Source organism: Centruroides vittatus, unplaced genomic scaffold (assembly GCF_030686945.1).
Source record: "Centruroides vittatus isolate TY-2023 unplaced genomic scaffold, ASM3068694v2 contig_751, whole genome shotgun sequence".
Lineage (NCBI taxonomy): Eukaryota > Metazoa > Arthropoda > Arachnida > Scorpiones > Buthidae > Centruroides > Centruroides vittatus.
The window spans coordinates 761,621-817,829 of NW_027122488.1; the positions used below are offsets into that span (position 1 = coordinate 761,621).

At 30.7% G+C, this 56,209-nt stretch overlaps 1 protein-coding gene across 1 annotated transcript; it reads right to left on the reverse strand.

Moving 5' to 3' along the window:
* Positions 1-664: 664 nt before the first annotated feature.
* Positions 665-55,995, reverse strand: LOC136981312 (CREB3 regulatory factor-like). Its single transcript, XM_067277611.1, has 7 exons — positions 55,871-55,995; positions 55,640-55,771; positions 30,615-31,641; positions 22,250-22,667; positions 7,118-7,191; positions 6,923-7,033; positions 665-3,036 (listed from the first exon to the last, which is right to left on the reverse strand). Exons 3-7 carry the CDS (start codon positions 31,639-31,641, stop codon positions 2,939-2,941), a joined length of 1,728 nt encoding a protein of 575 aa, XP_067133712.1. The 5' UTR covers positions 55,640-55,771; positions 55,871-55,995; the 3' UTR covers positions 665-2,938.
* Positions 55,996-56,209: the final 214 nt, after the last annotated feature.

Consider the following 56,209-nt stretch of genomic DNA (forward strand, 5'->3'; position numbering starts at 1 on the left):
CAAGGTTTGACTGTATTTTACAGTTTAAGAATTATCTTCCCATATCAAGCTTGAATCGAGATACTACAAGAATGTACGCTTCTGTCCCAAGTCGGGGAAAGATGCAAATTTAACTTTAAAACAAATTTTTTTCCTTTTTATTAAGGGACTGTAAATTTCGGGCATATTCTTAAATACGAAACTAAACGGTAACACACTTAAAGCCAGTCTAATCTGCACTTTCACTCCGCATCACCCTATACTAAATTTGGTCGAGACTTTCCCAATAGTTCTTTTGACGGATAACTGAACGTCTACTCTTTTGCAAAGGATGATTGTAATTAAAGTTCTAAATTTATGATCATTAGTGTTATTCTCTACAAAGAATACAAAATCAAGACGTGTCACTATTTCTGTAATAAATTTTATTTTACTTCTGTACAGCTGTAATTTTGAAATATTTACAAATAATTGTAAATGATTCTTGTATAATATGAATACTTTTAAATTGGAAAAGCGTATTTACTCAATGAAATATTAATACGTCGACTGCATCTCGAGATAATTCTATCCGAATTATTGATGTTATTTTTCGTAAGAGCTAAGAAAAATATAAAATGATAAATTTTAATGGCTTAATATAAAATTTATTTTAACACACAACTTTATCACAGTGCATTATATATATATTATATAAACATATTTTTGAACATTTTATGTCAAAATATTATTTTTGAATATTTAATATAAATTTATTTACAGATTATTTGTACTAAAATATTTAACAACAATAACGAGGCAAGAATATAATTTACAAGTACAAAAATAATTTTTTTAGATCTTCTCATATGAGAGATTTCTCATAATTTGACGTATTGCAAAATTTTATTACAAAGCACACAAATATTATTATATATTATACATTATACATTTGTGTAAAATGATAATTGAATCATTGGTTGGAAAAATATTTAATATTTTAAACCGGAAAGGGTAAGCGTTTTTCTCATTTGAAAAAAACAGTTTAATGAAACGAGTGCATATTATTTCTATTTACGGTACGTTTGGAATTTTAAATATAATGCACAGGAATGAATGCAAATTTAATACACACGAGTCTTACAAAAAATTCTCGGAGTTCAGAAAATATCACAGATTTTTATGCACTAGTCAAATTTTAAATCTATGGTATGGCATACGTAATTGCAAGGATGCGATTTATTTAAAATTTTGTGGAATTTTAAGAATGCATTTCGATCCTTTTCTCTAGTTCGATCTAATAATATATATTAGAAATACAGAATTTTAGTTTTATTTATTAAAACTTTCCAAATTAATTTTTCTTTTCCAACAAATAATTCAACTATTGTTTAAAATATGAAATTTCCATTATTTTTCAATGATAAATCTTTAATAAATTGAGTTAAAACAATCTTATTTATTAATTATATATACACATTTATATAAATTCATTATATTATAAACTTTTTCAAGAGAATTTAGAATAAATAACTTGTAGTAAAATTTTTAAAAGAAATTATTCTAAAGATGACTAGGGTTAACAAATTTATATATATAATATTTCTTTAGCTTTTTTTTTATCACAATCTAAATTAATTTTTATGTTAAAATGTTTATATCATCAATTAAATTTAATTTGTGGGCACATTGAAGAATTAACAAAAAGCAAGTTAAGGCAATATATTATTTGATTTCTAGTAGGATAATCTGATTTACAAAAAAGTATTTTTCGAAGCTGACATATTTATTAAAGTGTACGTCGTATGCAAACTAAGTAAAAAAATTTACTTTTTGCTTTTATACCTAAAATCCAACAGCAAATATTATTTGTTGCATATCTATTAATGTGTGTTTCTTTACAAAAACTGTTAAAATTACTTTGAAATTTGTTTGTAAACAGTTTGTTTGTAATTTTAACAGTTTTTTTAAGACAATAGTCATTATTATTATTATTAATGCTCATATTGTGTAATTAATTAATTATCATTAAGGACAAGAAGCATTATAAGAATGTCTGTGAGAAGCTTACTTTATTTAAGGACACGTTAAGTCTAGGAGGAGTTCACAACTCCTTAAATAAGCAAGCTTCTAGCAGACATTCTTATAATACTTATTGTTACGAGTTTATCCGGTCGACCACTAGAGTATTGTATGCTAGTTAATGTTCAGTCGGTAAAATTTTGAAAAAGCCAGGCGAAATACTAATCGTCAACTTGGCAGACAAGAAAGAATTAAACACCATCTAGAATTAGAAACACACTTTATATACTTTTAAAGTAAAGCTTGTTTTGAACATCGTCTGCTCTAAGATTCCTGTAAGTGTATAATTATCATATATAGTAAGAAAAAATATTTTTTTGTCTTTGCAGCTTTAATAGTTTATTTTGAAACAACAAAAAAATGGTGGAAATTTCCACTATTTATTAAGGGACAGTTCATTATTTAACTGATAAATTAAAAAAAAAAACTACATTTCTGCCTCAAATACCAACAAAATCCACAAGATGTAATAATGGAATTACATTTAAGAAAAAAAATATATATATATATATATATATAATTTATATTTTTACAAAAAGTTATAATATTGTGAAAGTCATCTGTATTGATATGTTATATATATCCTTCAATTAACGAGATTAGTTTGAATAACAATCATAGTTCTGGTATACATAATTTCTAAGTCTATATACAGAGTTATTCATAATAATATTTTAGGAAAACATAAATAACTAACTATAACAATTTTTTTAACATCTGGTAAACGTTTCATGTATAATAAGCGTATAAAACAAAAATATATAATAATCTTTTCTTTTTACAGTATGTAAATTGCCAGCATTTGCTAATATACAAAGCAGTACAGTTCTTAATTTTGTTGCTCTGACAAAAAGTGGCGAATAATGGTAAAATGGTAGAAAGTTTGATGCATTGCTTTTTACAAGTCGCACAGTCCTCCATTGGGGTCCCCTTCTGAAACTTTCTCCAGTATGCCGTTGACGAATTCCGTCGTGCGTCCGGCCACTCTTGTGGGGTCTGAAACATTTATAATTGCATCTTACTTCTCAATACATGAAGATAAAAGTTAAATTTTTAGTTCAATTTATATAAAGTGTAACTAATATAAATTGTGTGACAACAGATGGGAACTCTTAACAATTTTATAGCAAGAGTGTCCAAAGTGTGTGTGTTACCTTTAATGGAATTTTGAGCCATTGTAGAACCCTAGCAAAAAAAAATGGAACTATTTTTGAAACTGTCGAAGTAATTTAAAATTTTGTAAGCACATTTAATTTTAGACACCCTGGAGATAGATCAATAATGCTTCTTAACCTTCTGAATAAGCACGATTTCTACACTGAATTTGAGGCGGTAGCTTTTAAGTCCCGTTTAAATGTACTGTACAAGAAACGCAACAACATTTTTCCTATTTGAATCAATCATATAGAGCAATGGTTCCCAACCTTTTTTCATTAGCATACCCCCCGTGGCATTTCCAACTTCCTAATGAGCAATATATGCGCAAATCTTGCACTGCCTGTTTGTAGAGAGTGTCACCATTTTGAATTTTATTTTGACTCCGTTCTCAGTCCTCCGAGTACCTACAAGTCTGGTTTTTTTATGCGTGAATGATTTAGTCACCTAATAGTCACTCTGTGCCAAATTGCAACTTCTGACATGTACTCCTTCATACCTCTAAGCTGGTAAGACAGAGGGGCAGTACAATTTTATAAACAAGACATAATTTTTAATTAATTTATTTTATTGACAAGACTATCGCTTGTAGAGAAAATCTGGAGAAACTAGCTATGTCCTTTTCCTTGCTAACAATAAAAAATACTTTTTTCAAACAACATGTGAGGATATTGTTGAGAGGAGATGATGATAACTGTAACATACCCCACCATCAAAAGTCCATAGCATTATCACTAATCACGTATAATGGTATCCCCACTACCATTGACTAACTCCACAATATTTATTGATCTGTTACGCTGCAGATTGTACAATGCAAGTTTTTATTTCTATTTCTGCATTTTGAAATGTATAACAAACTTTGTGATTATTGCAAGGAACATTTTTTACCTAATAATTTTTTAATACTATTAACTTGTGATACATAATAGTTTTATATTATTTTTTCTGTACCCCCAAACAACCTATTGCCTACCCCCAGATTCGGAATCGCTGATATAGAGTTTCGAAAAGCTTATATTTTATTTAATACAGATTTACAACTGTCTGAGGAGGGTCCATAGATGGTCAAAACAGCAAATAAAATAAAACAGAGTTCTAAAAATTTTCCTATTCATCAACAATATGGAGGTCTACAAACAGTGTTGTGTTTCTTGTAACAATAAGATTCATATATGTATGGACATGTCAATTTGTAATTATATGATATTATTTTAGTATAAATTCAAACTATAAAATTCCAAAATGAAATGTTTCAAACATTCGATGATGTTATTTATAAAATTTTTTAAATATAATACAGGGTTTATCCAATAAGTGTCAGGACTGAAGTCATAAAAAGAAATTTATTGAAGATATATTTTGAAGATTATTAACTCACTGTACATATGGCACTGCTGCCAGTGCTTTTTTCAGTCTTTATACACCCCTCTGGAAGTTGGCAACCACAAATCTGTTCAGATACCCCATTGTTTCAGGACAATTGAGGCAGTTCAAGCGGCTTCAATGTCTTGTCACCTGTCCAAAAAATTTAAATTGGTCTCCAAACATTCCAACAGTTCATGACAAATCGTCACACAGTGTTCCTTCTGCTCGTCTGACAAAACCTCCATCATGAACTTCACTCACATCTTCTGCATTTGCAAATCATCAGTCACAATTAAATGCACAGTGGATTTTGCTAAATTTAACTCCTATCAACAAACATTTAACTGGCAATCGGAGTTCAAAAGTTCTTGCACTTTGGCCACATTTTCATCGGTTCAGGTTGTTGTTGAACATCCAGTGCATTGTTTGTCTTCCCAGCCATCTTTGAATTTTTTATGCCATTCAAAAACATGTGTTCTAGACATGACTTTGTCCTTGTAAGCCTCACGGATCATATCAAAAGTTTCCAGAGAAGATTTGTTCAATTTAATGCAAAATTTGTTGGTAAAATGTTGCTTGATGGTTCACTGCATCTTGACTCTCGGTATGAGCACTAAACACACTTTCACTTTGGGTGCAATCTGTACACTCCAAAGGCTCAGAGACAACTGAGCTGGGTCTCATAGCTTACGTGATATCCCCACATCAATCCCGCCCTCCACCCCTTCCCACTGGCAGGAAAAAATCAGTCCCGATACTTATTGGACAAACTCTATATACAAAAAAATACATTTGAAAATGTATTTTTTTTTGTATACAATGTATTTTATATATTAATGATAAACTGAGCACATAAAATAAAAATACAGGATTCTTATTGTGCACTTTAATCATACTGGAAAGGCATAGACATACAAATAATCAATCAATCAATCAATCTGTGGGCTTATCAAAGAATGACTACCAAGTATTAGATAGGAATTCTGAGTTTATGGTTAATGTGGCTTTAAACGTCTCTAATGTTTCAAGCATTCTTAAGTGATCTTCATCATAGACTAATTTTATTATTTTTGCTTCATTTAGATTCACAGTGATCATTGTGTGGTTTGAAACTGAAGCAGGTTTATAAATTTAAAACATTTGTTGGAGAAGTGTTTTTGATTTTACAAATGCATGATAATTATAAACATAACTACATAATGTATTACAAATTTGCATGGAATTAGACAAATAAAACTGAAATACTATTTAATATAATTCCATGCCAAATTAGATATACAGCTGACCCTTGATAATCCGACAGGTATGGGACCAAATGGGGTGTCGGATTACCGAAAGTGATTACATATTTGGCATTGTTTTGCTAGCAGTAGCCTACAATAATCCTACATTTTATGAGTAAAATGCTGCCTAGGTTAATATGGAAATGAAACACCCATTTCAGTTAACTAAAACATGTTTATTAAAAAAAATATGGAAGCCAATAAATGTACATACAGTATGTATAGGCATAAATAATACAGTACGTACAGAACTGCTCATAGAAAACACAAGAAATGTGTGTCATCGTGTAAGAATTGGGTGGGGAGATTCATGTCGCGACATCCTACTGTGCAAGCAGACACGTAACGACGGACTACGGTGACCTTGACGGGAGGTGCGTCGGACTACCGAGCTTATCGAATTACAAAAGTGTCAGATTATCAAGGGTCAGCTGTATACATCTAGTATTATATTTGTATTGTTGAAAGACCGTTCATTAAAAAAAAGATTTTATTGTCATCTGACAATGTATACATCTAGTATTATAACAAACAAAAATTTTATGAAAACATCATTGATTTTTTTAATGAAAGGAAAATGTCAAAGGAAAGCATTTAGTCTAGAAAGAGGAATATTTATTACATTAAACAGTTAATTCCCAATGATCACATGACTGGAAAATCAATAGGAAGATCTTGATTGATAGAAACTGAACCCAGTTACTTTACAAATGAATAAGAATAATGAATTTAATGTTTCAAATAGTAAGATCAGAATCAAAGAAATTAATGACTGATTTAACAATACAATGGAAACATTTTCAATTTTGCTTGTCACTTTTCCTTCTATCAGTGAGCACTACTTTTTCTGGACAAATATTTCATTACTATAAAAATTGTAAATCTAGCAAATTTCAATTTCTTTCTTCATAATAGCAAAAAGAGACTTGAGTGACTGATTGATTAATTAATATTGGCACATTTTAGGGTATTTAGATGGCTTCTATTATATCCATTATAGGCAAATCTGATCCAGATTGCCATTTCTATAATAGTAATTTATCATCTGATAAATAAAATTTAAAAATAATTCTTACCATGTAAACTTAGTACTTTTTCAACTTTTTGAGTTAGAGACGACTGTTTACTTCCTTCTAATGTTTCTTTCAGTAATGGTTTTATTTCTTCTATTAAGACCAATAAATTATCTAACAAACCAATGGATAAGTTATGATTATATTTTATTATACAAATTTTATTCATTTTAACTGAATAGAAATGCATAAACTTACAATGTTCTTTCTGTAAACCATATAGTTTTAATTTATTGGCTTCATGTTGAGCTTTCTTCTTCAATCTACATACTCTAAAAAAACAAATTATATTTAATCAAGATAAAATAAAAATTAAGAAAAGAACTACAATTAAAAATACTATTATGTTAGACTATTCTAAAGATCCATGTTATTCCATTTGCCATTCAATAATTATAACTTTATTACTTAAAGTAGTATATAATATTTTATTCAGTATCCTTTAAATAATTTTATAATACATAAATAAAATATTTTTGAAACTTATTTCATGTAATAGGACTGCATTTTTCAAATTGCAGTTCTGTACTTTCCTACTCTCATCCATCTGTCCTCCATTAATCTTGAGAACAGAGTTAGATAGATGAAAATCAAGACCGAGACAGCGGCCCCAATTAACTGTATACGATCTTCCAATATGGACTGGAAGTTCATACATAGATAATATTTTAATTTAACAATAAAAAGTCATTAAAAAATTGCAGTCCAGCATTGTGACAATGTCATAATAAGTACCAGTAATTGCTTGTTTAAGTATATAGATGTTTTCTTTTGTAAGTATTTCAGATTCACAAAATTGCAATTAAAAAAATAAGATAAATTACCTATGCCGACTTTGTAAAAACAAATGCTATCATTAATTTAAAAGTGTTATTATTTAGTTAATGAATTAAAATATGTAACATAAAAGTTAACAAATATCAAAATATTCCTATTCAACATTTATCACGTTTGTAGTTTAAGTCAAAAAGTTTCAACAAATGATCTCAACTTGACTGACTGACAGACCTATTTTACTATTTGATTACTAATTACTTAACTTGAAGTTTTTGTTTTACTTGTTTCTATAACATTAGATGTGCAAAATTATATAACTGATAAAATAATGCTTTATAAGAAATTTGTGTTTATAAATACAAAGAATAAAGAGTAAATGTTAATTATATAATAGTTCTATCATAAAAAAAGACAATATATTACATAAACAAACATCACAAAATCCGATAAATCTGTAAAGCCAAACAACCACCGGATTACATCGGGCTACTTTTTTGCAATTATACAAGGTGTTTCAAAAAGAGTCATCAAATTTTAAAAAATCATAAATATTCAGCTTTTAATCCAAATGATGTACAGTTAGAAAGAAAAAATTCTCAAGTTTTATGTGGTTACCAATTGGCAACACCACACGCTTCATTCCTCTGTCACCTCCATATTTTCAAGATGGCAACTGGACAACAGAAAACTGGCTTTTCCCACAGTTAAAGACGGATTCGGATGACTTCATTTTCCAGCAGGATGAGGCACCACCACACTAGAGCCTGGAAGTTCGAGAATTTTTGAATACACAGATTCCCCAACGATGGATCAGTCGCATGGGACCTAATGATTCAGCTTTACATAACTGGCCACCTTGGTTGGCAGACTTCACTGTTTGCGATTTTTTTTCTTGTGGGGTACAAAAGACTCCAATTATTTGCCTCCTCTTCCAGCTACAGTAGTCAAACTCTGAAACCGCACAACAGCAGTGGATCCAAACATGCTCGCAGAAGTTTGGGACAAATTTCATTACCATTTGAACATGTGCCATGCATCCAAATATGGGCATATTGAGCACCTATGATTTAGTATGTAAAAAAAAACTTTAGTCCTATAATATAAAAGTAATCTTATCTTCAAGTGTGTATCCAATTTAAAATGCTTATATTATGAAAAGTAATGAAGATGATTCTTTTTGAAACACCCAGTATTTTAATTAATTATTAAGTAATTCATCACTAGAGGGAAGTGCTCTCTCTTATTAAATCAAATAAGATATGGTGCCTAACTCCTTCCTCTAGTGACAAATTACTTAGTAATTAATTGAAATATAATTGTGGAAAAGTAGTCCGATGTAATCTGGGAGTTGTTTGGCTGGACAATATATTACTGTAATGCAATTCAATATATGAAGTGCATCTCATTCCAAATTGCATCTTATCCCATTTTTAAAAGTTTTAGTAATCAGATGGAACAGATGGTACAATGTAGAAAACTAAAAATAAAATATTTTTATTGTTAAAAATTTTTACACATTGGTTTATGGGTATAAGCCAATGTTAGCATTGTCAAATTTCAAGCTTTAATTTTCAGTATTCAGTAAAAATTTTAAAGTGAAAGTGGATAAAAATATGAACATGCATCATTCCAGTGTAAAGAAACAACTCTTGTGTGATGCAAGCAGCATGTGAATCAGCTTATTGTGCAGTAGGACACCATTTTGTTGTTTAGCCTGTTCACGTTGTCTTCACCATAAACAGAAACAAATTACTAATGGATTTCAGTAGTAATTTCTTCTTTCTTGCAAATAAATCAAATCACCAAAGAAACCTTGCACTTGATGGGATTACAAATTGACATGATCATTTTAAACACACTGCAAGTATAACAATGATACAATTAAAGTCAAGTCACTTCTGTCACGTAATTCAGACTCAAATGACAGTGCAAAAAACTGAAAAATAATTTTCCTTGGATTTCTACTGGTCTTGTATCTTTACTTTCTGAATATACCTCATATATATAAATAATTTGTTTAATTAATCCATATATGTAAAACAACAGTTATTAACAGTTTCTCTGATTGGATTTAAGAAATTTTACAAACAAGAGCTAACCAAAAAAAAATTTTTATATAATATATATTATTACTGAAGACTATAGAGTGGTGACCAGTAATATGAAAATAAAATGTTTTTGTTTCAACTCACCTAAAGTAATGTTATGATTCAGATATATGCTGTGTATCATTGGAAAGGTGAGTTAAGACATTGTGATTACTGTGTTGAAATTTGTCCCAGTTTGGATATGTCAACTGAATTAGAAGTTGAAATTGTTTACCAAAACAGTAAGGAATACAGACTAACTTGGGTAGCCATTATTTTCTAATACAAAAGCACATCTCTTAGGCATGCTGTTAATTAATTATCTTCCATAACTCTTCTGTTTTGATGACATGACATCAAATGGCAATTATAGCCTTAATGTTCTTTTAGATCAGGGATGGGCAATCTTTTTCTATGTAAGGGCCGCATACAAGAGAAAAGAGGAAAAAAAAATGCTGGTAAATCACAATTATTCACTCATATATAATTATAAATTAGCATGGGTAAACTTAATTTAGCTTCTGGAACTGATGTAAACATAATATATCTAAAATATTTGGTTAAATATCAATCACTGCTAATTTTAAATTAGTTTTGATGTGTCTGTTAGCCGGTTTCTTGTTTTAATTTTTACTAAGTTCATTGCAGAAAAGCTATTCACAAACATAAGTTGTAGAAAATAACATTTGAATTTTTGCTGCATACTTCCTTAATCTGGAAAATTGATATATGTATTCATATTTTATGTGAGGTGGGCCGCAAAAAATATTCCTACAGGCTGCAGGTTGCCCATCCCTGTTTTAGATGATGAGTTTTGTTTATGAATCTTTTTCTTTAAATTCATCCAAAGATTTTCAATAGGGTCTGTCTTGTACAGGCCACTGAAGATATTCGCTTTTGCATGAGCCAATCTGTCACCAACTTTGACAAGGAGCATTGTTATTCTGGAAGATAAAATTCTGCAAACCCAAGTCTCATACAGACAATAATATTTAGGACTCCAAAATGTCTACATATTTAGTCCCATTCAATGTGCCAATATAGTGGCTGAAATACAGGAAAAAAACATAACTGTACTGTACATAAGCTGCATCCAACCAGAATCAAGCATCCATCTCATAACTTTTACCAGTTCAATGACACAAAATTATTCTCTTTGTGAATAGAGATATTTACAGTTGTTTTTATCACTGAAAATTTCATTTTTCCATTCATCAAAAGTTCTTGCAGACTTTTGCCCAAGCATGTCTTCTAAATCATTCAGGTGAGGTTTTCTTGCAGCTTTCTGTCCAATAAGATCTTTTTCTAACCATCTATGAATAACAGTATGCATAGATACATTGCCAGACCTTTCTTATATCTATTTCTGTTTTAAACCTCAATGCTAAGAAATGCCAAACCAACATTTAATCACCATATTCAGTAGACAGAAAAAGAAAAGTTCAATCACCAATGCGTTTCCCGGAGATCTATTATTGATTCAACTAAAGTGACCGCTTCTCTGGATTTGATTCAGTCTTCAGGTTTCTGCGACTCATTTCCAGGTCTTATAAATTTTTGATCTTGTTATTCCTTTTTACAGTATTTGTCTTTTTTTCCCCCTATGCATGTACACAGGGCCATTAACAGAGCTGGGAAAGTTTTCACCAGGTCCAGAGAAAACTCAAGAACTACTATGGGCTATCATATTTTTACTAACAAATAAATCTTTAAGACTGCTATTTATTAATAAATATGTATTTCTCTCTTTTTTTTTTTGAACGTATAAAAGGGCTCATACATGAAGTCCATGGAGAGCATGTAAATATGCAATAACTCCTAAGGATTAAGTTCAATTTGTTTTGCATATTCATGTTATATGTTTTGAAATTTGTTAAATCATTACCTCAACTATAGCTAGCAGTTTATGTTCAAGTTATGGGTATGTGTTTAGATTTAATTCATTTCTGCATTAAAACAAAAGAAGATATGCAGGTGGCATAGAAAACTGCTTTACCTTTTAAATTGCAGAATAATGAAACTTTACCCTCTGCACTGGGTCCCCTAATATATTTGATCATCTCTGTTTCTATATTCAGGTTTACTCCAGCCTCATTGAGTGAAGATCAGTATAAAAGACCAATAGTTATGTGATCTATTGAATGTGGCTATGGTCACACAATCATCAGAGTGCAATGGTGGTTACATGTATGAAGCTATGTAAACCCAAAGATTATTTTAGAGGTGACTATCCTAGTTTCTAATGAATCTTTTAACAGTACACAATTTTTAAGTATGTCACGAAATAATATATATAAAGTTTGAGACTGATTCTTTATTTTGTGACATACTGGTATCTTTTTATATTTGTATTACTTCATATCATAGAATCTTTTATTAAATATATACATAAATTGTATAATTATCTGTAAAATAATTCTGATGTCAATATTAGTTAGTTTTCACTCATGAAAGGTTGTCTCTTTTATGAGGAACTTTATTTCAATTTATATAAATCAAACTGTTAAATTTTTTTTTGTTGGCACAAATTGCTATTATTATTCATATTAGAATTTTGTATTCATGCATACAAAATTCTATAAAGGACCAATTCTAATATTTTGTAAGTTGTGACTGTATGAGATGTACTACATACAGTATATAATAAATAAATATATATAAAATTAAGGAATGCAATTGATTGTATTCTTTTTGTTTTATTGTTTATAACAGAGCATTACAAATAGTGAAAATTATAGAATATTTGTAATAGAATATGGCATGCAGAGAGAGAGTGTTATTGTGGAAACCACAATAACACTTTCTCTCTGCATGCCATATCAGAAATCCTGACGCCAGTGAGCACCTGGCGCAGCTTAATACGTGGTTAGTAAGGCGCCAAGGTGTGTCCTGGGGAAGTTACAACCAAAGCGGTTCCCCATTGCCTTCTCTGGTGCACGATGTTATGTGAGGGAAAATGCCTTCCGGGAAGTCTACCACAATAACTATGTTGTAATAAAAACCAAACCTTTTAATCAGCAAAAAGAGTACTGAACAAGTATTTTTGATCCTTACAGGATCATCTTCAGGTTACACAAATATCAAACTTATTCCATTCCAGACTATCATAAATAAAAACACAAAAAATTTATAAACTGTAAGACATCATATACTCACTGTTCGTTCCTGTATCTAATAAATTAACACTCATTTTTTTTGATAACTTCCTTACATAAGCAGTGCATCAATGTCAAAGACCTGATTATTGGTTGCTTCTAAATTTGGATTTATTCTAATGATTTCACCCTCCTATTCTCCAACTCTAATAATTTTAGCACCTCCTCCCTAATTTTGTTATTGGAATGAGTGGTAAATGCTACTAAATACTGTGCTATATTTGTATTTATTCCATTCCATATTCTTTACCATAAGTTTGATTTTTGCATAACCTGAAGATGATCCTGCAAGGATCAAAAGTGCTTGTTCATTAAATTCTTGTTGCTGGTTAAAAGGTTTGAAATGCATTTGAATCTGAACAAGAAAAATAACAACTTTTTGTTTTAAAATGTGCATATATTTTTTTTTTATAAGTTAAAATATGCATATTTGTAGGTAAATAAAAGTAAATTTTATTTATGTACAAATATAATAAAAGCTCTTTTGCTTTTGATATTAAATAGTTTTTTAAATCATATTTTTTTAAATTAAAGTAATAATGATAATATATTAATAATTTTATTTTTTGGTAATTTAATTTTATTAGACTATATTATAGTCTAATAAAATTAAGTATTAATATGAGAATCAAAAATGTAATGACTTATATTCATTAACTCTAATGAAATACAAAATTAATTTTTGATTTCACGTACACAACATCTAATTTTTCATCTTTCTATCACCTGTAATACATCAGCGATTATTATTTTGATGACATATCTCTAAAGCATTTTGTAAATATTTGTCAAAGCATAAATTTATATATGTTTAATTACAAATCTACTTTATCTCTAAATCTATTTCTATTAAGAATTTACAGAGAAACATCAGTCTTCTCAGAATTAATTTATGACAGTGATCTGTTAGTGAGCTATTAGAAATATCAAAATAAAATGTAGATTCATAGAATATAAAAAAAAAAACAAGAAAATAGAAAAAATATATATATTTTAGTAAAAATGTTTGATTATGTCAAATAAATTTAGTTACTGTTTAACAAATATTCTAGAATTATTCACAATCAGATTTAATTAATCTACAACTGATTATGCAATAGTAAACTGTTTGAAAAATATAACCACAAACAAGCAACTCATAATACTTAGTAATGTAATGTTAACTTTTGATCATGTAACATCATGAATCACTGATAATTCATAGCTGGGATCACCAATGATTCATTTATATTTAAAAACTGATTTGTTTTTTGTTTGTATGATAAACTTATAATTAAAAATTACATAAAGCATATCACAGTTAAGTAATTTTCTTAAAATTATCATGTTTTTTTTCATATTAATAAATGTAAAAAAAAAATACAGTCAAAATGTATTTAAAAAAACTTTCATTTTATCAATTTAATCATCCCATCAGTTATCAATTCAGCCTTTAATTTGATTTCTTAATTCAGTTTTATTCAACCCCTATATTTTGACAATAGAATTACTAAACAATAACCAACCCCATTCATTAGAATTTCCAAACTCTCTAAAATTTTTAAAATTCTGCCATATGGTCCAAACAAATTATTTCCAATATTTTTTGTGTGTTTTCTGTGATAAGGATGTGTTATGAGACATCCCCACTGTAAAGCACATTGCCGAACCCTTCATAATAATCTAATTGAAACTCTAGGTTTGATTGCGTTTATAACATCTCGCTTTTTCAAACAATTCAGTTTGTGAACAAAATTTTGGACCAATGCTCCAGTTGTTGAACAAGCTACTTGGCAAGAGCAGGCCACATATGGTCAACTACTTATGCATCCTTTGTTAAAGAAAGTCAACGCCCCAACCAATCAACGATCGGACTATCCAATTCAAAAGTTAGTGGCACCGAGATTTGATTTGCATCATTAGACACGACGACACAAATCATTAACAATATTGCTATTTAAATTAGATTTCAATGAGCATGTGAGAAAGATACTATTTCCATTTTTTAGTACATGCCACAGTCAAATTGAAATCAAATTAATGAATAAAAACCACTTTAATTGACATTCACATAATATAAATGGTATCCATGAATGTGTGTTTAAATATGCTTACATTATTAATAAATTTTTGTTATTTAATTTATTATATTATATATTATAATATTAATATTTATTAATACTTGGTATCCAGTTAATAAAATAATAATTAAAATTCTCTCCTTCACATTGAAACCAAAATTAAAATCGAAATCAAATCAAATCAGTTGAAACATTATATTTCAGAAAGTGTGAATAAAGTAATTGTTGTCCATCTTGATTGAGTTAGAGTTAGAGTTAAGTCTCTGTTTATAACACTTCTTTGTAAAGTGTTAGTTTCAGTTTTGGTTGTGGTGACAGAACATTTTGCTTTTAAAATTATATATATATATATGTTACAGTAAAAACCCGATTTTTAGTTAAAATGCATTTTAACTAGTTGAAACTAGTTTTTACTGGATGTCATTGTTAAAACTAGAATTTACTGCTAGTCAAAAATGAATTTGAGTTAAAACTAGTTTTAACTAGACAAAACGGGTTTTAGCAAAATGGCTTAGTAAAAACTGTTTCGACCAAGGTCATTCAGCTAACACGTTCCTATAGTGTATGACAAATTTCGTATTGCTTTAACCCTTTTTCCCCGACATCTTGTTTATGTTTATTTTGTGATCTCTCCTAAGGCAATATAGGTCAGTCAGGCGATATTATTTTAAAACTTCTTTAAAAATCAAATTATCATTATATCTATATGAAAAAAATCACTTACATTTATTAATATCTTTAGTTTTAAATACGATATTTTTAAATATATTTTATTAGAAAAATTTATAAGAAAAAAAAATAATGTATATCAGAACTGACACACAAACTTGATAATTTGTAACATTTTGTGAAAATTAACATTGTCTAGTTACATAGTTGTTTGCTGGCACTGAGCCAGAAAGACATAGAATATTGTTTTGTACAATTCGATATAACACTTATGCATGTATGTTTATTAGTTGTGAAATTATCGCACATTATATCAAACATTTGTTTGAAATCAAAATTTTATACTGCTATCAACTAATATAATAAATTATTATATTTTATTCACTTCATATCGAACAAGATTATATCTGTTGTTAATAAATTTTACAAATATCGATATTTACCAAAGTAACGATGAATCGGTACCCTCGAAGTTTTGCTTAAAAAGCCAGAGTACCGATCAATCAGTGCCTTCAGGGACAAAGGGTTAATTAATGTTAATAACACAGATGTGTGACCAATATTTTCAATAAATAAATATTGTATTAAATAATACAAATGTTTTAATCCCAATCATCACTTTATTTATTTCTCCCAAACATATTTATGTAGCTAAAATTAGTTTTAACTAATGTTAAAAGTTAAAACTAGTTTTATCTAAAATCAAAACATGTACAGCAGTAAATTCTAGTTTTAACTAGACAAAACAGGTTTTAACAATGACATCCAGTAAAAACTAGTTTTAACTAAAAATGGGTTTTTAACTATATATATATATTAGGATAGATATAGATGGTGATATATTGCATTTGTAGGCATTTTTATGCATGAAATACAAACTAAAAAAAAAAGCTTTGTTTTAGGGTTGAGAATGGATTAATCCATTTTATATTGTTTATGGGAAAGTTTGTTTTGGTTTGAAAACAAATTGGTTTCTGAACAACTTATAGGAATGATTTAAATTTGAAAACAGAGGTGTGATGTGTATTATTTTATTGTATGAATGAGAGAGTCCTGTTTGATGACCAAATTTCAAAAGGCTATTTTTGGTAATCATTACTATAGATAAACATCTAATAGTGACAGAAATTTGTGAATTTTCCAATTGTTAGTTATTGACAAATTCTATATATTTATATGAATATAAATGTCCTAACCTGTATAATTTGTTTTGTTTGGACAATTTGAAATAACTATGGCAAGTGGTTACATAATAGGCTTATATAACTAAAGAAATTTTTAACAATCAAAAGTCTTATATAATTAATATACTAACTATTCATTTTATTGTAATTAAATGTATTAATAAGCTTTGCTAAATTATTATAAATTTTAAAATTAATTTACAAATTAGACATTTACTCCTAATTATAATTAAAATTTATTTCTTAGTTAATATAATGGAAAAAAAAACCTAAAGAAATGGTTTTGGTTAGAGAAGATTATGATGCAGAAAGAATGTGCAAAGGAAATGTGAATATATGTGGTATATTAAAGATCACACAAGTTGCCAACTGTTGTCAAAACTTGTCCGTCTTTTATGAGAAGCCATATGTTATCAGCTTGTGATATGTCAGAAGTGTGAATTGTTATTCCTTTAAAACATGTTGAAAATATTCGATTGTTACAAATGCAGTAAGTTCTCTATTTTATACCCAATATTTGGTTGGACTCAATTTTCTTGGGAAAAAAGCCAGTGTTGCTCCTTGGTGTTGATAATTTACAGCTCTTATTGCAGTGTCTGAGACATCCAATATAAAGTTGTAGCAGAAGCCTTCAGAAATGCCAGAGTAGCCAACTCTGCCAGATTAGTTTTTAAAAGCTGCCTGGGCTTGTTGAGACCATTTGATGCTGTAGTTGTTGCAGATTTGTTTGCTTTTGAGGAGACTGCACTATGTTGCTTGATGCTTAGCTGCAGATGAATCAGTGATAAAAGTTAAATAATGTGAAGAAGCACCTGAAGTTCTTATTAGTTGTAGGTTAAGGAAAGTTCTGAATGGTGACAACCTTATGGGAAAGAGGAAAAACACCAAATTGGAAATCTGGTGATTACAAAGGTCAGAAAGACCAAGCACATACTTAGATTATTTCAATACCAAATTCACTGAAACATTGAAATAAATTCAGAGATACTCTAGGTTTTCTTTTGGTGATGATGCAACTAGAACATTGTTAAAGTATGGAACACAGAAATCAAGTCTTCCCAGAACTTTCTGTATGAAATGTTGGAAAGTCAGTGCAGCATTGTATTTATGAGCTTTGGTTTCTGCAAACTCAGAGAGTGTGCTGAATGGTGTTATGATGGATATCTTTGGCATATCTTTCTTCATAGATAATGGAAATTTGTACCTCACAAGAGCATACACCAAAAATAGACTTTTTGCTCAGCACTTGCATGCAATCTTGGATATGCAGAACTAACAACCCACCAGTAGCCAAGTGGTTCCATTCCCTGAACACTGGGAGTTCTGTCGTGGGCTTGTGCCTTGCCAGGACAGGCTGGCCACATGAAGTTTTCCGGGTTTTCCACATCTGTAATGCCTAAATAGGGGTCAGTTACCCTTAAAAAGACTTCCTGGAAGGCATCCCCCCTAGGCAGATCACCCAAGTGTTGTGTTGCCATAACTTAATAAAACAAACGAACAAACAAATAGAACTAGGCATCAATAATTGACACATGGTTTCTAGTCACATTTTTCTTCTGGGTCAGGCATAGGAACATAGCTTAGATGCAATGGGAGGCCCCTGGTCTCGATATAGTGACAGACAAGATGAGATAACTGCTATCAGACGAAAATTTACAAATGAATTATATAATGAGTAAATTTCTGAAGACAAAGTCTGCCAAAATTTACTCATAATATAATTGCTATCGAACGAAAATTTAAATATGAAAGTTCTACAATGTATCGTCACCAGAGGGCAGCTTTTTTAAAAATCTACATTTTCCAGCACTCATTTCTAGTAGATAAAAGCCATAACACCACCAAGAAGGTATGGATGGAAGAAAGTAAGACATCTGTATGTCACCAGTTCCTTTTTTAAAATTTTTGTAATTTTAATTGGATGTATTTTTTGTGTTTTAAAAGGACTTTTTAGCTTTTGGTGACCAGTAGCCTAAAAAGAAAGGTCAGTCATCACGAAAGTGTGTAGTCTGGAAGACAAAGTAAATAAATGGTAGTCCCTTTTGGGCAGACTTTGTCTTCAGAAATTTATTCATTTGAATGAACTGTTGTATCTGTAAAGACAGTACAGCAACTTGCCTCTCTAAACAATTGACTGCTGCAGCCTTACTGTTGCTTTCTATTGATGACATCAACTGTATGAATGCTGATATGTTGTTCACTTCATCAACTCTGTCTGTCATGCCAGCCAGTTTTTGGAGTCCTCCATTCCATACAAAGTATCTGTTGTATGGGAGTAGGAAGGCACTGCAGTCAAGGACTAACAAATGTTCAGTCATATGATTGCTTGTCAGTGCATTCATGTGAATAAAGTAACCGTGAGGAACACTGATCCCCAGCTCTAACTACTGAAATATCAATTGCAATTGCAAGTTGTTTGGAATTGGCAAACTGGATGATTAAAATGTTGCTTAAGAGTACTGTATTTGTCCCTTGTGGGGATTGGGTATGAGGTCACTTTTGTGGGTCACTTTGTTTTATATAATGCCACTACAGAGTTAAGACTTACAGCTGTATTTCCAGATTTAGAAAACTGTACCTTGATCTGGGACAAACCAAAGTGCTGGATTTTAAAAACACACATTTTAATAAAAATTGCAAGTACTTTCAATAATTTGTGGTTATTGTTATCAGGCAATGAAATCGAATACAATTTTAAACTTAGGAATAGAACAAAACATATAACGGGCTTTTTTAAAAAATATAAAGACAGGTGACTAATTTTTCAAATATTTGAAAAGCTAAAACAGACTAAGATAAAATTAAAAATAAGGTTTACATGAAATTATCAACAACACTAGAAATCCCCAAGTGTAAACTTATATGTGATACTCTACAGACTGAATTATTTAAATAATGCTATCCATAGTTGCGGAATATTGACAGTACAGGAATTACACAGAGATAAAGATGAGATATAAAGACTTTCCCATATGAACAAAGTCCTTTTGTCATCGCACCGCCTCAGTAACCTAGCATTGGCCCAAAGCAGCATATAGCCGTGCTCTAGTATTCTTTTTCAAGCTCAGTTGTAGGTCTATTATGTGCAATGTCATCTTGATTGCAATATCATCATGACAATCAAGTGGCTGCTTATCTTTGGTTGTTATATATTAGTGAATCACTAAATCAAGGGTCGCTATAAGCAAGTCTATTGTCTAGCATTCAAAATAAATAAGGTTATTACAATATATTTATTTTATAATGAAATAAGTGTTATCAATCTGATTTAAATATTTTAAAAAAACATATGATGTTATTCCCAAAAAATTAGCACAATAATTTCTTACATGTAACCTGTAGATTATGTTTTAAAGTCAATTTGAAAACAGATCAAGCTGTGTTAATTTCTTACATACAACTTGCAAAAACTGTTTTTGCAGGTTGTATGTAAGAAATTACTATAAATATATTTTTTCATATCAGATGCACTAGCCTATTGCTTTAGAGTTAATGAACACTCCATACTTCATTAACATAATTTTATGAAAAACTACATAAAATTTAACAACCACTTGAATTAATAAAATTTTCTCTTCTTTTTCCATTATTATCCAATCATTAATCTTGCATAAAGTAACAATTCTATTGTAGTTTTAAAGCTGATATTACAATATTCTGTAATTGTTTTGAATAATTATTTTAATCTGTATTATTATGCTTTTGTGATTAAAAAAATCTCTCTCTTGTTATATTACACCATCACATTGCAACAATTTCATTTAGCTATTATCTTTTACTATTATCTTAGCTATTAAAAAATAAGTAATGAACAGAAATAGTACCATAATTAGTCAGTTATATCATTCGTATTTCATTATTTCCATTGTAACATATTTCATATTTTATTTAAAAAACTTACTACTATTAACAATATCACTATTATTTCGTTAAAATATAATTTTAAATATATTTTAATATATTAATATAAAGAACTATGATAGAATTATAACATAGAACTGATATGTATTCAATTTACAGCTTTCCAGATTCTGAAGTACAATGGATTTGATAGTGAAAGTATATTATTATGAAGGGAGCTTTAACTTGTTTATTTCATTATAATAATAGTGTGTGTGGATATAACATTTATATTTTTGTCAGTGAATATGCTAACAATTAATGCAGACAAATAAAAATTTTTATAAGAACTTTCTGAACTCCATTATTCCACAACATAAAATACAAGAAATCACAATGTATCTCTAAACTGATGAGAAAATTAATATAGCACTATGTACTGAATATGAAAACAAAGTAGCACAATAAAGAATCAAGCTATTTAAGACTAAATAAGTTAAGTAATTTGGCTAGAGGTAGATGATTAAGCTGGCATCTCATGTTAAATTTGATAACTAGAAATAAATAAATTTAATTTTGAATATTCTGGAAAAAATTATTGGTTTGGAGTGAGACTCAAACCCACAACTTCTGCTCACCATGCAGATGTACTGTCAGTTATGCTACCTGGACCACCATCTGATCTTTGCTTTGCTTAATATTTAAATTAACCAATTGGTTGTAAATATTGTTATGTATTGAGCAAAAAAATTGTAAAATGTAAATAAAATATACAATAAAATCAGTTATTTTAAAATTAAAACAATGTAATTTTTCAATGTACAGTGGAATCTGTTTATTGTAATCACTCAAGGATTTTCTATACTGGTGATAATTAATATATAATATTAAATGGAGTAAGTAAATAGGACTACAATTATTGGGAATTCTGGTAATATTGAAATTGATATGAACATTAAAAACACTTGCTAAAATGATTAAAATATGTACAACTTGAAGATTTATTAATTAATTCATCCATTGTTGTTTGCAGTATTGTCATTAACAACAGAGTAATTGAACTAAAAATGTCAATAATTTAAGTTACTTTACTGTGGCTAAATTACTAAATAAAGAAAATAATGATTAAAACTAGCAACATTTAAAATTTAAAATGCTGATTAAGACTGATAACAATTGTTCATAATGAATTCATATACCAAGGCTAATAATGCAAAAATATAACTTAAAAATGTCTGTTTACCTGAAAATAATAATAACTATAACCAAATTCAGATTACAATAAGCAAAGCTTTTTATAAGTTTATTTTTAATTTATATGTTTTGGGATAATGACTGATAACAACATCCTGGATATTTTTAATAATAAGCAGATTCCAATATATTTAACATGGAACATTCACTAGAGAGAGACTTTTTCAATTCAATGTACTCTATTTGGAGTTTCATAAAGAAAATGAAATATCTCAAGTAGAATTTAAAAAAGTATTAGTGATTAGATGGACTTTATAATAGCAAACTAAAATAAAGGTAATCTCAAAATAATAATTGTATTTACCTAGATGCCAATTTATTCTTTTCTCGACGTGATTTGGGTCTTGTGTTGAAAGGCTGATCAATTGTTGGTTCTAAATCGTTTATAACTTTAGTAAGTTTCTTCAATTCTAAACCAATGGAATACAATTTATGTGGATTTGGTGTTAAATCATTTCCATCACCTCTACGAGCCTTTCCTGCATGTTTTACACCATCTAGATGATACTGCATATTAAACACAGGATCACTGGCTTTACTCAGAATATATGGATTTAGAATATTTGATTGTTCTAAGGCTATTTTTGGGCCTTTAGGACCTTTAGATTGAATATTGTATTGCCAAAAGTATCTTTTCTTTTTCTTAGTATCTGAGAATTTTTGTCTGGATTCCATTATAGGATACCATGATGTATATCCATATTTATCTCCATCTCCAGAATCTACAAATAGATGTTTAATACTTTATACAACTGGAGCTTTATGATCTAAAAATATTTTGTATACCATATTTTCCGGTGTATGATGACTGGCATATAAGATGACCCCAGACTTTTACAGTTAAAATATAGAGTTTGGGAGATACTTGCCCTATAAGACGACCCCCGACTTTTGGGAAGATTTTCCTGGGTTAAAAAGTCGTCTTATACACTGGAAAATACAGTATATAAAATATATAGCCTATTACTAAATATAAAGAATAAATACATTTTAAATATTAATAGAATAGAAATTTTAACTTAAAATAATATAATATTTTGTAAATGAGAAAGATATAGTAATTTTTAAAGACTAAGTATTACAAACTTTTTACACAAAGCTATAGTACTTATATAGTACTTTTATTAAATTAGTTGTCATTTCTGTGTAATACAATAATGATGCTAGTTTCATTGAAAGGTAAGATGATGTTGACTCTGATGCTAATTTAATTTTGGATAAAATGAGAAATAAAAATTTTCCTTATTACAAAATACAAATCACACTTAACTTAACAAAGTACACATTATACAAAGTACAGTAGAGCATCGATTATCTGACCCCCGATCAACCGTCACATCGGTTAACCGACCGCGTTCTAGTCGGCAAATTCAAATGTCCGCTAGTGATGCGGCACTACAATATTTGGCTATGTCTTGGCTACTTTAATATTATTTTTGTTAAATGTTTGTGTGTTTTAGCTGGCAACATTGACTCGATCATGAAAGGGAGGCCAGTATTTAAACCAGGCTTAATTTTCTACTTTTTCCTTTATTTTTGTATTTATTTTTGCAAAGTAAAGAAATAATTTTTAACAATACAATAGCGACAATTATTATTTTAAAAAAAATTTTGTTAGGCTTAACATCAATGAAAATTCAACACGAAGTAGGTTAATAGCAATATACTAATATACTATACTAATAATGTATTTTTTCATACTTTTCGGTTATCCGTTTTTTCAGTTATCCGACCAACCCTAGTCCCCAATTGAGTCGGATAATCGATGCTCTACTGTATTACTTTATAAAAGAGATAAAGTTTGTTAACAAAATAATACAATAAATACAGATGAATATGTATATATATATATATTCTGTCCATTCATCTGTATTTATTGTGTTATATATTTATTTATTTTGTGTGTGTTGTGTGTGTGTGTGTGTGTGAGATGTAGAGCTAACATTATGAAGCTTTATGACAATCAGATGATTTCCTATTTTCCCAGACCATTGCAGTTGTGGGTGCAGAATTTTTAGAAGAAACTTTCAATTAAACTGACCTAATCAGACAGAATGTACTGACCAGAGACTCACTTTAATATTTGGCCATTCCAGTACATTGAAATATCTTTACAATTATTATATAATGTAAAAACATGACAAAAACAACAAATTACAAGAAGCAGATAACATTCCACATATACTATTTCATCATTATAAAAATCTTGAGCTTGAAGTACCAGTAGATTGACCTATTCTTGACAATGGCTAAACATCATATCACTTTAATATTCAATCACTACAGACACATGCTAGTCATAACTCTCTTTTTTCATATTGACAAGTATATCAAAGTCATTGTGATGTCATTTCTCATGCTGCCACTGGAGAATTCATATTTACAACACTTCAAATGGGGGCAAAAAGTTGTAATACAACATTTGAGCAGCATCAGCTGATAATCTTAAATCATGAAAAAGGATCTTCATATAGGGAAATTACTCATGTCTTAAATATATCATGCAGCACAGTTGGCAGTATAATATGATGATATAAAAAAAACATAGAAAAGATGTGCCGCAGAAAGGTAGCCACAAACTGAATGACTGAGAAAGATGTCTGGAAAGTGAGAAAGGTGAAGAAAAACTCATGATTGAACATACCTAAAATTACATTGGAGTTAGTCAAGAATGTGGAAAGCAAGTGCATCTACAGACTGTTTGGACTAGGGTTTCTCATTTCCCGGTCTTTTGCTTGTCCCGGGATTCCGGGATAAAAGTGAACTGTTTCCCGGTATCCTGGGAAATCCCGGGACAAAATTAATTATTTTTAAGATATACAAAACATCATTAAATCAAATGATATAATTATTTTTCATTTTTAAAGTAATTTAATACGTTCTGCAACCTCCAAAATCATATTAGTAATGCTGTGTAAGATATATATTAAAAATTACCTTTGAATTACGTAGAAATTTTCACAAATAGAAAAAATTTGGCTTTTAAAGTTTGCTGGAAACTGCATACAACAACAAAAAATGACTTTCAATTGAGTTGAAAATTTAAAGAAAAATGAATTTAGATCAAACTTCTAACTTAGAAGGTAATTTTTGATTTTTTAAATAAAATATAATACAAAATATTGTAAATTTTTATAAGATTTTAAAAAGCAAAGATGGTCGATACTCCGATCACTCAATCTAATTCTTATTTTAGTAATGAAAAATCTTGCTACCGAGAATGCCTTTTCCGATTCAATTGATGCGATTGGAATCGTGTTTAATGCATTTAAGAGAAGACAAATATTATGTGTTTTTCACCTGTATCCTGAAAAATTTCTAGTTCGTTTTTGAGATTGTAGTACTTCTTTTGTTCCCTAGTATTCTTGATTTGTCTACCTCAACTGCTTTAATAGAAACATCATAGCCCGATAATTTGGCAGTTTGTTTGTCTTTAATAATCAGATTATGAAGAAAAACTTCATACTCGTTTGTATCCTTGCCCAATTTGTACAACTTGGCATTATGCAGTCATTGAAGCTACTGGGCAAGGTTAAAAATTAAGACAGCATAAGCACAATTATTCCAGATATTACTGGTAAAGAATTTTGAGAGTCCTGCCACAAATAAGCTACGTATTGATTATTGACCATTTGTGACGTGCCATAACGAGCAAAAATTAAAAAAAACTAATAAGTAGGTTTAAAATTAATAAATACAAATGTATTCTGACAGTTCATGAGTTAATTATAGTTTCTATTTGCAAAATTTCCTCAACCTTAATGTAAAATAAGAAAAAAGTGAATTTTTAAGAAATTTGCGGGATTTCCCAGAATAAGAAAAATTTCCCGGGTTAAAAAGACAACCGGGATCCCGGGATCCCATTTGAGAAACCCTAGTTTGGACGGTCCTGCAAAGTAAGGTCTATAATGGAAGCATAGCAAGAGAAAATTCTACATTAGTAAAGTGAATAGAAAAAAAAAGAATGGACTTCAGAAACACCCACATGAACAAAGACTTAGAGTGATGGCAGATGTCATCTTTGCAAATAAAATAAATTCAACATTTTTCAATCTGAAAGTTCTAGTGTGGTTCAAGGCAAATGGAAAACTGAAAAACAAAATTTACAGGCAACTGTAAAACTGGAGGCAACAACATAATGATGCAAGTGCATATTTGTAGCTGGTCTGGGCAAATTGAAAATTTATTGAGGAAACATGACAAAAGAACATTACATTATCTGACAATTCTCAAAGAATGCTTGCACAAAAGTGCAGAAAAGATGGGAATACAGGTTGATCTGCATATATGTGTCCAAGTTTTAACTAGTGCCTACTTATGAAAATCCACAGGACCACCATCGGTTGGCCTAAATGTGAGCACAGTGTGTCTTGGCAATAGCTCTGCACCATAACTTCCATTGTAGGAGGCTATGACAAAGTACAGGAAGTGGAATCCTCTACCATTCCTCCTGACAGGCTTTCCACAGGCTTCGAAGAGTGGTGACATGATGAGAGGAAAGTGCCCTTTTCAGTAGTCCAAACCTGCAGAAATCCATAGAACTTGTATCTGGTGACTTCACCAGTATATTGTGAAATGGAATAGACACTGGCACCGGTATATCGTGAAATGGCACGAGACACTGGCCTGAATGCCAGTGTCTTGCGCCATCTGTTGCAGAAAGTTACACATAGAACAAGACATATGTGATGAAGCCTTATCCATATGCACCCAGACTTGATTGATGGTATTTCCATACAAATGAGGCAGATCATCTGTATAAATTGGGTTGAGGATATGTGTTGCTGAAAAAAGGCCGAGTTGTTTTTACAGTTTTTAGGGACCTGACGAATAGTTAACTTGCCTTGATAGCAGTATCTAACAACAACCAGAAATCCCTTCAAGAAAGTTGCTTTGCAATGACAGATAACTGCAGATGAGATTTCGCATCGCATGAGATGTATGTCAGGGCTCAAATTTTGCTACAATCTGATAGGTACACCCATGCTTTATCCAGCATGACTACACACTTCCACTTTTCCCTGGATTAAATGGTGTTCATAGAGGTGTCTGCTGTTGGTCTTTCCCCTCATTGCTGATGGGGCTCACTTAGTTAATGTGAACAACTTTTGAAGACCATCTTGAGGTTTAACTTCTCATGCAGGGTGCAGTTCACAGTTGACTGTGCCGTGTGCAGTTCTGTGGCCATCACATGTTGCGTAGGGGGTTTTCCTGGAGAGCCATTTGACGCAACCTCTGAGACACAGGGCCTCATTGCAGTGTCCTAGTCCCCTTCGTGGGTGATTGAATTGCTGCCACCTCTTGGTTTTTATGCCGATTAATTATGTTCTTGATAGTTGTCAAACCCAACATGCATCCATGTTCTTTGCACTGTTTTTGAATTTCAGACACTAAATATTTCACGTAGAAAAGTGCAACTACATAGCGTTCCCAAAACTGGTTCACCTTCAGAGCCATGACACACACAATACATACTTTTGATAATGTCCCAATACTACAGGCTTCAGGCTTTCTCCTGTGTTTTTAACTATTTGGTTCGATCCATTCTGTGAGCAGGGTTGACAGTTCAAGCTTGGACACATATATGTGGATCCTTCCGTATACGTGGACACATATACCTTCTGTAAGACAGACATTCAAATTTTATCAAGATAATGATCCCAAACATAAAGAATACATAGCACATCAATGGGCTTCTATATAATTTCCAAAAATGTTATCAAAATACTCCCAATTTCTTGACCTCAATCCCATTGAGAATTTGTGGAATGAACTCAGTTCTAGAGTTCAAAGAATGCCAAATATCTCGGAGAAAGAACTGAAGAAGAGGCTGATGGAAGAACAGGCCCATATTGAGCCTATATATACCAAGAAAATTATTGCAAATATGCAAAACTGTTTCAAAGCAGCAATAAATAGGTAAAAGTACTCAACTAAATATTAAAACCCATTCATTGTGTTACAAGGAGACATAATGCTTTTAACATTGTATTGTGACCAAATATTAAAGTAGCTATGATTTTGACTATTAAAAGTTAGATAGCCTTTATTTTGTGTAATCAATCTTCTTTACACACTGGGATTCAATACAAAAACACACTTACGTAAGAACCAGATAACCGGAGTGGTTGATATTAGGGTCGCTAACGTTTTCGTAGCCCCGTCTGGGCTCTTCTTCAGGCTTTGTAGTAATAAATATAAGCCATATGTTGAATTTCGAATATATTTTCCTTTTGGAAAGAACCGTATTTCGAATTCTGCCACGTGTAAACGTTCCAACATATTTTAAAATGAAACGATCACCAGTCTGTGCACCACGCTTGCGCTTCAAAACGATGTTGATGTTAATTTTTTAAAAATTATCTTCTAGAAGGATCTGCCACGCTGCTGAAAGGGCCAACTCTTCTTTAAAATTGATGCACGTGGTGTTACATCCTGCTCTGTATATTTCCGTAGCTTCCAATAATTCGAGATGTTCCGGGTGGTTGGTAGTGAGGATAATGCGGGCTGCACTAAAGTCCGCCGCGACTTCTTGATCGGTGGCATATGTTGAGAGAGCCTTTTGTGTAGTATGTCCACCTTATGTCCTTTAATTCTTATCCCCATTGTACATTTGGTGGAGCCAATGTAAACCATATCTCTGTCAAATCTGTGGTCTCTGAGGGGGATGGTGTACATTCCCGGTAGTCTGACTGGGTTCGGAGGATCTTTTCCATTACGGAGTATTTGGAAAATGGTCTGGCATCTTCTGTAGGCTATACGGACTTGACGTCTTTTGGTTATCGTAGCATATAACGATTTTAACCATGGGTTAAAAGTGATAGGGATCCTTTCAGTATTGTCTTCTTGAATATTTAAGCACCTCTCCGTCGGATTGTTACACAGTTCCTGGCTATTTCTGTACTGTCTACATAATCCACTTACAAGGTTGGTGTATCCGTGGTCTACGCTGATTGTCGTACTTATAATGATTTGGATCTCTGTAGACAGTACTGAAGTAGCCAGGAACCGTGTAACAATCCGACGGAGAGGCGCTTAAATATTCAAGAAGACAATACTGAAAGGATCCCTATCACTTTTAACCCATGGTTAAAATCGTTATATGCTACGATAACCAAAAGACGTCAAGTCCGTATAGCCTACAGAAGATGCCAGACCATTTTCCAAATACTCCGTAATGGAAAAGATCCTCCGAACCCAGTCAGACTACCGGGAATGTACACCATCCCCCTCAGAGACCACAGATTTGACAGAGATATGGTTTACATTGGCTCCACCAAATGTACAATGGGGATAAGAATTAAAGGACATAAGGTGGACATACTACACAAAAGGCTCTCTCAACATATGCCACCGATCAAGAAGTCGCGGCGGACTTTAGTGCAGCCCGCATTATCCTCACTACCAACCACCCGGAACATCTCGAATTATTGGAAGCTACGGAAATATACAGAGCAGGATGTAACACCACGTGCATCAATTTTAAAGAAGAGTTGGCCCTTTCAGCAGCGTGGCAGATCCTTCTAGAAGATAATTTTTAAAAAATTAACATCAACATCGTTTTGAAGCGCAAGCGTGGTGCACAGACTGGTGATCGTTTCATTTTAAAATATGTTGGAACGTTTACACGTGGCAGAATTCGAAATACGGTTCTTTCCAAAAGGAAAATATATTCGAAATTCAACATATGGCTTATATTTATTACTACAAAGCCTGAAGAAGAGCCCAGACGGGGCTACGAAAACGTTAGCGACCCTAATATCAACCACTCCGGTTATCTGGTTCTTATGTAAGTGTGTTTTTGTATTTTGTGTAAATTTATTTTGAACTTTATACATTTACATAATTTTGTACAGAAAATAAAGATGCTACTTTACGTACCAAACAGATTTATTTTTATCCCAAATATAATGGGAAACACGTTAAAAACATCAACTTCATGTTGTAACCAAATCAAATTTTAAGTCAGTCTCTGTATGTACTGTACTATATTTATAATTAGGCCCTAGATGTCTAATTATTTACATTTAGTATATTTTTATGTAAACATTTTAAAGTTTAAATTGTGCTTTTTTTAAACATATATTCAAATATTACGATTCAATCAAGGAAACATTACTCCTATATTAATTTATAATCCAAAAATATTTAATTTTATATAATACATTCTATACATAGTACATTATTAACTACATGAGAGTCTGTAATCTGATCTATATTGGAACAGCAGGTGTCAGTTACTGGATTTTATATTTATGTACATTAAAAAAAATGCAGTTGGTTTAGAGGTTATTTTATTGCATTAATCAGGATCATGACTGTTTTGCTGGCTGCACGTGCAATAAACAACTAGCAACTGACAGTACACAAGTGCAGTACATCGGTCTCTCTCTGTCATATACATAAACAAAGGGTAACATCCAACATAATTATAGAGAGTGTATTTGCTTAAGATATTGTAAAATATTTTATTTGGAATTACTTTGTAATTCTATTATAAACAGATTTTTAACGATTTTGATAAAAATTTTCGTAAATTTTTATAAACTTTTAGAGAAACATTTTCCAAAGGTAATTTAACAAAAATTTCTATTAAAATGATTATAATTTTATATTTATACAACCAAAATAAAAAATTTTTAAATTTTAAAAGTAAAATATTTACTTACCAATATCGGACGATCCATCATCATCCAGACAAAATTCATCTCTTGAACTATCAAATCCTTCGTCATTTGATAACGAAGAAAAACTACACAACGAACGATCGGTGCTTGAGTTATTTCTCTGGCGTACAGTCATTTCATTTTGTGCATGAGACGCCATCGTTAGAGTACTCGTGAAACTTTCAGAAGTTGAAACATTAAGAGACAATAATCCATTGGGCTCTTTTTTAGGACTTAAGTTACCATCTAATAATTGTTGTAGTTTGGTTGTGTTTGAAATACTTGAGGATGAAGTATTAACTAGTGGTACACAAGCTGAAGTATTTGTTTGGTTGGCATCAGAATTAGAAGTAGAAGATAAAGAATAGTTTGAACAGAGGTTAGGGAGACAAACTTCTTTATTTTCAGTCTTGACATGTGTCGTTTGCATAAAAATGTCATTAGGATTAGCAACGGAAACTTTTGCTTCAGAGGTATTTGTGACTAGATCATTAATCGAATCTGTCCTTGATTTATTAATGAAATTATCATTTGTGGAAAGTTTTGTTTCTTCAGAACAGTCATTAAAATTTAAAGCTTCAAAAAGAGGTTCACCATTACTATTTAACTGTGCCAAAGTTGGGCCTTGGTTAGCTTCTGATTCTTCTACCTGAAATATTTCTCCTAATTTTAAAGAATCCATGTCCATTGGAGTACCCCATAAATATTCTTCCTCTATTCTTGATAAATTTGCATATCTTTTATCTCTAAAATGAGAATCATAAAAGTTTATATCTGTATCTAAAACATTTGAAGATTCCCAAAATTCTTTCTCGTTCATAACAAAGAGAGGTAGCTGGGGTACATTTATATCATCTGACATTTTAGAATATTTTAAATATTCGTTATAATTACAAAACACGTTATTTTCTACGTTTGTATCAATAAATGGGTCCATAGTGTTCGTATTTTTTATTAACCACGGATCATCAAAACAATCCATTTCATAATATCTTGGTAAATCCAAAGAATTCATCCTTGGTTGATTCATCTGCAAAATCAAATTTAATCATATAAAAGCTAAACTCATATTTAAAATTGTAAATAAAATTTAAAAATTTTACTTTTTAATTCTATTATTTTTAAGTAACTTCAATGTGATGCTTTATATATATATATATATATATATAAAGCAATAATATATAAAAATGTTCGAAAAATGATTTATTTATTTGCAAAACAAGATTTATTTATTTATGGAATATTTTTAAAACAATTTAAAGTGTTAAATGTCCGTACATTAAGGTAATTCCAAATAACGAAATGCAATTTTTAAGACGAGGAATTTTTTAAAAACAACACCGAACAATTAAAAGTAAACAATATACACACAGCTACATTGCTATAAAAAACCGAACAAAAGACGCCGCGGTGACGTCACCGACAACGTCATATTCAGAGGATGCTCAAGGTCGCTCCCCACATAAACACGGAATTAAACATTCGATCTAATATAAGCAGGGTGTAGTTGGAACATTGTTGTTAATCATTAAAAAATTAGCGACGACTGCGTCCAATGAAACCACAAACGAAAATATCTGCATGTTTGATAGTCAGTGAAATATTTTTTTTTTTTTTTAACTAACTTTTAGATGTTAGTTTTTTTTTGTATTTAAGTTTGAGTTACGAAGCTATTAAAAGATTAAATTAATTCACTATTGATACAAAAACATAGTTTAATTAATATCAAGGAAAAGGTGAAAAAATGTGTACAAAAAATTAGAAACTCTGCCTTTTCAAGTAAATCCTGTTTATAGCAACCAGTTATTCGATACTTAACATAAATGAATGTTACGAAAATTTTTTCTTGCGAAAGAAATATTTTTGTATTTTAGAGTAAGAATGGGAAAATGTTAATATTTTAAATACATCGGTGAGATTCTTCTGTACTAAAAGGAAATAAATAAATGACGAAATGTTACGTTTGATAATTAAACGATAAAAGTTTAATGTAAACAAACGTTCGAAAAGTAGAATGTAATAACAATATATAAATTAAACTTCGTCCTACTATTTTTAATCAAAATAATATATGTAATATTTCAGCTTGTCCTTTTGATGGCTGTTACTCACCGTCCTTCAAACTTTTCCAGTTAACTTCTCAATTATTATGTTTACAAGCGATTCTAAATAAACACTGCCTTGCTTTACTTTTACATTACTTTAAAAATATATTTTATTAAGTTTATATTACAAAAATATTATTAAAAAAAACAAAACCGTGGCCTACATCGGCTAGGTTTGATGTTTCATCACCGAAACACGTCAGTTCTGTCCTACTTACGAAATTTAAAAGGCAAAAATATATATTTATGAATACTACACATATCTAATTTTGAAAAAGAAAATTCAATTATAGTTATTTGTCAAAATAAAAATATATTTTATTAAGTTCCGTTTAAATTTCTCTTATCGAATAACATTTCGCGTAGGTTTAATGCATAGTAATCGAGTGATGTCACACGAGCTCAAATAGCATTCCCCCATTTGATAATTATTATCTATTTATAACAGTAAATAAATCAATAAATCATTGTTTAAATTAATCTATTTTCCAGAAAATAAACCGTGTGATTAAAGTCCGCTCATCTATGAATCCGTGTATTTTTATAACAAAATATTAACAAATGTATAAAGATATCGGGATAAGACGAAAACAAGAAAATTATATTCGAATATAAAAAATAAAATCATAAAAAAATAATTTTTATGATTTTATTTAAAAATTTCTCAAAGCTGTTACTTAAAATGACATTTTACGTTTCAAGTATTTTTTTTATAATTTATAAATTATAAAAATATTTCATATAATATTCGAAAAATAAATGATTTAATCTAAAAATTTTAGTAAGTCTATATATTATTATGAAAGTCTAAGACTTGCCAAATTTTAAATTAAACTGAGAAGAATTATACAGAAAACTCTTTCTCAAGTTTCAATATAATGAATTAAGACCTTGAAGTACAGCTTTAATGTATTTAAGGAATAATTTATTATTATACTCAGTAGTAAAATATCTAAAGAAGAATAATTTAATCGAGATAACATATTGCCTTTAATTAATATCAACAGATATTTAAATTGCATAAGATTATATACAACGTATCGATGGCAAGGGGCCAAAAAAGAAAACTGTTTTGGATGAGAACTACTTCTATAATTAATATAAAAATAACTAACTGGAAAGATTTTTTACATTAAAGATTTTAAAAAACATTACAGTCGTTTATAATAGGTGTTAAGTTAAATATGACATCAAAAGATCAAATATACTAATCCGATGAAAATCAATACAAATGAGAGATTAAAAAAATTTAAAATAGGAAATACAAATGAATCATAATCATCGCCTTTATATGAAGTATGATAAAAAATGACCAAACTAGGGATAATAAAAAATAGTAGTTTTCCTACAAATTACTATGACTCACTTCAGAAATTCTTTGCAAAATGAGCATTTATTCTCTTTTGAAGTCTGTAAGGCTCCAAATGATGATCAAATCTTTTATGGTCATTTATAAGATATAATATACGAAACCTAAAGCGAAAGTTTAACTGAGATAACGACCGGATTTATGTAATTCGCGTTAAATTTTCAAATACGCTTTTAAATATTAATAAATCTTAATATATTATCAAAAACGGTAGTCTCCGAACGATATCGAGCAAAATGATCATCAAAATATTATATAACTTACCTAATTTTATTATTATTAATTATAATTTTTCCGAAATCAATTAACATAGAAAGAAAAAGGAAAAACGTTAGTTAATTAAAAGAAAAAGTTGGATAAGTCCCCATCTATATTAATGATGAGCTACGGAAATAACCCAGTATAAACGTTTAGCAAGCATTTTTATCAGTGGAAATATGCAATTTTCTGCAACATACCGTGAACTATAAAATATGACTTTTGAAAAGTGTAATTAATATATTCAAAAGTTTTTAATCATTTTTAGTTATGCATATTAAGAGGAAAAAATTGTAAAGATTCTAAATTATAAAAAAAAATTATTTTTATTGATTTTCAGTTTTATTATTTATCTTTATTGTTTTCTATTTTAAAATAACACCAACAAATTTGATCTGCAATTTCTTTGTATATGAAATAAAACATTCAAAGAAGGTTTTAAAGAAATATAGTAATTCTAAAGTTTGGTCAGTAGCGATAGGCGTTATTGAAATTAAGTTAAATTAACAAAAATTTCTGATTATTAAAGGGTTTCATAACAAGTAACCCTAATATCACCATGTATTTGATTTATTAAAAGTGATAAACAATAGCTTGTAGAAATTTGATCAAAAAAAAAGAATGGCCTGATCATTTGTTAGTCTTTTACTATTTTACCTGTACATAGTTTATGTTACAAAAAGAAAGAAAAAAAAATGCAAATAAAATCTTTAATCACTACAAACTTATATCCATTTCCGCATTAATCATAACTCAATTTTTAAATAATGCTTTGAATAAAGCATTAATTAGTAAGTAAATAGGTATTTATCGATTATGTATGCAACTTATTTATTGATACGTTCTAATTATCTTAAAACATGCATACTGTATTTATTTAGTTGCATTGTCTTATCACTTATACATTGAACTGATCAGCGATAAAATTTCGCACATCGAGATAATTCTTCAAAAAGATTCACACTAAAAATTCCAGGTCATTTAAATTAATTTTAAAATAAATACTTATATTCTTCAATATTCATCAATCATTATAAGCTTTTATTTTGCAAATACTATTATTATACTATGCTACTGAAAACTATTTCTTCTGAAACAACCTTTATATATATAATGCATTTGACGTAATACTGTCCATGTAGGAAAAGAAAAATACCAGAATAATATCAAGTGCATAACTTAAAAAAATAAATAAATAAGGAAAGTGCCATAAATCGGCTTGATGTAATTTGTTCTAATCAGACAAAGAAAAGGGAGGAAAATAACATTGAGATATTTAAAACAAGATCCGCGTAAACTGGAATCGCACAGTACCGATTTTTTTCCGTTTTAGATAACTTTGCGAATACAGGAAAAGCTATTACGATTAAGTTTTTATTTGCTCTGACTTAATACTGAGAATATATCAGATGATAAATATACAGTACAAAACTTTTTTATACGAAATTATATTGAAATTACACAAAACATTAAAAAATACACATTTATATGCACACTATGTAAAATGTGTTCAACAAAATGAGAAATATGTAAGAATATATCTAGGCCTATATAAAAAAGTATATTTTTTCATTTTGTAAGAACTTTACTTCATTATTTTTGTGATTTCAACTTTAGTAAATATATTGGCATCAGATTTCAAGTTTTATTTGATTTTAATCATAAAAAATAATACAACACAATTTTAAACGGCGAACAATAATAGTTAATTAAACGGAAAGCTTACAATATTTCGTCGTGTTATAACACTTCGACTTTTTAAATGTATCTCTAATTTTGAGAAAAACTAAGAAAATACTCGAATGGGATTTAATAACATTAATTAGGTTTTAATCACTTTCGTCGGTTTACATTTCGTTTCGATTTAATCATTTCTTGTATGGATGCATTTCGATGCGTTTCCATCTGCGCCATTAACCGGTTACTTCTTGGCTTCTATTTTTTTCAAAATTCTCCACGGGTACTAAAAGGCCTCTGTATCAGGCCCACTATGAAGTGGCTGGGTGGCGAGAGACGGGTCCGACTATCGGAACGCAGCACCCCCGAAAAATTCCCGGGTTTTTCGACCTGTCCGGATCCGATCCCAGAGCGGTGGGCCACCACTTTGACCGCTGGGTTATCCGGCCGTGCTTCGGTTTATATTAACCTATTCGAGCAAAATGACGGCAACTGGTAAATGATTAAAAAGCTGTTAAATGAAAAAAATAAAACCAAGTATTTGTTTCAATAATAATAATTTTCTTGAAATACTACATTGATTTTGCCCAGCTACTTAATTTACTTATTATTATTTCGAGATGTCATTTGCTTTCGGCCAAACACTATTAAACGATTGACAATATTTCAACTATATTTTAGAAAAATAGTTTCCGTTCGTGTTATGTAAACTTTACATATGTTAATATTTAAATATAATTTCCGTATTTCGACTTCCTTATTAGGCCGGAGGCACACCAGCGTATAAAGTACAGTACGTTCGTTAGAACGAAGTATCGTAGAAAATTATTTTTACCGACGTTGCTTACCCGTCGCGTTATTAGGCAGTGTGGGAGGAAAAAAAATCGCAGACGAATGGACGCTAGCGAAATTGTACTTTTACTTATTTAATACAAAAATATTTTGAAAACTAAACGTAAAGTGACCGGTTCGTCCCCTAAACGGTAGCCTAAACGATATCTGCCTGAACATTTTTATACTTTATTTACTGGTCTTATAAAAGAAGAGGAGTTTTTTTTCACTATTTCAGAATATCTAAAAAATCCTTTTATGAATTATCCTCCTGAACATACATCGATCCACGCTGTTTTTGTTCTTGAAATCTTCGTGTGCAGTATCCCACAGTAGTGATCTTTTCTCAACTTCGTGTGTTAACAGTTAATATTTCGGTATCGTTCGATATCTCGTACAACACAGGCAAAACTGGTGTGGCCAATCTGCACTCTTTCGTATTGTGTTAACGACGAGTGCTGACAAATTTCAACGTTCATTATGGCTCGAGTACATCGTTAAGAAGTACTCGCGTAAACGTGCGTGGTCTCTAATATAAAATATAATAATGTTACAACGCATGCATCGATGTATTTTTCTAACGGACGTATGTACTTTACACGTCCGTATGTCCTAAACGTTAATTTATCTATACCAATGGTATTCAAACATTTTAACAGTGAGACCCCAAGGTAATTTTCCGCGACCCCATTTGGGGTCGCGACCCATAGATTGAATACCACTGATCTATACCATAATTTCATTTAGAACTATCATTTTATTAACAGGATACTAAAACTAAAAATTGTCAATGTTTAACAACATATTACTACAAATGTTTAAAAACGTTAAATTACGACAAAATTAAATGACAAATTACGAAAAAAACACCTTTAACATCAAATGGCCAACGTTCGGAAAGGTGAACCAAATGATACGTCATTATTGTGACGCTGAAAATTTAAATCTTATTTTAAAACGGCATTTATTTTGTCGAAAATAAAATTTTCCTGTACAATATAAGTTTATAAATAATTTTGTAAAAAGTTTTTTTCCTGAAAATTCCAGGTTTAAAAAAACAAAAAATTCACAATTTTTCCCGAACAAGCCAAACCCTTTACCTGTACGAAATATATGGCGTACTTCACGTCGGTTTACATGACCACAACCTAGTTGTTACGGCCCGTAAACCGTAGGTTACACAACCTAGGATAATGTAACCTGGCATTTTTTTGTAACTTCACATGTCAAGGGACCAAGTAATGGGCTGACTGGTAAACTAATGAGATTGGCTATTCGTGCAATTCTCCAGCTCGCCTCCGATAACCAAATGAAAACTCCAGATCTATAAGAGCAGACACTGAAAAACAAAAGGAATGAATGACCTTTTGTTATGTACTGATGATTCGCTGAAACAAGTGCAAAAGGAACACTTACATATAGGTTTAAGGAGGTATCCTATCATTAAAGAAATCGGGATATACCATATAGCTGTGCTAGTTGTCTACGGTACAAGACAAAAATTATCAAGACAAAGACAGTATCTAGAATGTACTCAGCAAAATATTAAACAATAATCAAACACCTTTATCGTTGCCGAGAAAGTTTAATTTAAAACAAACGTTTTCGACCTATTCGAAAACGTTTGTTTTAAAAACCTGACGAAGACACTGTCAGAATCTGTACCCGTGTGGATTACACCACCCCGGGTCGTGTTACGTAGAGTAGGTACCGCTATCCGGCACAGGTTCTTTTTTTTTTTTTTTAACTCTTTCCGCCCTGTGGGCACTAAGAGGGCCTCTTTTTAGTAGGCCCATTATGGGTTCGGCCAGGCCCACAATGGGGCGACCGGGTGGTGAAGGACGGGGCCCGACATATCCAAACGGACCACCCCCCGAAAAATTCCTGGGGATTATTCGACCCGTTCAGATTCGATCCCGGGTCCCCCAGAGCGGTAGGCTGCCACCTTTACCGCTCGGCCATCCGGCCGTCTCGGCACAGGTTCAGTACAGAGAGGATGTGGGATTTTTTTAAAACTCTTTCCGCCCTGTGGGCACGAAGAGGGCCTCTTTTAGCAAGCGCATTATGGGTTTCGCCAGGCCTATAATGGGGCGGCCGGGTGGTGAGGGACGAAGCCAGACATATCTGGACGGACCATTCTGAAAAATACCTGGGATTTTTTCGACCCGTCCAGATTCAATCCCGAGTCCCCCAAAGCGGTAGGCTGCCTTGACCGCTCGGCCATCCGGCCATTCGGAAAGAGATGGGACACATTGTCTTTATACACCTTCACGCACTATATCAGACCCAGCGCCTGCTGCTGTTCCCATAAACACCCGCCAAACAAGCCACGCACTTCGCATAATTAGCACACCAAAAGTTGGACTTTTCATTCATAAATGAAAAATTACCTCAACCAAACATTACCATTCAACAGACAAGAGTAAGAGTAAAAATAATGTAAAAACGGCCGAAACCGAAGGGGTGTTTTGAGCAATACGAGTTTGAATGTTGAACATTTAAAAACTTAATACAGAATAAGAACATTTAAAAACTTAATAAGAATGTTCAAATAAAACAAGCGAACTACAAACCATTATTCCCTGTCCCTTTACCTACAAAATGCGTCTCTATATTACATTTACTTTTCTAAACACACACGTTCAGGTAAACGGAATTTTCGGAGTTCAAAATTTAAAACTAGCATAAAATTGTGAAAAATGAAATTTTGCAAAATGTTTTGGCAGGACTTCATATAGCTACTAAACAAATTACTCCGTGAAAATAGTCGAAATCCGGCATCAAGAGGGTCCTGCCCGAATTGACATGATGGAACGACCATATTAAAACAAACGTAAACGTAACATAATGAAACTAAAAATCATTCGAAGGACAGAACACATTCAGCAAAATACTTATTTCGTAAAAAAATGGTATAATTGGGAAACCGCAACTTTTACTTCTTTTGTATTAAATATAGAAATTTGTTTTCTTTTATTATGTGCAAAAACAATTAGGTCTATTAATTTTATAAAGTTTGGTTAAATTAAATAAATTTTTGAAAGCTCAACTACATTTGTGGGTTAAATTCATAATTGTGATATTTGGTTTAATTTTAAAAATTATTACATTTTTGATAAAACGAACCCAATGTGTGAGGTCCAGTTATTTTTATACACAGTTTAAAGTTTCCAACAAGAAAGTGCAGACTGTAAAATATGATTCTGTAATGTAATAATCAACGTAAAATTTGAAAAATCATTTACAGTATTTATTAATGATGATATAATTTGAATTCTATTTTAACGATTCATTCTAGTTTTTTCTTTTAATACACTGGAAAGTTTCTCACAATAATCTATATCTCTAATAAAATAAAATTTTTCTACTTCCCAGATTCTAGAAACTAGAAAGAAGAATCCACGTTTTAAAATTTTGTAAAGTATGGTGGAGCATTGTTTCAAAATGATTAGAAAAATATGAGGAGTTACATTCTAAAATTCATCTCGTTGGTAAAATATAGCGCTGAAAATTGTATTATTGTTAATAAATAAATAGTTTTGTAATTCTCGTGCTGATCATTGGAGTGTGGAACATGATTTCCCAACAGAAAACCAAATTAAGAAAGACAACATAGTTCCAGATGGAAGAACATACAGTTCATCCCTTTTATATTCGTATTGTAATCTATAAATTTCTGGCATTTTCGTAAATTGGAAAAATAAATTTAAATTAATCATAACTTTTTATATCTAAAAACTTAAAGTAGCCTATTAATGCACTTGATTTAGGAATATTATTTTTTCCCACAATCGAAACAAAAATATTAAATAAATATGACAGATGATACAATGTTTACATGATTTATCCTACTGCGATTAAAGACATGCGCTCGTATGATTTACAGAAACGAATATCTAAAAAGATAAACAAAAATATCTGTTGAAAATTTTGTAAACGTACCATATACTGATTGGAAAAAGAAAGGAGTTGGATAAAGTCACAACAACGCAGAAAAATAAAACATTTTACGAATGAAAAACATTCTATTGATATTAATGCGACGATAATGAAAATAAATACAATTAGGTAATCCTCGATTTTTTCATAATTACATACGCATGTATGTTTTTTCATTTTAAAATGGCATACAGTATATCTAGCATTCGGAAAAAAATTAAAAAATAGTATTTCAATACGACGTACACATAGTATAAATAAATAAACAAGATTTTATTGGGCTGCAATTTGAAAAAAACTGTAAACCTATAAATTCACTGTCATCCGTCTTTCCTTAATCTCCAGAACGGAGTTAGAAAGATGAAAGACGAGACCAGGTATAAAAATCTTAGGGGCAGAAGGCCTCGATTAACTATATAAGAACGTCCTATGCAAACCGGAAGTCACGTTATTTCCATTCAAAACTTTTCCCATGAAAGCAGTTAATAGATGATCGGCACTACTCTATTGCTAACAGAAAAGTATGACGTACGGGGGCAAGACACTACAGTACTAATTTGAGACGGAAAGCATATATTTTAAATGAAATAAATTAAAAATTTCAGCCTGTCACTGTGACCACGTCACAATAAATAATTGCTAGTGACATTTCGATAAATATTTACTATTTATCATCCCAAAGATAATAAACTTAGAAATATTAAAGCATCCACAAATTATTAGTTTATAATTTAAATTTTATATCTTATTTGGATCAGTTATCAACATTTGAACGATTTCTGATTTTGTTAGATTTTCGGTATGATTCATGTTCCATGGTTGGAAATGCATTTCAATAACTGACAAATTTCACCCGAAAATATTTCTGTGTTGGAATTTAAAGATTAAATCATTCCAAAAAAATTTTTTTGTTCCAACCGTTTTAAATTTCATGCCGTAATTGATTAGTAACAGTTCAGCTGACATTAAAAGTTTCCAAGTTCCTTCACCCTCATGGAAAATTATTCCTTCGTATCTTTCTTTTCCAGAGAAGTTATTGATGATGTACTGTATTGTATTTTAGAAAATTTTCTTACTATTTCTTCCATTTAATTTGTAATTTTTCAGAGATGAGGGATAATAAAAATAACATTATTACACTCATTGCCATAAAAATTGGCACCCCAAGAAGTTGCATTGCCACAAAACTTGACATGCAAATAAGTCTCAAACAGATATGGAAATGATTACAGTTATTGCATAATGGCTCCTTGCCTAATGCCAGCAGATGGCATTAAAGTGTGTCCCTCTTGGCCTATAAAAAAGTGTGCAAAGGCATCCTGCCTGTAATTTACTTGTTGTGAAAGATGTTATATCACTAGAGATGCCACTGTCACAATTGAAGACCATATAAACAATTAAAGAAGTTTGAGAGAGAAGGATCATTGGGTTGAGAGAAACTGGAAGGTCATCTCGCCGAATAGCCTGCCACCTAGGTGGCAAGATGACCTTTCAGTTTCTCTCAACACTAGGTGGTGTTGAAACCTGTGGACAAGACACACAGCACCCAGGCTCAGGACTCTCTCGATAGACCACTAGTCTGCATGAGCATGTAGACATGGCCAACTAGTAAATTTTACGACACCATCTACCAGTGCATCTGTTGAGAGCAGTTTTTCAATCACAAATCAAATTCATACATTGGCCAGGAACACTCGGTGGGAGGAAAAATTGTGGTCGCAAGCATTGCTTTTGACACAAAATGAGCTTTCAAATACATTGATGGAGTCGACGACCAGTGACTTTTGTGATAAAGTAATTAACGACTTTGCTGAAAAATATCGCCAAATAGTTATTTTGTAAAAGAAATTTAAAAAAAACAAGTTTTTCTATCATTGCTTGTATCATATCAATTTGTATTATGTATGTATTATTTGTATTTTAGAACTAAAATACATAAATTATTTATTTTTGTCATTTCCAGTATTTGTTTAAAATTTTTATGGAAATGTGATTTCTGGACAGGTTTGAACCATCATGAAAGACACGAAAAAACAGTTAATTTAGAGAAAAATTTATTAGTTTAAAAAACATAGGGAAAAAATCCTTTGTAGTCAGACACCCATTGTTTACATCAAATTGCAATGCAGAAACCATAAACCGCAGAAAGAAGTTGTCCTATGATCAGTGGAAGATCAAATTCATCTTCGATTTTGACCTTTTTCATGCTCTAGGTAGAAGTCGTGCTATGCTTAATAATGAGGGACCAGCCACTTGGGAAATGTGATTGAAGGAGAACAACCTGGACAACAAAAAAAAAAAAATGGAGATTGATATAATCCCTGACAATCGAAAACACCTCGCACTCCGTTAATGTTCCAAATAACCAAAACGCCATGTGTCAATGTGAAAAAAAAAAAAAAAAAAAAAAAAAAAAAAAAAAAAAAACAGTTTCTCGTCTATTGTGCCAACCTGCTGTAACCCGTGCCACTTCAGACTTAGACCGTGTCCCTGACAACAACAGATGAAATCTCCCCGTGCCTTACAGACTTATCAACGCCACTGTCCCGGAGCCACCATCAATCGACAATTAAAGAACCACATCTACACCCAGGAAGTCGAAATAGCTGATTGTCTTAAAACAAACTATTTTGTACATAGTGTATGTTTATTTTATGTTAAAATAAACGGTTTTGTCAAATACTTATCGTCTTTGTCTCTTCCGCCACTATGCACGTACGAATGGACCCTAGACCATCACTGACACGCAATTAACTGATTGTCCCTGGAAATCAGTTTCTTACAGAAACACAGCTTCCCTATCATTAAATGTCACGGCACACCACTGTACAGTATGAATCCAGATTCAGTTTGAGCACTGATGACGGTCATGTTCTTGTCTGGAGGCTCTGTGATGAGTGCCTCAATCTTGCCTATGCTTTGCAGCAGCACACCACCCCCATAGCCAGTGGGATGTTCTGAGGTGGCATCACATACAACAGCTGGTCACCTCTAGTAGTGATCCAAAGAACTGTGACAGCCCAGCAGTTTATCAGTGACATACTGCAGCCACACATTGCTTCTCGTGGCAGGGCTCCCAAGAGTCATTTTCCAACAGAACAATGCTTGACCATACACAGTGAGGGTGCCACAGGACTGCCTCCACCACATTGCCACACTTTCCAGTCTTGATTTGTCATTGGTCGAACATATCTGGGATCACCTGAGACGCCAAGTAGGGCAGCCTAGAAGTCTGTCTGAACTAATGGACCGCTTGCAGCAACTGTAAACTGACATACCGCAGAACTAGGGTTTCTCATTTCCCAGTCTTTTGCTTGTCTCAGGATTCCGAGAAAAAGTGAACTGTTTCCCGGTATCCTGGGAAATCCCGGGACAAAATTAATTATTTTTAAGATATACAAAACATCATTAAATCAAATGATATAATTATTTTTCATTTTTAAAGTAATTTAATACGTTCTGCAACATCCAAAATCATATTAGTAATGCTGTGTAAGATATATATTAAAAATTACCTTTGAATTACGTAGAAATTTTCACAAACAGAAAAAATTTGGCTTTTAAAGTTTGCTGGAAACTGCACACAACAAAAAATGACTTTCAATTGAGTTGAAAATTTAAAGAAAAATGAATTTAGATAAAACTTCTAACTTAGAAGGTAATTTTTGATTTTTTAAATAAAATATAATACAAAATATTGTAAATTTTTATAAGATTTTAAAAAGCAAAGATGGTCGATACTCCGATCACTCAATCTAATTCTTATTTCAGTAATGAAAAATCTTGCTACCGAGAATGCCTTTTCCGATTCAATTGATGTGATTGGAATCGTGTTGAATGCATTTAAGAGAAGACAGATGTTATGTTTTTTCACCTGTAGCCTGGAAGATTTTTAGTTTGTTTTTGAGATTGTAGTACTTCTTTTGCTCTCTAGTATTCTTGATTTGTCTTCCTCGGCTGCTTTAATAGAAACATCAAGCTCATAGGCAGTTCATTTGTCTTTAATAATCAGGTTTATGAAGAAAAACTTCATACTCGTTTGTATCCTGGCATTACGCAGTTATTGAAGCTACTGGGCATGGTTAAAAATTATTACATGAGCACAATTATTCCAGATGTTACAGGTTCTGACATGTAAAGAATTTTGAGAGTCCTGCCACAAATAAGCTACATATTGATTATTGACCATTTGTGACATGCCATAACAAGCAAAAATTTTAAAAATCTAATAAATAGGTTTAAAATTAATAAATAAAAATGTATTCTGACAGTTTATGAGTTAATTATACTTTCTATTTTCAAAATTTCCTCAACCTTAACACAAAATGAGAAAAAAAGTACAATTTTAAGAAATTTGCAGAATTTCCTGGGTTAAAAAACAGCTGGGATCCCAAGATCCCATTTGAGAAACCCTATGCAGAACACCATATGGCTCCCATATGCCTCCATGCCCACCCATATTACATCGTGTATTCACGATAGAGGTGGCCAAACAGGGTACCAGAATCTTTCATTTGTAGTTTTTCTTGCAATAAATAATCCTTTTGCTTTCATTTTGTAATCGCTTACTTATATCACCATTACACTCCCACATGTACAATTTCTTTCAATTCCAACTACTTCTTGGTGTGCTAATTTTTATGGCAATGAATGTACTGTACTTATCTTGATCGGGAGTACTTTTGAAGAAATAAAACTCAAATTTATACACAAAATAAAAAGTAAAAGTTGTACAACTAATTAAAATATTAATTAAAACACTGGTTTTACAAATTACTTGTTTTTAAACAAGTAATTTGTAATTTAATTAAATTACTTTTCAGAATAAAAGTAATTTAGTTAAGCTACAGATATTATTCTTCATTTCAAATATATTTGGCAATGGTAATCTTCCTCAATAAAATATTTAACACTCCCGGTAAAAGTAATACAAAATATAAATTACAATCACAATACAAAATCCAAATAAATATATAATTAAATAAAATTCCATATAAATGTACTGTACTTTGTTTAATAAAATACAATAAAGGCATACAATTCAGTGAACAGTAAAAATGAAAAATGTAATAAAAATTCACTTTGGTTATACGGTCAAGTTCACTTATGAGAGCACCTTTAAATTGCTGCATTATGCTCCCTTATCTAAAATAACAAGATCACCCAGTTAATGGTATTCAATTCTCTCCAGTTTTTCTTGTTGTAAGGCTCTATGAAAGAGCCTTACAAAATCTGGTCTCTAATCACTTCTTGTCTTATTCCTTTGAGATGATGTCATCTATGAATTTTTGTTTATGTATATTTTATGATACAAAAAGCAATTATTTAAAAGGTGTGTCAAAGAAAATCTGAATATTATGATTCTGTAAATCTATTGACTGTCTTTATATAACTGCCACATAATGTACTGTATATCATAGAGACTTGTTGCCATGTAATCTGAACTGTGATGTATAGTAAGATCAAAGATAAACTTTTATATATCTAAGAATACTGCTAACTACTGCTCTAAAATTTCTGCTGATGCAATGCTCATTTAAATAAATTGTTCTGTTATCCAATGCTCTATGTTAATAGGAATCCCACTAATGCAAAACATAGAGGAGAAAATTAGAAGGTCACCTTAATCCTTCAAAGACCAGAAGACCATCACAGATCATTTTTCTCAAGTGTTCAAGGTCAACATTATTTGCTGAAAAATCAAGGACATCTGTCAGAGTCAAAACAAGACAAAAAAAAACTTCATAGTTATGTTAAGTGAGAAAGGAAGGTCAAACATGGTAACTTAGAAAAACCTCTGAATTTGTAGATTGAGCAAACAAATACTTTTGGTGCATTTGTCACAGATATGTTAATTAAGCTCCAGGCAAAAGACTTGTGCATGAAGTTTATTGTAGATTTTCATTGCAGCAATGACTAGCTATAGAGCTAGTGGAAGGAATGGCGAAACTAGATTGAGGCACCTCTAGCGGCAACGCCAGGTAACAGAATCGGGGCTACAAAATTGGCACCAGTGCTGTTCCACCTAGTACTTTTGTACTAATCTAGTACCTTTTTACTTGTTCCAGTACCAAGATACCCAACACCATTTTTCTAGTACCATTCATGAAATCCTAATACCTTTCCTTTCAATTTAGTACCTTTCAAAACATTCATTTTTATTCTATATGTCTATATTTTTTTACTTTACTTTGGCAGTAAATAGATGTTTTTATTGCTTCCTCATTCAAGTGCGTAATTTTTGCAATTAAATTTAATAAAAAACTACAAAATCAAGTTCTTACCGATTCCTGTGAAGCACTGTTATTAGCAAAGGAGCTACTTAAAAGCAACAATGATAAAATGTTACACTTGGAAACCATCATCTGCTTCAACCATACAAAACATTCTAGTGAGGAAGATTCTGATGATGATCTAACCAGAGATTTTTCAATGTTATAATTTTAAAGTTTAGTACTTCATGTTCATTACTTTTGTTTCAACATTTTGTTTATTTGATTGTTGTTGAGGGATAATAGCATTCTTGCAATATATGAAGAATTTTGTATGTTATATGTAACACTATATATATTTTAATAAATAGAAATCTGATAAATTATAAATTTATATATTATTTATACGTATATTTTAAAATAATATATAATACATTCGAGTCCGCATAAGTCAACACCCCAAGGGGAAGTGGAAATGTGTCGAGTTATCCAATGTGACGACTAAAGTGAAGTTGGAAAAAAACCACAAAACTACAATTAGGAAAACACTAGTGATGTAACGAATAGTATATTCAGCCTCGGCCAAATACCGAATATTCGGCTAGGAGCGTGGCCGAATACCGAATATTCGGCTAGAAGCGTTGCCGAATAGCCGAATATTCGGCCAAACTATTCGGCTTGATTAACGCACGTACGAAAATTGGCGCGCAAACCACATTATGGCAAAGATCGCGCACTGTGCTCTCTATTGGCCCGCTGTCACTACGATTTTTTCTTCCATTAGGTCTAAATTATTTTAATTAATTAATTAAATTATAATTATTAAACTTAATATGAGATGGAGCCTAACGTTTACCTCTAGTGCCAAATTGGTTTCTAATTTATGTAATAGCCGTAAATAGCCTGCTATGATTCGGCAGTTGTTGGTATTTAGATGTAAGTTATAACTTATAAGTTATTTTATTTGCAATTGATCATTTTAACTCTTTAATTAAACACTAAAATTTTGTTTTTACTACGTATTTGTAGACTGAATAGTACCCTAGGATATACTTTTGTGGTGACACAATATGGTCTAGTTTCTCCCCAGTTGTGGAACAGTTCAAATATATCGTATAAATACTAAAATATACGCAAATACGAATATAACATAATTAACTAAACAATAACATTAATGCCCGATACATTCTAACCTACACGCCATCAATGCCATAAGATATCAGGCTAGATAAAGGTTATAATATTATTTAATTACGAAATAATTTAATACTAGAGTTAGATGCTATTTCTTATTAACTTTAATAATTATAGTTTAATGTTCAGCATTAATAAAAGTTACAAAAATGATTAATTTACTGTGTTTTTGTTATTTCTTACACCTGTTTTTAGGTATTCGGTATTCGGCCGAATAGTGATTTAAATATTTCGGTATTCGGCCGAATAGTGAAAAATAGGCCAAATACCGGGTAGTAACTGAATATTCATTACATCACTAGAAAACACAGTAGTGTGTTATACAGTAGTATAGGCTTACAATACATTGTGTCCTCCATTTCCAATTACTCTGTAGATGAAAAACTGAAAAATTCGTTTAGTGTTGTTTTTTTTTAGCACTTAACCATCTCAAATTTCTTTTTCAACGATCATGAATGCCTTGAAAACATTATCTTCGCAATTGTCAATTGTTGGCAAGTAACGTCTAAGAATTCTTAATGCCTCTAGCGTGAGAAAATGCGAAATTGGATTCTGGTGTGACTTTGATGTAGATTGTATATTTTCTTTTTGTTTATCTGTTGTTATTTTATACATAAAAATACATAAAATGTTAAGGCATTTTTATTAATATGTATGTGTATATATATATATATATATATATATATATATATATATTAATTATATATTAATAAATAAATCGACTCACTCTCCTGAAAAAAATGAGTTAGCACCACGTGTGGAGTGAATTCATTTTTTCAGGAGGGGGTGACGGACTTATCAGAGTGTAGGACAGCAAAAGTATGTCGACTTATCCAGTGGTGACGAGTTAAATGGTGTCGAGTAAACTGGAGTTTTTTAACATTAATGCCTATGTAAGTCGACTGGGACCCCAGAAAACTGACTACTTAACTGATGTTATGCGGGTGATGACTTATGTGAAGTCGACTGTATATACATACATTCAGCAGTTTACAGTCAAAGTGATGCCTGCATTAGTCAATACAGTTACTTCTTGACTTACAATGGGGTTCGGTTCCGCAACTTTGGACATAAGTCGAGAAGTGACTGTACTTAACAACAAAACAGTTAGCCATCTTACACAAGCACACGCAAAGGGTAACTAACTGCAGAACAAAACTAAAAATGATGCAATCAATCACAAGATATATGTGTATATGATATATATTTGATGAAAACTATAAAAAATTGATACATTTTTAAATCTTTTAATAAAATTTTTTCCTCATAAGTGCAAATGGTCATAAGTCAAGGTGGTCATAACTCGAGAAGTGACTGTAGATCATTTTGACTTAATGTATTAATTCTGCATGTACATATGTCGTATTATCGATATTAATATAGATTTTTAAAAAAATACTATCACACATTACTGGTTAACTTTGTACCTGGCAGCACAGTAATATAGGTAACACTACAACCGACTACACAACAGTTATTTTTTGAAGTTTTGTGTGGCAGAAAGCTGTGGTTTATCATCACAGGAAGAAAACAAGCACCGCATTCAGTGCATATCCAACCCAAAGACGCACGTGTTTTCCTGAAGCAGTTTTCTTTGCCTGTGTACAGATGGCACTCAACTCAGTTCCACTAACTCTATACTAGTTTGGAAAGTGCCATGGGATTGCAAAAAGGAAAATCATTGGGAAAAGTCAATCTGTCAATCTTCAAAATATTGAGGAAAGTCAGTGAAAATTGCAAGAAGCAATGAGTACAATTTGAAAGATGTATATGTGAAGTGACCAGATGTCCCAGATTAACCAGGACAGTCCCAGTTTTTGGCTTTTTGTCCCAGCTTGGAATAATGTTGGGGTTTTGAGTAAACTATCCCAGATTATCCCGTTTTTATTTATACGTAAATAGTATTCATTAAATAGACAATAACATTATTAAACAGCAAAATCATTCAAATAATAACATCACACCCTATATTTCCTACCTCAATTTTTAGAGCATCCCAGATCAAAATTCAGAAAAATCTGGATACTTTATGTATACAACATAGATGAAACGTCTTTCCATTTTTCCATTTCTTCCTGATGTAACATTGTCTTCTCAAGAAGTGAAGGGATGAAAAAAAGCTAAGAAGAGGATTTCCATCATCTTTAGCATGAATGCTGATGTAAGTGATAAGAGTAAACCAATGGTATTTGGAAAATGAAAAAAAACACTGAGTTTCAAGAATTTCAATCCATAGCTTTACTTATGTCCATTATCATTGAAACAAGATAAGCTAGATGACATCAATCAAGTTTAATGATTGGCTGATCATATTTAACAATGAAATGAGCAGCAAAAGATAATTTTTATTTTGTCTTGGAAAATGCAACTTATCATACATGTGACAATCAGCAATGTATGTTAGAATTAGGAGGTAAAAATCACAATGTCAAAACTGCAACGACTTGATGCTAATGTAATCAGACCTTTTAAAGCACACTACAGGAATATGCATTGTAAACTAGTCATAAATAAAATCAATGCTGAAGAGCCTGTCAACTGGAATTTGCTTCTTATTGATGCCATTTAATTGATGGCAGAAGCTTGGCTAAAAGTTCCTTCAGTAACAATTTTAATATAACTTTAACATAAAAAATAACCTCTAACATAATAGTCTCACACATTCTGATGTCATCAAATATCATATAGCACTCACATCAGAAGTCCAAAAGCTTTTTGATTTTCTGGCTACTGTTTGTCCTTTAGTTCAAGCAGATGATATCCTTCAAGTTGAGACAATGTATCAGCTTGTTGCAAGATCACTCCTGATAACATTGTTGAATCTACAGTAGAAACTGAGGATATGCTAGAACAAAAAGACAATGATGTTTCTGAAATTCCTTTCATTGGAAAAGTTCTAGAGTATCTGGGCAAAATTCAAAGGTTTTTGGAAAGCAGAAAAGATGGCAAAACCTGAACACACGGCCATTGTTCATATGCAATGCATACAAGAGAATTACAAGACAAAATATCCAGCAATGAATTGCATAACTTTCCCTACTGTTATGAAATTTTATTTAAAAAATAGCTTTTATATTATTAATCATAAATAAAATTGTATGGGATGCCATCTGTTATGACATTTTCTTATAAAAATTTTTTATATTATTAATTATTATTATATGGCAAAAAGCTTAATTTTGAGAGTAATGATAAGTTTTTATAAAAACATTGTAAATGCTAATAATGAATAAAATCTTCATTAAGTCTGAACTACACTACTACCCACTATCTTCCAATCCCCTTGACCTTTAACCACCAAAATTTAATGGCATATACACAAGCTACCATGCCAATATTTTGTTTCTTAATCATTACCCCATCCTGAGATATTAAACGAAATAGATGTCCACACACATACACACACAATTTTTCCCCATTTTTGACTTTCTTGGGTTCAGTATCTCAAAACATGGAGATTTGCAAAAAATCTGGATCAAATTTGAATGATTCCAATACTTTCCCTTGTTATGTGTGTGTTACAGTGAAAGTGGATTGTACAGTAAACGTGATCTATTGTGGCCGTCGGCCATGTTTTTTTGTATAATTTTGTACATATGTTCGTATTTTTATTGGATTAGTTTTAAGTCTTTCCTGTTTCTTTGTTCTAAAATTCTTCCTAGAACGTTTTCTTAATCCTTCTCCCATGGGGGTAAGACGACCAGTTCCGAGAACGTGGGAAAACAAAAGAAGAGTGTGGAGCCTGAGGGTAAAACGGCTGCAGAGAGACCATTCTTGTGTGGGATCCGAAAGAAGAAGCACGAGGAAGGCAGTGCTCGAGAGTGAAAAAAGGAAAGAAACAAAAGAATACGAGAGACTGCAAGGTGCTAAGGGATCCGAGAAAGAAGTGGAGGACAGCGAATATATAAGTAGAACATCGAGACAAGTTAAAAGATAAGGTCTACGGCAACAGAGGAGTTAAAAAGAGTATAAAGGAGAAAAGAATCGGAGAAGGTGTCTTACCCCAAGATTCATCAATTCGAAAGAAATCCCGGGTATTTCCTAATCTTTCTCTCTGTCCTTTATTCTTAATTTCCATTTTTTTCATTTTATTTTAGTTATAAGATAGATGTAAGTTTAGTTTTTAAGTTAGAGTAAAAATATATCGACCCGCGTATATTTGTCACGTACCACGAAGTCTTGTTTGTTGGTTAGATAAAAAGAATTGGTCAACGCCTGTGTATCTTGACTAAGTAAGTGAGATAAAGTTGGGATCGTGTAAAAAAGAACCGTTTCGTTGTGAATAAATATATTACTTTGTGCTATTTTTGTAATCAAAGTCTTTTTTTTGTACCTTCCTGCTCGCGGGATCCAGTACGTATCATAACGAACATCACACTATTACTAATGAATGTAAACCTTCACTAAAGTAATCAGTAAATGTGGAATAAATTATTTGCTTTAAAATAATAAATCCACATTCCCTAGTGACTGTATATTTTCTCTAGTGTGTTTGTTTACCTATATAAGCTGAGTTTGTAAAAAGTAAATTTAAAGTAAAATGAAAAAGAAAAAACTATTTTAATTAATGTTTTCATTTATTGCAGCAAGCCAGAGTTATGACATTTAGAAGTACATAAAGTGCCATTCTTCTTGCATTTATACTTCATAGTATGGCATTTCAAATTGTAAGAACATTTAAAAATGCCTTGTCATGTACTGCAAGATTGGAAAGATGCAATTATCCTTAAAATAAGTTTTGTCTGAGAAACTTCACATGCAGTGATCAAATTTTCAGAGCAAACTGAAAATTGAAAACTTATAATGCTGTTGTACAGGTTCATTGATTACTTTAGTGAAGGTGTACATTCACAGACCACCTGCTTTCACTGTAACATATACATAACAGCAAGGAAAGTAAAAGATAGCAAGCAAGAATTAAGAATTTAAGAACTTTTTAATCAAATTGGTTAAAAACTCTTGTAAAGTCATATCCCTGCTAAATGTATCCACAATAATTAAAACAATATCCAAGGTGATTTTGAAGTTATACCATATCCAGTACATACATTAATAAGACTTACTGTAATAAAAATCTTTTTATTTATATCTTTAATCTTGCCACCCCCTTATCTGCCAAAAATTATGAGTAAACAAAGGTGGGTGGAGTAGGGAAGATTGATTGTAACTGTTTTATCAATATCATTTATCAAAACTTTGTGATAGCCAAATTAACTCAAAATCTTTTGACACACAATCTATAGAGTCAACTCATTACTCAAAACAAATGCACCATGTTTTTAAGCGATTTGATTCAATTGAAAAATAAAAGCAGAAGGATGTTTACTAAAGGAATATTAAGAAATTTGCTAAGTTTGCATTATAATAGAATGTATCAGATAACAGAATAATTATATATAAAGAGTTACTATGAAATGATATCATATAAGTACATAATTATAACAAATGCAGATAAGAAAGCTCACTCAGCAATCCACCTCACGTAGACAAATAATAATTTTAATATATTTATTAAACTTAAAAATTAATCTGTAGTTTGATTCTATTATCTTCTCTAAATAGAATTTAAAATGTTTTCAAAATAGTTATTTATTTATTTCAAAATATTTTATACAATTTTACCAAAAACATGAAAATAGTAAATTTCAAATGGTCATAAATTTTTCATACATCTCTTTTGTATAACTGTTATTGACATTTTGTTTAACAAATCTGAGATGGATTGATTTATAAATCTTCAGAAAATGAAATAATTTGACGTACTAGCTTATCTCGATAGTCCAACAATATCTGACCCAATTAACCAAGGTTTCACATTATTTGAGATGAATTGTGGAAGGATACTTTGCCATCTTAGAGACAAGAACCTAAGAGTATAGTACAGTTCATTTTGCAAATCATAACATAATTCATTCATCATGGTGTTTACAAGTGGTTCTAAAAGTTCTAAAAAATACTTTGTTCTGATGACTATATGACAAAAATATTTTAAAAACTTACTGTAATTGTAATTATAGGTTTTTTTACATTTGTTTTAATAAATGCAATTACAAATAAAACTGAAAGTGTTCTACTATATAATTTAAAAGTCATTATGTTCAGTAAGTAAGCCTAACCTCAAAATAGAGTACATTGTATACATTAATGCACCTAAATCGATTAGTTTGATAATATAGAATGTTTGGTAAATTATTAGAGTTTTTGATAAAACAATATACTACTTATCCACTTTACCTCAAAAAATTGATACGGTACTGTATTAGAATATATTGAATTTTTAAGTTAGCACGAAATAACTTTTGGATACACAAAAATAAAAAAATATCGTTGTATTTAATCATTTTTTTATATTCCTTCTTGAGGTCATATCCTAGAAGAGTGTATTTTGATATTTAACACAGTACTTTATATTAAATAAACAAAATGATGATCACTTCAAAATGTTTTTATTATGTGAATTTTTTCATTTTTTAATGAACTTTTTACTTTCATTTCAAAATTACTCATTTTCAAAAGATCTTCAAACAGTTGGTATATATTATATTATTTAATTAATTTTAACCTTAAATGCATTATAAAAGATCTAAAATACAGTATTTATATCTAATAAGAAAATTATTTGCTCGAGTTTTTTTACATATTTTAAAATACACGAAAAAACTTTTAACATGATGATAAAATTATATATATATAATTTTCTACATTTACATTGGATATATATATACATATATCCAATGTAAATGTAGAAAATTTTTTATAACAACCATTGTAAATATTTTTTAATTAAATATTTAATATAAGATTATGTAAGAAATTTTTAAATTACTGATTATAAAAGCAAATGATGTGTAATGAAGTATATATAAATTAACAATGCTTGTAAATAATTATCTGAATTACTCATTACTTTCAAAAATAACAAATTTGTCATAAATTTTATGTACAGATATATATATAATATCCTTATAAAGTTATTAAAATGTTCACATAACATATATAAAATTTAGAAATGATACAAATAAATTCCTAAAATGATATCTTAAATTAATAATTCCTTGTTTACAAAGTTAATTCCTTATTTAGAGAAATTAAGTTTATAGAAGTCGAGTCCTTATTAAATCAACTAAATTATATTCTAACATTTTTGAACATTGTGAAGGAAAATTATTACAGGAAAATTTAACTTACCATATTGATAAATTTTTTAACAAGCTACTTCCTTGAAAATTTATAATTAAGTACAATTTGGAATTATTAATATCATAACATTATCCAAAATGTAGCATACATGCAATTTTCTAAATTTAAAGCTGAATAAACTATCAAATAACATCTGGTTTAGCTTTATAAAAAGAGTAAACATCTCAATGTTATTGAAAACAATCACAATCTTAGCAAAATATGAACTTAAAACTCTATAAAAACAAGTGATAATTAAGTTACCTGATATTACTTCCTTTTCACATTTACTTCATCCTCTCATTTTAGGTTTCTGATCTAAATATTATTCCATTCTTCTCTACATATTTTAGTTTGTTGTCAGAATGGATGTTTCTGTTTCTCTTTCGTAATGACCTTTGAAACGTAATTGCATGTGATTTTGTTTATTAACCAATGGCACGAAAGAATTTTAAACTTTTTCCGACGTCACACTACATGACATTGAATACCTACCAATGATATTACGGTTACTTAAGAATTTCGTCATATGTTTTGATGACGCTAAAAAGCACGTGACGATGACTATACAATATATTTTTTCCGGAAAATTCCTTCTGGAGTTAGTGCTACCATCTGTTGGAATAAATATTAAATAAATATTTGTCAATTTTTAAAAACATTTTATTTTGTGATGTCATTAGAAAAAGAAAAAAATCATAAGTTTATAATTTATTTTTTAAAATAACATCAGCATACTTTAAAGAAAATTTGATCCCTATAACGATTCATAGACATTGAAGTTAATTTAGAAATACAATAGCGAGGTTGAGGCCGAAGTTTTAAACGTGAAAA

Bases quoted from the DNA above. Each gene is read 5' to 3' on its own strand.
- LOC136981312 (XM_067277611.1), bottom strand. From the start codon at position 31,641: ATGAATCAACCAAGGATGAATTCTTTGGATTTACCAAGATATTATGAA. The intron at 7,034-7,117 runs GTAAGTTTATGC...TTGGTTTGTTAG, and splicing joins TGGTTTACAGAAAGAACATT to ATAATTTATTGGTCTTAATA. The intron at 3,037-6,922 runs GTAAGAATTATT...TAAATGTTTCAG, and splicing joins AAAAGTACTAAGTTTACATG to ACCCCACAAGAGTGGCCGGA.